At 40.2% G+C, this 72,089-nt stretch overlaps 1 protein-coding gene across 2 annotated transcripts; it reads left to right on the top strand.

Annotated features, from left to right (window-relative positions):
• The first annotated feature begins 23,946 nt into the window (after positions 1-23,946).
• Positions 23,947-46,776, top strand: LOC110697704 (thioredoxin O2, mitochondrial-like). 2 transcript variants are annotated; one of them, XM_021875084.1, is made up of 8 exons: positions 23,947-24,328; positions 29,798-29,872; positions 31,842-31,910; positions 32,001-32,051; positions 33,662-33,741; positions 35,378-35,422; positions 38,908-39,002; positions 46,129-46,776. In XM_021875084.1, the coding sequence occupies exons 1-8, from the start codon at positions 24,106-24,108 to the stop codon at positions 46,136-46,138; spliced, it is 648 nt and encodes a 215-aa protein (XP_021730776.1). In that variant the 5' UTR covers positions 23,947-24,105; the 3' UTR covers positions 46,139-46,776. The 2 variants fall into 2 exon arrangements, with proteins under 2 accessions (XP_021730776.1, XP_021730777.1); XM_021875085.1 differs by lacking the exon at positions 29,798-29,872 and having other exon boundaries at positions 23,961-24,328.
• The last annotated feature ends 25,313 nt before the right edge of the window (positions 46,777-72,089 follow it).

Raw genomic sequence — 72,089 nt, 5'->3', positions numbered from 1 at the left:
ACACACATTCTTCTCTATATGCATTACATCAAGACAGTGTCTAACGTCATGTTCTTTCCAGTACGGAAGCTTCCAAAAGATTAATTCTTTTTTTAAGAGAGCAGTTGAGTCCTCAGCTTTTTCTGTTTTCCCAAATACTGTTCGTATACCCTTAACTCGAGCATAAACCTCCTCACCAGTCAATGGCTTAGGCGCAGTCCCCTCTTCCGCTTTCCCATCAAAAGCCTTTTTCTGCCTACGCTACGGGTGATCGCGCCTGAGCAACCTTCGAGTACGCACGTACACCTCTTTTTGACAATTATCAAGGTGTATGCTTGGGGTGTCATCAATACAAATAGGGCATGCTTTTTTTCCTTTGATCTTGTAACCAGACAAGTTGCCATATGCAGGAAAATCATTAACGGTCCACATAAGAGCTGCACGCAATGTGAACATCTCATTCTTATGAGCATAAAAAACTGAAATCCCTTCGTCCCACATCTTTCTCAAATCATCAACAAGTGGCGCAAGATAAACATCTATGTCGTTTCCAGGTTGCCTTGGCCCCGATATCAAAAGTGAAAGCATTACGTATTTATGTTTCATGCACAACCAAGGAGGCAAATTGTAGATCAGTAAAAGTACCGGCTATGTGCTATGTTGGGTACTAAGAGCGCCAAATGGATTCATCCCGTCCGTGCACAAACCAAGGCTTAAATTTCTGACTTCATCACCAAATTCCCCAAACTTCATATCAATGTTCTTCCATTGCGGGGAGTCGGTTGGATGCTTCAGCATTCTGTTTTTCTTTCTTCCCTCTGCATGCCACCTCAAGTTTTTAGCGTCTTTTGGTGTTGAGAATAGACGCTTAAACCTTAGAATAATAGGAAGATACCACAACACCTTAGCAGGAGGTCCCTTCGTACCAGCATTGTAACTCTTGCGCTTGTAGCGCGACTTCTTGCATCGTGGACACTCCTCCAGTTGTTCATATTCATTTCGATATAGAATACAATCATTCGGACATGCATGTATCTTCTTGTACTCCAAACCAAATGGACACATGTATCTTCTTTGCGTAATAGTAAGACTTAGGAATTTCATTCCCATCGGGCAACATCTCACTTAACGCGGTCAACAAAGAAGTAAAACTACTGTTCGTCCACCCATGCTTCGACTTAATGTTAAAAAGTGTTAGCACGGCTGATAGTTTGGAGTATTTTTTGCACCCAGGATACAAAGGCTTTTTAGAAGCCTCCGATAATGACTCAAACACGTCACCTTCAAAACCACGCATCATCTCATCCACCCCTTCATCCTCGACCTCATCCACATGATCATCCTCAAATCCATCCTCATCACCATTATCAATAATATCTACATCATTCCTGTATACCTCGTCCACACGAATGTCATTTCTTTTATCATCATGCACATCATTCCCACCAACATCCCCACTATACTCTGCTTCTTCACCGTGACACATGGTATTTAAGCCTAAACCCACGACAAACTACATGATCTCTAATGATATCAACACTATTGACCACCTTCACATTATTACAATCAACACAAGGACAATAAAGGCAATCGAAACCCATTCTGCACTGATAAGATGAAGCTCTCTCGCAAAACTCTTGAACCCCATCAAAGAATTCCAATGTATCACGTCTACCATACATCCAGCCACGATCCTTCTCCATTAAGTAAATTGTCTCTAAACATGGCAACATATTACGAATAATGTATAATTGCTACATCTATTATATATGTAAATCAAATTCAAACACACACCATGCATATAACATTCATATAGATACAAAAATGCATATATGCTTCCAAAGGGTCCTTATCACTCCAACCTAACCCATCCTTGAACGTTTACTCTCACTAGTGAATGTATGTCGACTTTCCAATTTCAAGGAAAATCCGGCAGCATTTCCCCCCAGTTCTCCAAGTACACGATGTAGGTAATAACTTACCCACATATGTACCCAGAGAACATGGTGATCGAGGAAATGGTAAGCCAAGATGTTCCTTAAAATCGAAAAAAAAAGACATACATTCACCACCTAATTTAAGTGAGAGTAAACGTTCAAGAACAGTCCCAACCGGGGACTATTCAAGACTTTCTCCTAATGAGAAATCCTTGAACGGGTATCTAGGCATATGATGATGCAAGCATTTCATATATTTATTGTTGAATTCAGTTTGTCATGAAAAAACTTTTATTAAAACAATAAAGAGAAAGATATATATATATATAGCTTATTAGAGAAGTTTATAATTCATACCAATACAATGGATGTATTCTTTCTAACTTCCCACTTGAGCTAAATATGTAGTCTTCAAGCTAAACTTGAACTTCAAATCACATATGAATCTATAAAAACGCAAAAAGAAAAAACAAAACAAAAAACAAAAGTTAGTAAGTATGAGAAATGGGTAATAAGAAAAGATTGGAGCATATGATTAAGGAATGAGAGAGAAAATGGGGCAACAAACCACAACAACCACAAAAGGTAAAACACAAAAAGGACAAATACAAGCTACATCAAATAATTTCTATATTAAGGGCAACAAATAACCAAAACATGGCACATATTCCCCATGTGTTTCCATTTTGCTTTATTTATTTTTATTTTTATTTTATTTTACTTCTCTTCCTAGTTTCCTTGATGTGTGTAGGTATGCACTTGGGTCGAGGTACGTTTTCTAATTTAAGGCCACGTTAGGAACTCCAAAGTTCGAGGTTTAATTCAAGCACTCATTTACTAAGTTGCTCCCCTGCTCCCTCACTCAAACACCTACACCAAAACACTACACATCCAACCCGTATTCCCTCAGCTCCATTACATCCATACTGCTCCTAATCACCGACCATGCCAAACACCCAACACCCAAGACCATCTCCACCCTCTGCAGCCAAACAGCACCTCAAACCACTACAGCAACTCACAGCAGCAGCCACACATACAACAACACCAGCAGCAGCCCCGGAAGCCCCTAACAACCAGCAAGCAGCAGCCCCAAAACCCCCCAACCAGCATGCATATATGTAAAATAATTGTCAAATCTTACAGCATTAGCATAATTTGTTGTGTTCAAGCAACATACTCACATACATAATAAGTAACATAGCTCAAAAATTGAAACAAGAACTTACATTTCATAACCATATACAAGCTAAGTATATATGTGGAGGGTCGTTGTGGAGGGGGGGTCGTGCGCGTTTAGTTGACAAACCCGATATTATAAGAAACTTATAATTACTAAAATGAAAAGCAAATCCTCAAAAAACCCATGAATGGGAAGGAATTCAATGGAGTAATTGAAACCTAGGTATACTTACCTCAAAGATGCTTCAATGCAGGAGAGATGAAGGTGGTGCGTGCGGCGGTAACTGCTCCAATGGAAGTGATAAACCTCGAACAACAATTCAATGGAGTGAGTAAAAAACGTGGGAGAAGCAGCGAATTGAAGAAGCAAAAGAGAAGAGGGAAAAACGTGGGAGAAGCAGCGAAATGAATAAGCTAAGAAAGACGTTAGAACGAATTTGCATATACCCAGGTTTTTTTTTAAAAGGCACCGGTTTAAACCGGAGCTAATTGCAATAATTGGCACCGGTTCGCTCTAAATCGGTGCTAACTCCATTCCCTTCTTTTGTTTTTTTTTTTAAATGGTTGGCACCGGTTTGAACCGGTGCTAATTAAAGGATTTGGCACCAGTATAGGTTGGAACCGATGCCAACTCTGAAATTTCCAATCCCGCCCATTTATTTTGGCACCGGTTTTCAAGAACCGGTACTAAAGGGGGGGTGCCTATTTCAAATTTTCTACTGATGTGTCCCTATGGTACGTTTGCCTACCGTAGGATGCCATTCGGTCTTTGTAATGCCCCCACAACGTTTCAACGTTGCATGATGTCTATTTTTAATGATATGATTGAGGACGAGATGGAACTCTTCATGGATGACTTCTCCTTTGGAGGAGTCACCTATGAAGATTGTCTTTCTAACTTATCTCATTGTTTAGAAAGATGTGAGAAGGCTAACCTCGTGTTGAATTGGGAAAAGTGTCACTTCATGGTGGAGAATGCCATAGTACTTAGCCACAAGATTTCCCAAGCCAGCATTGAGGTGGATAGGGCCAAGGTGGTGGTCATAGAGAAACTCCCTCCTCCCACGAATGTGAAGGTGGTGAGGTCATTTCTTGGCCACGCCGGGTTCTATCACCGTTTTATAAAAGACTTTTCTTTGATTACTAAGCCACTCACATCTCTCTTACAACAAGATAAGGAGTTTATATTTGATGAAGCTTGTCATGATGCTTTTTGTAGGTTGAAGAAATAGTTCAAGGTCCCGATTGGTCCCTATCGTTCGAATTAATTTTCCATGCAAGTGTTGAGGCAATCGGATTGGTCTTGGGACCAATCTTGCGGGAGAGTTACAATTCCAAGACTGGTCTCTAGACGCCTGTACCTACAAAATAATGGAGACTCCGGGTGGGTGGAGTTCCGCCTCCAACGATCAAGTTAGAAAGTGTATGGAGTCTGTAAAAAGTGCGGAAAGTAAAGTATTTTCTCAGATTTCGAGAGAATATCTACAATTAATGATTGCTCTATTTTTTTGTATATTTCTGAATGTGTCCCATGATGGGAACATCTCCTTATTTATAGGGTCTCGAAATGCGTGTCGCCATCTTAGGTTACGAAAACCTTTGGAATGGTGGGCTTCATTGGGAATTGGGCCAGAAAAGCCGCCATTATTCCCAATCATTGGGGATGCCACGTGTCAGCAGGGGATTGGTTCTCTGGGAACCTCTCCTAAAATGACACGTGTCACCTTCCTATTGGACCACCTGTCCAGGGTAAAAATACCAAAAACATATGCCCCTCACGAGTGTCACGCGGCATGCCACGTGGCACCAGTGACACCTGTGAGGCGGCCATTGGAGGACGGTTTTTAACCGTTGGTCTTCTAGGGAAATTACGGGGATGCCTCCTGAATTACCCTTCTATAAATAGATTTTATCCCTCCCTTTTTTGGATATTTCCAAAACTTAGAGAGAGAGAGACATCAGTTTTGTAAAGAGATAAGCTCTGCTAACTGCCTGTATACCTTGCAAGCAGTTGCTTTCATTTTACTACTCACAGTCGGTTCACCGTCTGGGTAGTTTGCAAATTGTCATTCTTTTTCAAAAGGGTACATTCGATTATCTCTTCTTTAGAACCGCCTGTGTACCCTTCAAGCAAGCTTTGGCATTTCAAGTGGGTACAACCGGTCCCCCGCCTGAGCATCTTGCAAGCCATTGTTCAGTTTCCGCCTGTTATTTCAGCCGGTCACCGCTTGACTACCTCGCAGCTCATCTCATAAGTACCGCTTCACCTCTTCTCAACTCTTTTATATATTTCCGTTTGTGTACATTTTGTACCATTAATGGGTTCACCAAGAGCACACACGGCACAGTGTAGTTTAGAGGGCAGCCGATCCCCTAGTACGGCTGAGTCTAGAACTGGGGGAACCGCCTCTAGGTGCCTGGATCACTCTTGCTCATCTCCCAATCTGACCGTCTCCGTGTCTGTGTAGGACGCTATGGCTAGGACTAGAAAGACGGCTGTAGATCCGGAGTATAGGGAGGAGAGCACCGAAGAAGGGTCGCCTGAGGGAGATCAGGCTGAGATGGCAAGAGGATCCTCCATGGGCACACCCAGCACACCCAGTGATGGGATTCTAGAGTCCGAGAATGGAGACGGAGGAGAGGCCGCCTCCGTGTCTGGTCAGGAGGAAGCAGGTGGAAGTGCCTCTGAGAGACAGGAGTGAATCCGCCTCTAGTTCTAGCTCAAGCAGCTCTCTAACTCCGAATGTAGATAGTGAGGAAGAAGAGAGGCCAACATGGAATAATAAAGGGGATCAACTTCAAATATATATTTCTGCCAAAGACAGGGCAAATATAGAAAGGCACCTGGAGACAGTTAAACTCAAGCGTCCTCTGGGTGCGGGATACACTATCCGGGTGCCGCCTGAGTTTGGGACCATATCTTGGAATGACAACCAACCAAGCGCCAACAAATATTTTGGCTGCTATGAGGCGGCATTTTTGGCTGGGCTCCGCTTCCCCTTTCACAATGCAATAAAGGCTATTCTTAGAGGATATGGTCTAGGTGTGTGGCAGTTAACCCCAAACTCCTAGGTTAACATCTTGGGCTACATCGCCGCAGGTGAGATGCATGGCCTTCATCTCGGCTGGGAGGCCTTTGCCAAGATGCACTATATAAGCCGAAGTCTAGGCGGGTGGAGGGCATGGTACACCTGAACCACCTACCCTAAATACCTTATGACCCTCGACAAACCGTCTAAGTGGTTAGACTGGAAAACCCGCTTCTATCTGGTTTCTACCCCCACTAAGCGAGAAAACTTTGAACTTCGCACATACAACCGAAAACCAGACCTTCTGGGACAGAAGTGCAAGTTGCCTCAAATCCCAGATGAGGATTACAAAAAAATAATAGAGTTGGGTTTTTTGAGCTTACAACCACCACCCTCTCAACCGGAGAATTAATTAGTGTACCCAAAAACTGGGTACCTAAACATGAATTTTTGAGGGACGAGACGTTTTTGTCCGCTTTTGGGTTGAGCACCCAATTTTACAGACGTATGTAGATAGTTTTTCCGGCTTTGTTTTGCCGTCTCTATCTTTTGCAACTTGTATTTTCTTGTTAGATGATCTAACAGACGGTTTTCTTTTGCAGAAACCGCATTAAACATGCTTCTAGTGGACAAAACACCTGCTAAGTCTGCCGCAGTCATCCGCAGTGAGAATGCGGAGAAGAAAAGAGCCGCGCAGGCAGCTAAAAATAAGGAATTTACCACCAGACTTAGCTTCCAATTTATTGCTTTATTTCTTGGTGTACAGACGGTGACAAACCGTTTGTATAGTTTATGCCTGGTCCCAACTTTATGTCTAATTTCTGACTTGTTTTCTAGGAGGGAGACAGGGCTCCTAGATCCCTTTCCAGGGTCATCAGACCAAGGTCTGGTGAGGAGACATCTGGCAACTAGGCCAGGAAGACCACATCTGCTCAGACGGCCTCCCGGGCGTCTGTTAGAGGAAAGAGTCTACAAATACACGTAGACCTTGCCTTCGAGTCGGATGTTGCTGCGGCGTCGTCTGGTGTCCAGCCCCCTTGGGCTGCAGGCAATTTGACCCTTCAGCCACCTCACCAAGGTATTGTTGCATTCTTCAACTCCCTTGAGCTTGGCTGGCCCATGCGGGTCAAGTCACATTCTCGTCTACAGTCAGAAGGTTCCTCTGGCAGCCGGCAATCTATTGGAGGCGGTTATGCTGCTTTCTCACCGTCTCTTTCTAGTGCAAATATGTCTCCCCAATGGCCGGATGTACAACATTTTTCCAAGTCCATGATGAAGGACGTCACCAAGGAAGACAAAGAGGCCATCCCGGGTATACATGCGTTCAATGTTGACCGCATCCTGGCCCAACTAGCTGAGGTATGAATGTTCCCCTTTCACTATGCGAAAAAAGGTCTTTAGCACCGGTTCAAACCCCCCTTTGCGCACCGGTTTTGAACCGTTCTAGATTTGAGGGATGTTAAATCTCTGAAAATTTGGCACCGGTTTAAAACCGGTAGCTATTTAAAGATTTGGCACCGGTTAACTAATGCTAAATACCCTCTTTGGCACCAGTTAACCGGTGCCAATTACCCATGGCGCGCTTTTTTTTTATTTCAATACAATAGGCACCGGTTTGAAGCCTGAACTGGTGCCTTTAACTATGTTTTTTTTTTCGGCAATAAATAATAATATTAATACTAATAATAATGAGAACCTGTACATCCTACATTAATTCAATGGCATACCTTATCAAGGTGTAGCGTGTCTGTACAACGACTCACTATGTCAAACATGATTCTCATCACGTATAGGCCACAATCAACTCCGTTATCTTGTTGTGCGCACTAGCATAGGAACAAAGTACATGAATCAAACATACATATATAGCAAATTAGTAACATTTTACGCATTGTTTAATACTAAAAATCACAATATCATGTGGCATTACCATCGGTGATTTCCATGTGGGACCTTGAGGAGCTCGACAATTTATCTTCTTCATAACACTATAGAAGAGTAAGGTCAAATTTGATTAGTATGACTAATAAATGAGTTAGGTAATGATAATCAACACTAGGTAGCTTTATTTACTTTTGCAGTATGGACTTCACAAGGAGCTTTTTTGGATGAGGCAATCGAGTTGAATCAAAAAGGAAGATTGTGTTACTGGAAACACAAATCACCAGCAGGGTCCAATGCAAACTACATAAATTCACAATAGACAAACAAATCAATTATTAGCCATGTACAACATATAATCAGGGGAAACAAATAAATTTGACATGGTTAGACATACTCCTCATAACATGGGGCCAATATGAACTTGTCTCCCGCACGCACTGATTCCTTAATACTCCGTTCAACATAGTACAACACGTCAGGGTGGTTTCCTAAGATTCTAGTAGTGGAGATCTGCTCGGGGCATAACCACCCAACTTGACACGGAGAATCAATGTCACATAAGTGCTCCTGTAGTGCTCTGCATGCATGATAATAGAATATTAATGGAAAAATAAATGACAATCACCACTAATCTGAATAACATACTTTGAGCAGCATTGAATTACCTCATGAATGTTTGAATGAGGGAAATGTTAAGCATTGATCCACTTAGAAATTCCTTCACATCTTCTTTGTTGAGCCATGCAATTGCATCATCATCATAGTGGAACAATGCCTTAGGTAGTGCAACTTGAACGGGAGTGTCACTAGGCAACATACTAACACGGTTTTGTAGATAAGTTAAATCTTTTGAGAGTGATTGAAGGACCGTGTCTGCAACAAGTAGAGTAGCTTGCATAGCTGAACCTCTCAAAGAGTTCTTCTTTGATGCTTTTTCACTCTCCGACCGTTGTTCACTCCTCTTCTTTGGCACCGGTTGATCAATGCTTTTAAGCTACTCCACCCTCCTTCTCTTTGAAGTTTGTCTTTTCTTCGAAATCTGATAAAGAAAATCACGCAATTGGTTAGAAAATAAATCCATCCAACTCTTGGGAAGATAACCGGGCATAGAGTAAAGAGTGAACCCAAAATCTTACCTCGTTGATCAACCTTACCCAATCACATGGCCATTGCACAAAACTACCTTTCGCTTCCCATAGTGTGGTAATCACATCCTCCTCTACGGGCACCGGTACTCGGATGTACTCGAACCCCGCAACCACAGAATTGATCCCGACCGAGTAATGTTGTGGCCTAAGCGGTCGCAAATGGACCGTACCACTGGTCGGTTGTGCACTAGCATACGCAAGCAACTGCAAAGGTCCACTGTTTGATAGCCCCGGGTGTAGAAGTGCACAACGGGTCTCTTCCTACACCAATTTGGAAGATCACTTATAATTAAGAACCAAACATATCACAAGTGGCCAAGCATCCACCAACAATCAAACAAGCAAAAACAAAACCGAAGGCAAACAGAAACTGAAATCACACTCAAACAGCAAACAACAAACAACAACACACACAGCAGCGAGAAGCAGCCAGTAACACAGAAAACAGCAACACAGCAGCCAACAACACAGAAAACAACAAGACACTCAAACAGCAACACAGCAGCCAGCAAACACAGACACAGCAACACAGAAACATCAACACTCAAACAGAAAACAGTAACATAGCAGCCTGCACACATCAACACAGCAACAACAACACAGAAACAATGACATAGAAACAGCAGCACGAAAACAGCAACACACAACAACAGCACAAAAACAGCAAGACAGAAACAGCAGCACAGAAACAGCAGCGCAGAAACAGCAACACAGCAACAGCAACACAGAAACAGCAACATAGAAACAACAACACAACAACGGCAACACAGCAACAACAGCATAGAAACAACAAGACAGAAACAGCAGCACAGAAATAGCAGCGTCGAAACAGAAACACAGCAACAGCAGCACAGAAACAGCAAGACAGAAACAGCAGCACAACAACAGCAACAGAAACAGCACAACAGCAAGCAGCACAGCAGATCAGAAGCAGACACCAGTAGGTAGATACAGACAGCAGTAGCAAACGCAAGCAGCATACAGAAGCAGTAGACAGAAGCAGGTAGACACAGGCACACAACAGACAGGCAGGGGCAGACACAGCAAGCAGAGGCAGACACAGCAAACAATAGCAAAACAGAAACAGCCAGCACAACATAAACGAAGAAACATCGAGCTATCTTATCAAGTCATTTAAAACAAGCTAATTTAGAGCTGACTACCTTAGTGAGAGATTAGTTTAAAATTAAAATGCAATTAACAGTCATTTTTTCTCTATATTTATCGAGCTATCTTATCAAGTCAACGCTTACAAAGAACTAAACAAATTACAAAGAATTAAACAAATTACCTGTAACTTTGGAAAGTGAACCGGGGTTGGATTATGAAGCTCCCTCGAGTTCGCATGTGTAGGAGTAAGAACCTGCAATAGTAAGTTAATAATGCCACGTTAGATCTCACATAACTGAATATGCCAAAATTAATAGATATGAAACTACCTCATCATTGTCTCCATGTATCTCATCTTCTCCTTGTCCTTGTGGATGACTACATGAGTCGACCGGTGTAGTCGAGGGGAAAGGCAAGCCTGGCAAGTTCAGTTGCTTCGCCCAAGCATTGAATTCTTCTCGCATCTCGTTGCGCACTTGTTCCTTAATTGATGCCACCGTGGCATCCAAGTCATGTGGTGAGTTTACACTTGCTCGGGATCTTCCTAATTTGGTATATTCTGGACCCATCACCTTTTCCCATCCTAGCAAGGTCCCTTCCGCACCAAATACCCGTCCTAGATGGTAGGGCTTTCCCAAAGCCAAGGTGAAAGGGTCCTTCTCTACTGTTGGGACGAGCTTGCCATCAACTAGTTCTTTAGTGTACTCAAGATATAGCAAAAACAAAAAGGCAGTATGAATATAGTTAATGTTTTTGTAAAGTGATATTCATGCAAAAGCTTAATAAAGTTCACTAGTTCATAGTTGCTTACGTGTTTATCTGCCATTTCTTTGGTTTCCGGAGCGTTGGTGACCCATTTTCCGGTTTTCTTGTCACCGAATGCAGAGAACAAATGAAATCGCTAGCACGAATCACCAACGTAGTGGTCGTGGAATTAGAGGCTTCTTTGGAGGACCCTAGAGCGCAGTGGGGTATACTCCCTCCTTCACTCACGTTTCCCTCAATTCACCAAATGTCTTACACCCCATACAATGGGTGTATTGCCTCTGAAATGCACTTTTTGAATTTTTCTCCCTCAGTTCCTACATAATTAGACATGTTAGTATCATTACTTAAAAAAGAGATAATATATTATACAATTGTCATCAGATTTACTTAAACTTAGAATTGCTTCCTTTTTACTTTTTTAAAAAACGAAAGCTTCCCAATCATCCTTCGATACGCTTGGCCATTTTTGCCATGGGAGTTGCTCTTCCTCGATGACTTCATCATCATTGCCACCTCCTTTCTTGTTCTTTAGCTTTCTCACCTTTGTATTTGTGATCCACGTACGAACTAAGGTGGTCTTGAAGCCTCTGAATCTTTCCGCCAGTAAAGATTCAAACACCCTTCTCTTGGCGACATCATTAGGAATGTTAAACACACTCTGCAAGCACAAATAAAAGTGATTATTAATTTCCCCTTTTAAATAACAATAAAGTGAAGGTATTTATAATTGTGTGCAAACAAAACACTTGCCCTTATATCATTCCAAAATGTGTCAATCAAGCCCGGAGATACTTCCCGCCAACCAAGAGTAATGGGGATTTTGCGCGCACAAATGCCAGCATATTGACGGCGCCATTTGCTTGTAGGTTGACCTGCCTTGTCATACTCCAGGGCCATGGGACCGACGGGTTTCTTGAAACTTGTCGTTGGACCCCTCGCCTTTTTTTTAGCCGGTGCCTTCACCCCCCCTCCACTTTGTCCTTGGCTTTAAGCGTGGGAAGTAGGATTCTCACCAACCGTCTCAGAAACTGCATTGTCGATAGGAGGCGCTTGTTCAGCTGAAATCTCAAAGTCATCAAGCCTACGCTCCAACTCATCCTAAGCCTGATCTTCTGCCTCACCCAAATCAGGCTCCTTGTTCACATCATACAGCTCGTCATCATCCTTAGAGAAATCATCATCATCATCCTCTACATCCTCGACACAAATATAGTCCTGATCGTCCGCCATGAGATGTAAACACCTGCCATTACAAACATAACACGTTAGTAGTTGTAATATAAATAAATTTGTAAGGTAAAGTTAAAATCAAATAAAAATTGTTAAATTATAATACAAATCAACATACAAAATAGGCAAGTGTAGGTCGTTTTTATTCCGTATTTCAAATGTTTTAAACGTTACTTCATTCGTTTAAAAGAAAATGTGAAAATTAGGCAAGTAAGTTAACATTTTCATTCATTTTCACCTAACCTTTCATTTAATAATACTTTCAACGCCTACAATTTCAAAAATGCTGAAAAATATTACCTCAATCTAATATTCCTTCGTTGTGGTCTGATCGCATATAATTGGCTTGGTCGTCTATTTCATTTGTTACAACAAGTTTAGGAACAGTGAAAGGTGCCGAGTCATCAAACGCATCATATTCTTCCTCATCCTTGACATCTCCAATGCCTAGGATTCTTCTTTTGCCAGCTAGCACAATAGACCATTTTGAATCGGCTGGGTCGGTTACGTAAAACACTTGCTTAGCTTGAGATGCAAGGATGAATGGTTCCGCACTATCATTCAGATGGCCAAGATCTACAAGAGTAAAGTCATCATATTTGACGTTACGCCTGATATTATCAACCCACTTACACTGGAAAAGAGCAACCGTGAAGTTACAATAATCAAGCTCCCATATTTCTTGAATTCAACCATAGTATGACAAGTCTACATCAACGGGTGATTTATCCCTAGCACTTGCAAACTCCCTTGACGATGCCACAAGCGTTACACCACTGTTTAAGGTCGAGGAAGATTTCAAATCTTGATGCTCAGTCCAAAAAGTGTACCCATTTATGTCATATCCCTCAAATGAGCGAACATCATCCCTAGGACCATAAGCAAGCCACCTTACTGTATCAGTGACACTCTCATCCATTCTACCCATCACTCAATCACGAAACCAACTCATAAACCTCTTATTATGCAACTGCATCAATGCCCTTTCACCTTTCGATGGGAATTCATCACGCAAACTAGCCAGGTGCTCATCTAAGTATGGGTGAACATCTGCAACATGGTGCAACACATATAGGTGTGCTTGTAAGAACTTATCTCGGTCAGGTGACATTCGTTTTGACCCGATCGTGCCCTGACCATCAAGTCTCCCTTCATGTCGAGAAGTAGGAAGACCAATAGGTTCAACAACGGCTATATAGTCGGCCACAAAATTACTAATCTCTTCACCCATGGTCCCTTGAATCATACTTCCTTCCGGGTGAGCCCGATTCCTTACCTTATCTTGCAATGTACTCATGTGTCTTTCAAAAGGATAGCACCACCTCATGAACACTGGACCGCACAACTTAATCTCACGCACCAAATGAAGAATAAGATGCACCATTATGTCAAAAAATGAGGGTGGGAAGTACATTTCAAATTTGCACAAAGTCACAACCACATCCACCTGCAAAGCACCAAGTGTACAAGGATCAAGCACTTTACTGCATATTGTATTGAAAAACAAATAGAGGCTTGTAATAGCTTCCCTCACGTGCTTTGGTAAAATACCACGTATTGCAATTAGTAGGAATACTTGCATCTGAACATGACAATCATGGGATTTCATACTTGTCAGCTTCAATTCTCCATTTAAGGATACAAATCTTTTCATGTTAGATGCGTACCCTGATGGAACCTTAATGTCGTACGACATGCACAAAACATTCGTTTTTCTACCCTTGATAATGTGTAGCAAGCCGGAGGTAAATAAGCCTTGTCATCCTTGGCTTTTCCCTCATATTTCTTCTTCGACGCATCCGTGGCCTTTCCCTTTCCCTTGCTCTTCCCCTTTCCCTTTTTCAAACTCATTTCATTTTCCCTTTCCTGTTCCTTTCCCTTTCCCTTTCTAACATTTTCCTGAGCCCACAATTCTGGACGAACCCCCATCTTTTCCAATTCTAACTGTGCACCCTTTCCGTCCTTTGTTTTGCCTTGAATATTCATCAGCGTTCCCACAAGAGCATCACACACATTCGTCTCTACATACATTACATCAAGACAGTGCCTAACGTCATGTTCTTTCCAGTACGGAAGCTTCCAAAAGATTGATTCTTTTTTAAAGATAGCAATTGAGTCCGCAGCTTTTTCTCTTTTCCCAAATACTGTTCGTATACCCTTAACTCGAGCATAAACCTCCTCACCAGTCAACGACCAAGGCGCAGTCCCCTCTTCCACTGTCCCATCGAAAGCCTTTTTCTGCCTACGGTACGGGTGATCGCGCCTGAGCAACCTTTTGGTCCGCACGTACACCTCTTTGTGAGAATAATAATAATAATAATAATAATAATAATAATAATAATAATAATAATAATAATAATAATAATAATAATAATAATAATAATAATAATAATAATAATAATAATAATAATAATAATAATAATAATAATAATAATAATAATAAAAATAAAGTTGCATGATTTATCTAGGGTTTAATCTTAGATACTCATAACAAAATTAAGCTGCTTCAAACAAAGATTCAGAAGGAAAACCTAAGCAATTAAACAAAATCTATGTAAAAATACATATACACATGTTCAAACTTCCTGCAAAGATGCAAAGTAAATGTTCATAGACAAGGTTTCCTGCTGCTCCCGTTGAAAATAATTTAATGACAAGCAAAATTACTGGGCTGACTATTACAAAACACCTCTGCTATACGGACTGAACTTGGAACTATAAGACTGAACTTGAACTTGGAACACAGATAACAACAATACTAAAGATAGAGCAATTAGACCAAGCACCCAACTCAACCAATAGAAAAAAAAACAAAGACAAGCCCTAGATAACCAGAACCCTAAAATTACAAAATTGAAAACCAAATCAACGACAAACCCTAGGTTGCGAAGGAATTTGGTAGATTAAGAAGACCACAATGGCCCAAATCTTACCTCGAAGCTGCTTCAATGGAGGTGAGAAAACTCATAATGCGCTTCAATGGAGAATAGAGAGCACGAGTTCAATGGAGGAGAGATATGGAGAGAGAAGGAGGTGCATGCAGCTGCTTCAATGGAGTGAGAGAGCTCAAAAACGGCTTCAATGGAGAAGGTGGGAATTCGGAGGTGGTAGCCTGGAAGAGAAGGTGAGAACGAGGGAAAAAATTGAGTTGAAAAAACAGGGGGAAAGAAAAGAAGAAGAAGAAATACGAGAAGCCCGGGTTTTTTTTTAAAATGCACACCGGTTTGAACCGAACTGGTGCCAAATCCCTTTATCTCCTTTTTTTTCTCTTTTTAATTGGCACCGGTTTGAACCGGTGCTAAAAGTATAAATCCCCACTGGTTTAATAGGAACCGGTGCTAAAAGTATGTATTCCTAATCCCGTCCATTTCTTTCCCACTGGTTTTCAAAAACCGGTGCCAAAAATGCGGTGCCGATTTGCTTTTTTCTACTGGTGTTTTAGTTTTTGACTTCTTAGTATTTGCCGGCTGCACTTTAAGACTTTTACTGTACAAACAATCCTGCGTGTGGAGGGTCTGAAGAAGTCGTATGCCTGGAAACAGGAAGAGGTAAGGCAGGAAAAAAGAGTCGCTATCGACACGTCTGATGTTACTCAGTATCAAATGATTATTCATGACCTCGAGACTAAGTCTGAGCTTTTGCAACAGGCGGAATCCCTCAAGCGGCTTCAAAAATCCCTCGATGACGCCAACACCAAAATTCATAACCTGGAGGCGGCAGTTGACAATGCTGAGCTCGAGCTGAAAAAGAAATATCATGCTCTCAAGTCCTTGGATGAAACCAAGAAGGAGAACATCTCTTTAAAGGCTGACAATGACCGCCTGCTGAAGGAAAGGGCCACTGCTGAGAAAAACTTTAGGGCCACCTTAAAGGCTAATCGGAGCCAACTCATCGAGGAGAATGAGCACGACTGTGAAAATCGCATGAGGATGGCCTGGTCCCTCCTGAGTCCAGAGGCGGAGTACAACACCTGGAAACGTGCATACAAATATGCTGATCTCGCTATTCTGGCTAAGGAAGAGAACCAGCCTGTGCCCGAGCCCTTCCAGGACTGGCTGAAGAAGGAAGCCGCAGCCGTCGAGGAGGAGGAGGAGGCGAACTTTAAGAGAGAGGAGGAGGATCACGAGGAAGTCCAAGAGACCTCTGCTCCGGCCCCACCTACCAAGGATGCAGCCTCTACCCCGGCTCAGTAATTAATCTATTTGTACTTTTGTCCTACGTGCCGTATATTTCATGTATTTCCACCGAATGGGGATCCGGTTAACAATTAAGCTATCAGTAAGTTTGGTTTTGTCAAGAATCCAGATGAGTCTTGTGTTTACAAGAAGGTCAGTGGGAGTAACATCGCATTCCTGGTCTTATATGTCGATGACATATTGCTCATTAGGAATAGCATTCCAATGCTTGAGTTTATAATGACTTGGCTTAAAATTTTTTTTTCCATGAAGGACATGGAAGAGGCACGGTACATTTTGGGCATCAAGATCTATAGAAATAGGTCCAAGAAGATGATTAGATTGAGCCAAAGTACTTACATTGATAAGGTACTGGCACGATTCAATATGGTGAAAGCCAAGAGAAGCTACCTACCCATGTCTCATGGCATAACTCTTAGCAAGAAACAATTTCCGAAGACACCTGATGAGCGAGAGAGAATGAATCAGATTCCATATGCTTCGCTTATTGGATCGATCATGTAGGTCATGATATGCACAAGGCTGGATGTATCGTATGCCTTGAGTGCTACGAGCCGATACCAATCAGACCCAAGAGAGGCTCATTGGACTGAGGCCAAGAATATCCTGAAGTACTGAAAAGGAACAAGGATAAATTTCTGGTCTATGGTGGAAGTAAGGATTTGGTTGTTGAAGGTTATATTGACGTAAGCTTCCAGACTAACAGAGACGACTTCAAGTCGCAATCAGGATAGGTGTTTTGTGTGAATGGGAAAGCGTTTAATTGGAAGACTGTTAAGCAAAGCATGACTGCAGATTCTACAACTGAAGCCGAATACTTGGCAGCTTCAGAAGCAGCTAAGGAGGCAGTTTTGATTCGTAAGTTCGTTGACAAACTTGGTGTTGTGCCTTCAATCAAGGGACCAATAGACCTATATTATGACAACAATGGGGCTATTGCTCAGGCTAGGGAGCCAAGGGAACATCAGAAGGTCAAATATGTCATGAGGCGATTTCACATGATAAGGGAATGGAAAACCAAAGAGGAAATCAAGATTTGCAAAATTGGAACGGATGACAATGTAGCCGATCCACTTACTAAACCTTTACCTCAAGCGAAACACAACAAGCACGTTAAGGCAATGGGAATTAGGCATGTCGAAGATTGGCTCTAATTTCATTATTGTGTGTTTAATTAAGTTTTGGAGATCTTAATGTAAAACACTAAGTTAACCATTCATTTATGGAGCAATTTTAATTTTTTCAAAAATTATTCCATTTCTATTTAATTGTGGTTTAGAATTAAATAATGAGTCGTCCATTCGATTTGACGATATTCAAAATAGGGTATCAAGACCATGTCTTGGATAAAGAAACACCTAATAAGTGAACATTGAATATCATATCGAAATTATCCCTAATCGAGGTCATTTGAAAGTTGGAGACTAATGACCGTGTGAGATTAGTGTGTAGTGTAATTTATAGCACTGTTTCTTGTGCTACAAGGACAAGAATGTCATAAATCATTTGCACAAGTATTAGTTTGGAACTATACCGGATCGACCTATGAGAAATACTTTAAGAGATTTAATAATCGTTATAAGTATATTACTCATTATGGATATCACAACCTCTTTCCTCAACCATGAGTGTTGTAAGTTCTCTTGTTTGAGTACTAGTCCGTTTTGATGTTGTAAAGGCAACACTCGGACGACTAGGACCTCTTAGTAAGGGAAGCTTAACAATGCAAGACTGGGAATGTCCACCAATTCACAATAAGAAATATGTCTTTGTTGTTTACAAGGCCTCTCAAAGAGGGAGATTGTGAAAATGCATGGTCGTGCTCAAATGGATTTTAGAAATCATCTATACTTGACATTCGAACTCAGGATATCAAGAAACACTTCTGGATGTAATAAGGATGACGGCAAATCTTACCTTATAGTTCGTGAAGAGGCATTAATTGACATGGGAAAAAGGCAATACACATACAGCAAGCATATCGGGAAGGACAAGAGCGAGATTGAAAGGAATGCTGTCCTTCGAACAAGTGTATTATTCCGATAGAGGGTTCGGAATTAATTAGGAAAAATAATTAATCAGTGAAGTCAAGTGATCGGAATGCCTAACTAGAGGCCGCTTCCGATCAGTAAGATTAATATATAATTGATCTTACATCTTGCTCTTGACTGAACCCTACGGGTCACACCTAATCGTGTAACTGAAAAAAGGCGACAAATTAATCCGAAGGATTAAATAAGTCGATAAGGATTTTACAAACTTAGACATCGGATTTCGAGCTTAGAGCGACGAAGCCGAGCGTTGAACGTCGAGTCAATTCAAGCAATCAAAAAGACAAAAAATAAAGTGAAACAACAAGTCAACGCGCAAAAGTCTTAGCCTTGCAATGGCCTAGCCATGCGAGGGCTAAGCGAGCTAGGCTAACAAGACTGCTAGCCCTGTGCGTACCTTGGCTGTAAACCCAACAGCCACTACATGTGTGCTGGCTAGGCGAGCTGGCCGAGCACACAAGCTAGCAGCGCTAGCTTTGTAAGCATGCATGTTGGCATACTAGCAAGGCTAGCATCAGCCCCCAAGGGCTGCTAGCTCCTTAAGCAAGGCTTGCTGGGCCTTGCGCGGGATAGCAGCGGCAACGCACAGCAGCTCGCATAGCTTGCGAGGCCTGCTTGTGTGGGGAAGCAAGGCCTTTGGCTGCTGGCAGGCCCAACCGAGGGACCAAGCCGCCAACAAGGCAACCTTGGTGCCTAAGGCAGGCCGCACCAGCTAGCGCATCATGGTTGGTTCCGGTTTTGTGAGGTGGGCTTTCTTAGGGAGCAAGGGGAGTTGTGTTCCTCACCTACCCTCACTCTCCATTTGCCACTTGTGTTTGCTAATTGATTTATGTAAATAATTTAAATTAGAATTAAATTAATTGCTTATTTTCTCGTTTTACAAACTCTCCCACATGGAAAGATGATTGAGGTTTGGGAATGTTTTATTTATAAATACCAACCTTGGGACAAAAGCGGAGAAAACCTTTAAGTTTGTAAAACTCTAATTTTTGCTCGGTCTCATCTAAGCTACGAGATAGGAGCCAGGTTCGGGCGCATAGGTGTGCAAAGTAGGAGGATTCGAGCGTGCGTGTCTTGAGCTTTCTGGGGGTCGTGCTCGGGTTTGTGTGAATCATGCTACAGAGGTAAGAATGTCTTTTCCCTACTTTCTCTCTCTCCCTCTTTATGTGTTTATCGCCTTCTTAATTGCATATTTGTTTATATTAATTATGCATGCGGTCCGGGCGGGTTTTGGCTCCGCACGGTGCACACGCGTCGTAAAAGCCAACAGAGATCGCTTTTTGTGGGATGACTACAAGGTTGGCCAAGAAGTTAGGCCATGAGCACCTCCTTCCCGCATGTACTCAAGTGGGTAGTGATGATGAACTTTTTCTAAATCTTGCCCAACTCAAGAAGTTAGGATTTGTTCAATGGACCGATGACATCAACAACTACTTCATTTGGCAAGTAGATTATGAGCATCACTATATCCTCCCAAACCCCGCTCGGAGTTCTATTAGGAGGGATGCTAAGAATGTATTGGCAATAACACCCAATAACGGCGTCGTGTGTTGACAAATGCAATGAGAGGAGGTCAAGGAGATTTGGATGGAGTAGAAGAGGAAGAAGAGGAAGAAGAAGAAGAAGAAGAAGAGGAAGAAGAAGAAGAAGAAGAGGAAGAAGAAGAAGAAGATCAACAAAGGTTGGCATATCATTTTGAACCTCCTCCCCTGATTCGTCTAAAATGGAATCACTAGGAGTGCTTGGGGCACTTATAACTTGTTATTTTGTATGATTTTAGAGTGATTTTGAGCCCTATATTATTGGGAAATCAATGCTTAATTCACTAATTACTCTATTTTTATGCATTTTTTTATGTATCATATGCTTCATGGGTTTGCTAGTGTTTTGGTGCATATTTAGGTATAAATATGGCACTTTGAAGCTTTTGGACAAAGAAGAAAAGAAGTTGGAGACAAGAAGAGGAAATAAGGGAGCTATGGAAGAATGAAAGAAGCAAGGAAAAGTGTACAAGAGTGAAATAAGAGCATTTGGAAGGGTTTTGGAAGGATTATTTCACTAAGGTCAACTTCAAATGACTATAACTTTTTTTCTACTCAAGTTTTTGAAGTGATTCAAATTGGAGATTAAATTTCATCTCAAGAGCTTTCCAAGGACTACTTACATACCTTATTCCAATGAGTAATGAAGAAATTATGACCTTCCAAAACGAAGCTGTTTTGCCAGAAAAAGTTGCACGTCCGTGCCAAGTGATGCACGTCCGTGCAAGGTCAGGCAGAAGCTACTGTTCTCATTTTTACAGGTCTGCACGTCCCTGCAACCTTTGGCACGTCCGTGCCGACCTGGAGACGGGCTGATTCTTGTTTTCTCCGCCCTTTTACTTGGGGGTTATATAATATCCCTTTAGCTTCATTTGTAGGGGGGATCTTCTTAGTTTAGTTTTAGCTCAGGTTACGGTTTTTAGAGAGAGAAACTCTCATTTTCTAGAGAGAGAAAGTGAGAAAAGCTTGTTGAAAGCTTGGAATATGAAGAATTGAAGGAAGGAAACTTGAAGATTTGGATACTCCTTGCAATATCAATGAGAATTTCTTACTCTCTCTCCCCTATTTCTAGAGAGAAAAAGTTGCACGTCCGTGCCAAGTGATGCACGTCCGTGCAAGGTCAGGCAGAAGCTACTGTTCTCATTTTTACAGGTCTGCACGTCCCTGCAACCTTTGGCACATCCGTGCCGACCTGGAGACGGGCCGATTCTTGTTTTCTCCGCCCTTTTACTTGGGGGTTATATAATATCCCTTTAGCTTCATTTGTAGGGGGGGATCTTCTTAGTTTAGTTTTAGCTTAGGTTAGGGTTTTTAGAGAGAGAAACTCTCATTTTCTAGAGAGAGAAAGTGAGAAAAGCTTGTTAAAAGCTTGGAATATGAAGAATTGAAGGAAGGAAACTTGAAGATTTGGATACTCCTTGCAATATCAATGAGAATTTCTTACTCTCTCTCTCCTATTTTGTTATTCTATTTACTTATTTTTGTACCTTTTCATCCTTAATTACTTGTTTATGTTAGATTAGTGTTTGATTTTATGTTCTTAGTTGTTAATTCCTTTAGTTTTGCAATTTATTATGATTTGTGAGTAGTTCTTTTACTTGGGATGGTTGAAACCATTGATGAATTCACAAATACTTGTTTGTATGTGTTGATTTAGCTAATGTGGGATGTTAATTAGTTGAGCTTAAGTGGTTTCATTGTTAGTTCTTGTAAGTGGCCATTGCTAGAACTATTTATCCAAGCTTTTTCAACGAAGGATCGAGAGATGAACTTGAGTTAGCTCCCTTATGCTTGATTGACCCAAAATGTCATGAGAATAGGAATTTCCGGTCAAGGAAATGTTTATGTCATCATGATTATGCTTTAACACTTGTTTTATGCTTTGTAACCACGAGAGTAGGTTGTTTTCATGATTCAAGTAATCCTTCTAGCTTGAGAGAGTAGTTGGGTGCCTTAGATGATTTCCCCTAATTTATCCTATTAATTTACCTTGATTGTTGCATGCTAATTGTGATTTGTGATGAAGTTGAGTGGTATAACCCGAGCCCTAGATTCCTCTAAATATTGTTAATCTCCTCTTAGTTTTAGTTGAATTGAATTAGTAGAAGTTACTCAAAACCAACCCAATTTCGACTTCATTTAGCTTATTTAAACGGTAGTACTCGGTGGTTGATTCAACGCCTCTCTTGGGTTCGACCCTTTATTACCCTTGCTATTAGTTAGTGAGACCAAGATAGGATTTTTATCTTTGGTAGGCTCGACGACGGCCTATCAGGCACCAGGCGACACGTCAGACAATTCGCTGACAAGCGCATAGAAGGAAAAGCTGTCTGAATTTTTCACCCTTACAGTTCTCTTAGTTCTGGCCATGGTATCCTGCACAGATACATAGACAGTCGGACTTGGGGCAGTTCGCAAAGGGTGATCCAGCAAGGGGCAGTCAGCACTCCTAGTTCTAGCCGTCCCCGGTGACCGGCTGATCACTAACCTAGGCCGTGCCGTGTACTTTTGGGAAACCATTTTCAAAAGAAAAACAAAGAGAAAGTATGAAAAAGTAAAAAGAAATAGGCGGTTACCTTTAGTTGGTGACGATGAAGGCGCTTGAAAATCTACAGCGGCTGTAAGAGCAGGCGGTCTGTAAAAATAGGCGGTCTGTAAAAACAGGCGGTCTGGTGCAGTCGGAAGTTCTCTCTCAGAAAAAAAACAAAGCTCTCTGGAATTTTTGGAAATTTCCAAACAAATGATTTGGACATCCCCTATTTACAGGGTGGTGAATTCCAAGAGACAGTAAAAAAAAAAGGTAAAAACCATTAGCCAATCATAGCGTGACACCTGTCAATGGCGCCACGTGGCATGCCACATCACCCCTGTGAGGGGAAAATGATTAGGGTATTTTCTCCTGCCACGTGGACCAATGGAACTCTGCCATGTGTCATCCATGTGGACCAACCAAAGTCTGTCACGTGTCACCTCGTCAGAGGTCCAAGGTGGACCAATCAGGCCACGACACGTGGCAGGTAGATAGCCAAACAGGAAGCAGGCCTCTAATGACCCAACTTCCTAGGCAAAGCTCAGTCAGTCCTAGGTTTATTGAAACCTATTACTAGGTACGTTTTGCAACACCCTATAAAAGAGAGATGTTCCCCCTGGGGAACACACAATTAATTCCATTCATAAATACATTGAGAGAAAGTCAGACACCTGACACCTCAAACTGAGCAATTACACATTGCAGATATTCTCTTAAGAAAAACCTTTTGCTTTCCGTTCTTTACTCCTCAAACACGCTCTAACTTGATCGTCGGAGGCGGAACTCCATCCAACCGGAGTCTTTGTTGTTTTGCAGGTACAAGCGTTCAGAAACCAGTCCCGGAATTGTAACTCTCCCGCAGGACATCAAAAAACCCTGAAACAATAGCAACTTCATAAATTTTTATTGGTTTTTTGTGGCTGATTCATCCTCTTCTTCCTCCTTCAACCTTCCTTATCTTCTTCAACCTTTCCCATCATCAATGGCGGATGAGTAGCAACAGCTTAATGAATACCATGTCCAACACCACCAACAACTTATCTAAAACCACGAACACCACAACAAACCCCAACCCTACCATCTCCGGCGGCTTCACCGTCGAAATTTAACGAAAACCCTAAGAAAAATATATAAATTAAGGGCATTATTAACCCTAAATTGGTATGTGTTTGTTATGTTAGTGAACTTTGCGTCCATTGTTAAAGAATTCTTCGATCTCCAATTTTCCATTTGAGAATCAAATCCACTGTAGGAGGAGAGAGAGTAGTGAGTATTGGGGTTTTATTTTGTTAAAATAACACATATACCCTTGTTTGATAAAAACCACGAAAATACCCCTTTGAGATCCCTGACATTGAGAAACTTGTATTTAGCCTTTTTATATTAACTCTTCCAAAAACTAATAAACCTCAAAAGAAGAAAAATTTAAGCAAAACGAAACACTTATATTAACTCTTCCAAAAACTAATAAACCCCAAAAGAAGAAAAATTAAAGCAAAACGAAACACCTATAGAGGAAGATGGCGGCGAGATTATCTGCTCTTCGGTCATCGGTGCTGCGGCCACTGCTTCGCCGGCAGCAACTTCAATCATTGTCATCTCTAATTACTCCCCAGAATTCATCACTCTCTTCAATTTCTCAATTCACTCCTCCCATCCCACTCTCCAACCTCACCATTCCTGCCGCTGCCTGTGTCTTCTCATCCTTCTCTTTGGGTTCTAGAACCTACTCTTCCGACTCAGGTACTACTCTTTCTCATTATTATGCATATATTTATTGCAAGTAATGTGTTGGTTATTAAGGATATGAACGCAACAAATGATTTATTGTTTATGTTGTAAATTTGTGTTTGTTGCCAAAATATAATACGGGTATTGAGAAATTTAAATATAAGTTAAAGATTTACACCATTGTGGAGAAAAATGTGGATGTCCATGGATTGGGTCGGTTTGGGGCTGAATTGGGGCTTTTGCGGGATAAGTCGTGGGTCAATTGCTGCAATTCTTGCGGCTGCTTGTGAGCCAAATTGGTTGTGCTGGTGTTTAATTCAGCGTGGTAGGTGCCGCAGGTGAAGGAGGTTGCGATTGGTGGGGGTTGCGGCTGCTGAATGGAAAGGTGCGCTGCTATGGGTGTTGTGTGGTGGGCGAGTGGCTGTTGTCAGTAAGGCACTGCCGTTGTTGCGTGGCTGCTTACGGCTGCAGTTGAAGTGGGTTCTGGACGCTATTCTTGGTGTGGGTTTGTGAGATAGTTATGGCTGGTGGTGCGCGAGTGTGGCTGGTTTTGGTGTGTTGAGTTGCTGTGTCGGTGGGTGTTGCTCGGTGGTGCTGATTGTGGCTTCTGTGTTGGCAGTGAGGTGGTGGAGTTATTTGTTGGAGTAACAGGGGAGCAGGGGATAGTGATGTTGGTTAGTGGTGTGGAGCAGGGGAGTTGTGGTTGTGGGTAAAGGCACTTGCAAACTACTTGGAGTGACACATTTGACTCAAACCCGGAACACCGAACACGACCTACAGCAAAAAACAATAAATCTAAGGAATCATCGGGAAAATAAATAAAATAAAGAGGAACAAAGTATAAATAAAATGAAAAGCTATAACACATCAAAAACTTAAATAAGATAACATATAAAGAAGAGAGAGACGAGAGACAAAATTATTGACAAAAACTAAGACTTAAATCATTAGAATTAAGAAACATAAATAAATTATGAAATTAAACTAAAAATCACTAAAAATTACCTAATTACTTAATTTAAAAGATAAAAGACTAGAATAAGAAAATAAGAGAAATATAATTGTTTAAACGAGGGAAATTATGGGAAAAATAACTAGTAAACGACCCTCAAAATACTCCTACAAGGGAAATCATAGGTTTATTTTATAGTTGAGTCATGCTAAATTATTGTGTCCATACGAGTCAAAATTTAATTATCTAAATCGGGTTTTGACACCCTCAGCTTGCTATTGACTCATCTTAAGTATATTTTAAGCCTCTTTTTGTTGTGTGTATGTGTGTGCCCGCACTTTATACGGAGGATGAAGCCGCGTTGTGTTGTGTGTATGTGTTTGCCCACACTTTTTTCGGAAGATGTATTCATTTTTGAATTAGCAAGGGAGGGAGTGAGAGAGCTAATTAAAATAGATAATTTTAAGGGCATTAATTGCATTACATCAAGACGAAATTCTACTTGGATGCATTTCAACAAAATATGGAAGATGGAGCAATTTATGCTAATTGCCTCTATAAGAAATAAGACAAGGGACTCATAGAAAACTAATGGACTACCAAATTGTTATAACTTCACTGCAACAAATTGAGTTAATTGGCCTTTGTGCCAAGACAAAAATCGTGGCACAAGTTTAAAATTCCCGTAGCTATGCAATTTTGCTACGGAAATATTGAAATTTACTCTCGTGGCAAAAGAGATTGTGGCTAGGAATTTGCTATGGGAAAATGGATGGCGTGGCAAATTGATTTTTATGCCTTGGGAATTTATGTGGCACACAAATTCTCTTGCCACGAATACTAGTGTGGCTAACAAATTATTTGCCACAAAACAACCATTGCTAATAAACTTTGTTGCTACAAACATTACCGTGGCTAATAAACTTTTTTTCCTCATACTGTCGTGGAAAATAAAAACCATTGTCATTATACTGCCGTGGCTAAAAAAATCCCTTGCCACAAATACTACCTGGCTACCTAATTCGCTAGTTATAAGCTTTGTTGTGGAAAAAAAAAAAAGCACACATGTAGCTAAATATTTAAAACGACATTTTTTTTGCTTAAATATATAGCATTTGTTATTGTTGAAATAAATATATAACACACAATAAATTTGGAATAATAAACATTTGATATCCATACATACAAACATACTTGAAATTAGTATGTCTCAGTGTCTCATCACTATTTACACGAAAGAAAAATGTTAAAAAAAATAAGAAAACACACACTTAAATCCTTTTGCTGCAGGAAAATAAATAATTAACTTTGTAGTTTTATAAAGGAAAAATTGCTCATCTCACCTTTGGGGCGTCCGCTAAAAATAATCTCACTTTTGGTTTATTTTTAAATAATCTGACCTTTATACCCAATCCGCTTTAGATGGTCCCATCTGGTCATTTAACTTGTTGTACCAAGTTACATGACACGTGTCGGCAGCTAATTGGTTTAAAAAAAAATTAAAAAAAAGAAAAAATTATACATAATTAATTAAAACCACTTGTTTCATTTTTTTTTTAAAAAAAACCCCACCAGCTAACCACCCTCCATGGTTGCTCACTCCCACTGGCCCTCCACACGACCACCCTACCCCTTGAAACGCCAACTCCCTTCCCCCTCCCCTTGAACCACCAACTACACTCGAAAAACCCTTCCCCGTCCGGTTGTCTAGATCGGGACCTCCCTCCCCTTCTCCGCCACGTTTCCGGCTCCCTCCCCTACCCATGTCCCTTTTCCGGCCACCTCCCCTTCCCCTCGCCCCGAATTCGGCCCCTATCCCCTTCCCACGCCTCGATTTCAGCCTCCTCTCCTTCCCATGCCTTGATTTCAAATTTTCGGTAATGGGTTTGGTGGTTTAGAGGCGACAGAAGGGGCAGGGGTAGGGGCGACGATTGACCGATATGTGACGACGCTCTGGGCGTGGCGGAGCTGGTGTCCGGGACGATGGTAGGGCGGAGGGGTGGCCGGGGCTGGGATGGTGGCTGTTTTAATTTTTAATTACTATTATTTTTTAAATTTTAATTATATTTAAACAAGTTAGTTTTAAACTAGTTAATTAAAATTAATTAGTAATAATCTCTTCTTAAAAAAATTTAAATTAAAAGTTATATTTTGACCAATCACATTGTGACACGTGTACTTTAAACCAAATTTTTTTCTTACCTATTTATCAGGTAACCGGTCACTTAGGACCATTTTGGGCGGATTGGGTATAAACGTCGGATTATTTAAAAATAACCCAAAGGTAGGATTAATTTTAGCGGACGCTCAAAGGTGGGATTATTCCGGGCAATTTTTCCTTTTATAAAAGCATATAAAAATGTCTTGTGCTCTGGTATCTCCTATATCCCTACAAGAAATCAAGAAAAAAAAATCAATAAATTACAAAATAGATGGGAATAATAAGAACCCAGAGGTATATGAACATAAACTTGAATATAGTATTGATAACCTAGACTAAGTCACCTAAAGTGACTCCTCTTACGACATTTCTACATTAAAAGCCAAGTAATAAGCAAAATAAGACATGATGCAGTTTAATAGTTCATCATTTCATTCATTAAGTCATTTTCTAAGAGGTGGGCCAAATAGAAAATAAAATAGCAAAGTTAAATGAAAGATGAATAAGAGTCCTTAAATACACTAACCAGATTTAATTTTTTTGCCAGAAAAAAAATTCAAGACTAATAATTTGACTGTCCAGTTTCATTTGATGCTAAAGCTATATTCAACTATTATATAACTCTTGCTCAATTGTCAAATAAGAATGTTAATTGCTACCTATAATTAGGAAACCTTTTTCTCATAAATCCAATGAAAATTCACAGTTCAACCAAAGAACTGCTAAGTAATTTAATGTGCCAACTAGCTAGAAATTTCAATTTTTCCTTTGATGCATGTAAACTTGAGCTTAAATTTGTTGAATTTCAATGAACTAAAATTCTGCAGTCAGGCAGCGAATGCAGGTATGATTTATTTATTACTGCAATGTATTATGATCAGAGCTGAGAAAATCAAATATTTCTTATTCAACCTCTAACCCCGAGTTCAACCACAGACATAGTCCATTACTGTGGAATAATCAAGAGAATTGGGAATTATGAAAGAGTGTGAGTGAATGTATGGAGTTGTTAATGTAATCAGTTTCCATGACCAACTAATAGATCTATTTTGGCTCTCGACATACTGACTTACTGCCCTGCAACCATCAGACCTTCTTCCCTTCCATACCCCCAAGGGTCCCACATAATAAATTAAGGCAGCCTGTTATGATGTAGTACCTGACAAAGTTCCTCAGCAACGAAGGTTTTCCATGTACTAGGTTTGATCGAAGATTGATAGAATGTAATAAATCAAACATCACGAAACACCTACCAATTGTAGCTGGACAGAGACAAATATATTCTTACATAGCATAAAACATCAATAGGTAAAAATTCTTGCTTCCTTATATTATTTATACACGCAATTCCTTATATTCTTACTAATCCCCAAATTAAACTAGCAACTTCTTATAATAATGTAGTTAATTAAATCATCATCCGAATTTACTCCTTCTGGATTAATTAAGTTGATTCAGCGCAATTTTTTTTTGCTTCTTTAAGCTCTTTTATTAGACATGAATGTAATCATTAAACATCAGAAAATTGAAGAATATATTTGAAACAATATATTTGCGCATGCAAACAATATATCAGAAAATTTTGAGCAGATTATACCCAAAAATGATTCGTTAAAATAAAAAGAAACAAATCAGTTAAAAAAAAAAAAGCAGCACATGCAAACAATATATCAGACAATTGAACAGATTATACCCAAAAAAACTTGAATCAATAACTATTACAAAAATTCAATCAATTACTATTATAAAAATCGAATTAATTAAACTAAATCAGTTAAGAAACCATACGAAATTTTGAAAATTAAAGAACACAATTCACTTGAGCCATACGAAATTGACGCAGAAAATTGCAAGAATAGATAAAAATTGGAGTATAGTTCTTTTCAAGCATATCAATTAGAATACAACTTAACTACAACAAAATTCAACTGCTACCATATACAAATTGGAATAAGTTAAATTACCATACATTTCATATCTTGGTTTTAAAAAGTGCGCCTCAAGTGCGCCTAGGTGACAGGCGAAGTGAGGCGCAGGCCAAAATGCCACGGTCTTCCCAAGTGCAGCGCATTCTAGAAGGCACGCGCCTCAAACTGCCTCCACCTAGGTGTAAGGCGCAGCGCCTCAACCGCCTTATGTTAAAAAGTGTGAGAAAAGGGATCTGGGTTGATTTTTGTTAAAAAAACATTTTTTTTTTTTCAAATTGACACTTACCCGGTCTTTAAAATGATAAATCGAGCAAAAGCCTCATATTAATTGAATGAAATTGCTTTAATTTAACCCCCAATTGAAAAACCCTAATTATTGGGAAACCCTAATTTACGGGTTACTGAACAATTGGAGAAATTGATGGGTGCTGCTACAACAGAGATTGCCGGAGAGCAGTCCTTGACGGTTTCCGGCACCAGATCTACCGGAGGCCGGCGCCGGTCAAGCAACCCGGGTAAGTCTCCTCCTCCTCCTCATAATAATAATAATATTTTAATTTTAATCAATTATTAAACTTATATAATTATATTTGAGGTTATTTCCCTATGTTCAATACCAAAAAAGTTGTACAATAATTAAAATAATTTTTTTAAAAAAAGTGCGCCTCATGTACGAGAGGTGAGCGCCTCCGCCTTGTTCCTAGGCTCCAAGAACCCTTTGTGCCTCGGTGCGCCTCGCGCCTTTTAAAACTAAGTTTCATATTAAAATGCAGTAACAAACACGAACCAATGGTATCTTGAAATTTCTACGAATTGTAATTGATCTTGCGATTGTAGAGCGTAGATTGCGTTTTGAATTTTGGAATTTGGGGTGCAAATGGTTGTGATCTCAAGCAAACAAGGTTTTGTGATTTTGAGAGGATTTTTATTTTATTTTTTTTTTAAATTTTTTGCTGAATGTTGGCGGCTAATGAAAGTTGTCTAAGCGCCTAATTAATTTTGGGATGTTTTCCCCCTAAAAAAAAAATTGGGATGTTTTTTGTTTTTATTTTTAATTTTTTTTTTTTTTTTTTTTTTTTTTTTTTTTAGGGGCAAAGATGATCTTAATGTATGAAATATTATATTGTACACTAATATAAGCCTCATCACCTGACAAACAAGTTGTTCGGTTTGAGTTTGGATCGTGGCGTTTTGGGTAGGGTCCATATGAAGTCAATTTCGTGGTTAAAACTAATTGTACATTTAACCACGAAAATAATATTTATGTCTTAAGATTTGTAACACTAGTCTAATTTTATTTTCCTTAAGTACAATGCTATCGGTTTGTATTACTGTGGTACTACCTCCAAATTTTTTAGTTTACGCGTATTCTTTTTTGGGAAGTTTTTATTTATTTTTTTAGTTGATACATATTCCTTTTTGGGAAGCTTTTTTTTAGTTGATACGTATACCTTTTTGGGAAGTTTTTTTTTTAGTTGACCCCACTACAAACCTGATTAAATCAATTAAACACATGGTCTACTTACTTGTTTTTTACATTCTCTCTCCTCTCCTTAAAGTGTGTGCCCGAATTGAACGTGTCATTTAGCTGACCCCACTACAAACTTGATTAAATAAGTTAAAACACATGATCTACCTACTTGTTTTTTACATTCTCTCTCCTCTGCTTAAAGTGTGTGCATGAATTGAACGTGTCTTCTAAAAAGAAACGGTGGAAGTATATGTTTTCCTTGGAAATATATTTTAATGTACGTTGATTAGTGTTTGAATGGCCACATCGAAAAGAAATTCCCGTGGCACAAGTGTTGGATTGCCTCGGGAATAAAATTATTTGTGACACAAGTGTTGGATTGCCACGAGAATAAAATTACTCGTGGCGAATTTGCTTGGGAAAATAATATAGCCACGGCACAAGCTTCAATTTGCCACAATGTTTGTTTTCCCGTGCCATAATATTTTGTTGTCATTTTAAGGTATTTAGTTGACTACATTTTCCCATGGTAAGACCAAATTATGCCACCAATTTTGAATTCCCGTGGCGTAATTCGTGGCACAAGTGTCAATTTGTTGTAGTGTTGTGAAATATACATTACAAGGAAATGAAGGAAATTAAAAAAAAACGTTGAAAGTTGGGGGCAAGGGGGAATTTTGTGTGAATAAAGGGAAACATAGAATATAGTTAGTATCTATAATTATCAATTATTAAGTGGATGTTAGCATTTGAGTTAACGAAACCAAGATGTTAAGTTAATAATAGTTTCTTCCTCCGTGTCAAATATCTTACTCTATTACATCCCTGGTTTCGTGCTTATATAGTTTTCTTAATATTTGACCTAGTTTACTCCCTCATGCTTTGAGGGTCATGGTAGTTTCTGGTTTGTGAATGATTATTATGATTTACTTTAATGACAAAGTTGGTATCCTGCTCATGGACATTAAATATTTTTTTGACCCCTATTGGTTTCTTAAATTTTTTGAATATAGAATTATATTCAAATGTGGTCGTCGTCCAGTGTGATGATCAGTTGAATGACTTCCTTAAGAAGGCAGAAGGTATTTCATTATATAAGCTCTTTCTCTTCCACACCCTCCCCCTTTATATATTTTATGAATATTCATGCTGAAATTGTGCATTTTTTCTAGATGAATCTTTGCAGGCAATCTTCTACTTCACAGCAGTATGGTGTGGTCCATGTAAGTTAGAGTATTTTCTAAACATTTTCATTTAATTTGTATGGATTTTAAATTGTTATAGATTTGGGATATTTATTTAATAGGGATGAGTTAGATTTTAGTGTGTGTATTTTTTAAATCAAACTAGTTGTGGGCCCGTGCACCAACGTTCGCAATCCTCCAAGTTCATGGGGCATAGTTACTAGGAAGAACAGCTTGAACAAGCTTGAACAAGAGACAGCTCACTTCTTTAAATATCTACTCTTCCTATAATCATATAGAGCATAATGTTTATGGATTTTTTTTTTCAACATTTTGCCTACCATATTTCACTATTCATGAAGGGTCATTACCATGAAAATATGTGCATATTCGTTGATTTCAAATCTTTCTCTATAGTCATAAAACAATCATGAAATATTTTTGGTCAAGGCTGCTGTTTTTGATTTTATTTTTTATTTTTATTAAAATTTATTTTTAAACATTTCTAAAAATCATACTTTAAAACTGCACAATTCTAATTACATCAAGAGGTTAAATGTCCTCACAAATTTACTAAAAATCACAATTCATCTTAGTCCAATTCCTTTTTTATCTCCCCAAGAGAATAGTTTGTGAAGCCCCAACTGCCTTTACCATAAAGAAGCTAATGGGTTGAATTTATACCACAGCAAATCATTGGGTTATCATTTCCATCAAAGATTTACTGATTTTGCTATAGCTAGATACCCAGATACTCCAAACAATAGCCAGCATTGAATTTCACTATATCAACTTCTTCTCCTTTTCCCTACCAAACCCCATATATCAAATCTATAATAACTTTCTTGTGTTCAAAAGATTTACCCAAGCCTCACTAGACACCACATAAAGTCTTCTCTAAGTGACAAGCCATATCACAATAAAGAAAACATCTGATCATGTAAACATAGAGACTTACCATTAGCTCAGCAAAGCGCCAAAGCACATAAGTCTCCGCATACTTTGATCACGGAAACAAAACTACTGCTGAACTTTATACTTTGATGATCAAACTGGTCTGCTTAGCTTTTGTGTACCTGGTTGAGGTTGCTTATCCTCATGCATTTTTTTTAGGATGATAATTATTTTGCATTTGTTATTTTGTATAAAACTCTGGAGTAATGCTGCCAAACTTTTGTGCTCTTAAATCTCGATATGTTTTCACATGTTGTGGTTGTTTCATGGTCGGGTCTCTTGGAAATTGGAATGTATCCACTTGTGAATTTTCCAGTACATGAACAAAAGAATCATGGCATTTACCAATATTTTGTATAGGTTGGAGTATTAATTTTTATGATTTGCCTTTATAGATTGAAGATAGCAAGGTTTACAATTTGTTTTCTAAAAGCAATGCCACCTATTCACTTTAAGACACTAAACCCGATTTTGCCTTTGTTTAAACTTTAAAGGCAAAGCTGCTAAGAAATTCAATTGAACTCCAATTGACGGAAGAAACACCATACATATCCCATACTCCTTGCCCCCACAACCCTTTTAAATGGTTTCTTTGTGAAAGTATTTAGTAGGAGAATGTCATATTCTTTATGATTTGCGCTTATTAGCTTTCAGAATGCTGATTGGTTAGAATTGGTCTTGAATATGTTTTGCAGGTCAATTTCTGTGGCCAGATATGAAAAAGCTGAGTGAAGGTTTGCCTAATGTAAAGTTTTACAAGATTGATATTGATGAGGTAATGATACATATGTATGATTCCTTTTTGTGAGCTTTACTGTGATGAATGATAATAATTAGGCTCTTTGCATACAGTCTGTGGAAAGGAACATGGCTCCTTTTGTCACCTTATGATGTGTCACACACATGTATTATACAAGTCGATATATATGAAGTCCGAAAGTTGTGTCTTGTGACTTATTTCTAAGAACATAAAGTGTTGGAAAATGATTTAGGTATATCTTGATATGTGCAGTGATGTGTTTGAGCAAATTTTCGATTCGTTTAGTAATTAGATTCTATTTAATATGTTTTAATGTTTTTTTTGCATGCTTACATGGAAATAATTCTATGTTTTGTGTACAGTTCACTCATCTTAACTCACCTAACAATGATTTTGGATTTTCAGTGGGTTTAACTTTGCATGGTTAAATGATAGAGCATACTGTTAGTAACTATTCATCAAATAGCAAGTGAGGCTACACAATCCTTATTTAGGAAATAAGACTGAGTGGGTTGAAAAAGTTGTGTCAATTTCTGTCTTTCTAGCAAAAGTTGTTTAATTTTCGTACTATGCACCTAGTACAAATATTTTTGAAGAGGATCAAGCAGTAGCTAATGCATCTTGTATCATCAATAATACAATTGTAGTATACTAAAAACTCCAGGTTTTGCAATGTTGAATGCTTGGTTGGCCTTACCGAGAGCTGAAAAACAGAGCCTTGTGTTCAATATGTGACATACATATAGGGAGCTAAGCGGGGTTAAGGCAAAGTAATGCAGAAGAAGAGGAAGCCAAGAGTGATAAGTCATGGTAGCTAAAAGAGAAATTAGTGAGGTGAGCAGGAGATAAGAGAGATGTTTAGACTAGAGGGCAATTTAAAGAGAATATTAAAAAATTGAGGAAAGACAAGAGAGTAGAAGTAGAAAAGCGTGAAGGGGGGTGGGGAGCGGATTTTTAACTAATCTAGAAATACTTCAAGTGAAGACAATCCTCTTCTTCTTGGGAAGACAATACTCATAATTTCTACTAGTAGCTTGCATGTATTATGAACATTGTTTATTTCATTGCAAGACCGTATAGTGAGAGAAATAATTGGCTGTGTTTTAAGAACTTAGTATATGTTTAACCCTTGGACTTGCCTCCAACCACATCAATTTTCCACTTACATTTATCTACACCTATAGCAAAGTTATCTTTGAGATTCTACTCTGAATCGAAAAGGTCTTTTAGAATCGAATCGTAAAATCTTGAGTAACACTCAAATTTCATTGAGTTTATTTATATTACGGGGGTGTTTGGTTAGTTGCTTTTTGGAGCATAATGATTATTTTATAATTTTTTTTATTTTTTATTATTTTTTTTTTGTAAAAGAGTTATTTAATCATTTCAAAAAGCTCTTTGGGGTGTTTGGTAAGGTGCTTTTTGAAAGAGCAATTTTTTTTTTCCTTTTATTTTAATTAAGTTCTTTCACACACTAAAAGCTCTTGAAATTTGAAAGGCAAACTTTATATCATTATTTCAATGTAGTGATAATTGCATAATTATAATTAAGTCCTTTTGTTTTCTTATAGCAGCAGTGAGTCTTAGATATGAATTTTCTTGGTGATCATTTAGCGCTAGGATGTGATTTATGTTTGATGTTTGTTTTTAGGTGGGAACTGGACCTACAATAAGCAAGTTAAATATATCCTCTGTGGTAAGATTTCTGTCCCTTCTGGTTCCTTTACTTTGAATTTACTTGCTGGTATTATTGAAATTAGTTTATTGTGTTTTTTTACATAACCACTAATTTTATCATTGGAATTTGATACCAATTGACACATATGGATATGGGCTCACTTTAATTAATCTAGGAAGAACTTGAATGGAATATTTTTGGTCTGAGGTATGGGATTATAGGCATCACTCAACCCATTGGTTTGATTCCTAACCCTACATCTTATAGCAGAAGGTGATCCAAACACACCTTTGTGGATCTCATGGATTATAATTTCTAATTCAAACTCTTTGGTTTGATTTTAAGTAGCATCAAGTGGGTCCTTAACAAGAAAAAAAGGTACTGTGTGCAGATTAAATTGGTCTATATGTTTTGGTGAAGTGATTACTTATGTTTTAACATCTGTTAAAGATATCGGTTCAAATTACTTCATTAGTATTCCAGCCTTGCTCTCACCATTTTAGAGGAGCATTATGTACTAGTGAGCTGTACATGTTTTGTGCTTATCATATACTTTTGGAAATTAACTAATGTAGTATTAGCTGCACAAATCCAAAACAATGTGAAATACAACGAGAAAGATCTAAAGAAATTTGATTGAATAAGAACACATTTTATTGGCTTATAACAGATATTGCGGTTTGATTGATTGATTGATTGATTAAGGCTTTGATTGATTGTTAGATAGATAACAAATATTGCGACCAGGGTTACCTAATTCTTCCTCTGTTTCTTTTTTACTTGACCTATAGTCTCATGACACACAATTAAAGGAAGAAATAAGATAAAATAAAGGATTGTTTAATACAAAAAAAAAAAAAAAATATAACCACCAATAAGAGGGATGGATAAATTGGGGTTTTATGGTATTAGTTTATTTTTATTTAGTGTATGTTTATTTTCTTTAATCTCTTCCTTGTTGCGTGCCAAAGGGCTATAGGCCTAGTTAATAAAAATGGAGGAAATACATAGTACACTTTCGTGCTCGGAACGAGTATAAGACAACAATAAACTACCTAAACATGTTAAATTAGCCTAAAATTGTTCTACCCTACCAATATTTGCATTCGAATCTGTGCACTACCAATACATAATTCGGTAAATTCGCGTGGGGGTTGGGGAACTGGAGTATTAGGTAACTCTGGTGGCAGCACCTGAAATCTTATTTTGAGGTGGAGACTTTTTAAAAGTACTAAGAAGATGCACTCTAGAGTGGAATAATTTGTTAAAGAGGTAGAAGATCAACAAACTTTGGTTTCAATCCTTCTAAAACTTAAGATGAGCGTTAACAAGTGTCATAGGCAGTCAACGACACTGAGGGTTTTTGGGATTTATGTTAAATTTCAAAACTCTAAAGACATGTTTCTTTAATCCTTTAGGGCGTTTAAAATCTCAATGATATGATACTACGTATCATACTTTAGTTATTGGAGTTATTGCATACATTAGAATCAATAACTAACTATATAATAAAAGACACACCAACAATGATACGTGTCAAATTTTGGTGTCTTTAGTTTTTTGTGTTTTTTTTTTTGTTTAAACAAAAAACTCCTTTTATAAAACTTTTAATTTAGGAAATCATTACATAATAATAATTGTCTTAACAGTATAAAATAAGTAATGATCTTTTACATTCTATAGATGGATATGCAACTATCTAAGGTACGTGTTTTGGGACTCTTGGCAACATTTAATTACTTAATCTTTGAGAATTTTTTTTTTAAGAATATAATCTTCATATACTTAACAAGAATCACGTAAAAAAAACCTTACAGTATTTGTATCTTCTTCTACTATTTACTTTTTTTACAGGAAACTTCTACTATATATTTACTATACAACAAATGAAGGAAAATTTTGCATCAATAAACAAAAGATAGAAAATTTAATCGCAAAGATAAAAGATATTCAATCTTAATATGACTACTCTTCTTAAAAAATGGTTGCCAACATAATTTACTGTAGGAAAAAAAAATCCAAAATAGGAATTTACAAAACAAAATTGCATAATATTTAAAGAACAAGTAAAAAACAATTAACTTTAAATATTGAATTTTTTTAAAGAAAAAGTCAAAAATTAATTAAAGAATAACATATGAGTTGTTATTTTGAAAAACAATTTAGACCACATGAGGTATATATTGCACTTGGTTGTGATTAGATACATGGTTAGTGAGTAAACATCGTATAACCTTAAACGATCTTAAGAAAATGGATTATTTATTAAGGGTAATGCTATATGTAGATCTTAGGTCTTAGAATAAGCATTTAATATATTTTCTAATTTGGTATTAATTTAGGAATGTATGAAAAAATCACGCGCCAATCAGTGTAATTAATGTTATATTTTCATTTTTTTCCCCATTTTTAGCTCCTTATATATAGCTGTAAGGGCTATGTATAGCATTTTCCATTTATTAATATCATAGTTCTATAAAATTCCTTAACTTATAGTAATACATCCTCCGTTCTTTTTTTATTGCATCATAGGGGTTTTGGAGGCAAAATTTGATAGTGGGAAAAAGTAAAATAAAGAAACGTAAAAATACAAAATTGTCCATGTAATGTAAAGATAAAATAAAAAGTAAGTGTGAAAAAATAAGAGTATGTTGGGTATTTGCAGTTTGAACATAGATATTTTTTGTCCTAAAATGGAAGTGATGCAATATTTGTGAAACTTCCCTAAAAGGCAAGTGATTCGATATTAAAAGAACGGAGGAAGTATAAACAATACATCAATTTATCTTTAAAATTTTTTATTTACCCATATGAGAAATGATCAATGACATAATTTTAAAATACTCATTCGACTAAACAACTCTTTCACATGATATTCTATGTTTAAATTTTTGTAAAGACATGAAATAAGAAGAAAATAAGGTCAAAATTTGTTCACAGTTTTAGATGGTTTTTAATTTCTTTTAGTAAAATATAATGCTAAATTACAATAAATATTAAAATATAACGTGCATGGCACGGGACCTAACCTAGTATTTAGATAAAATCAAAACGTAAAATATATTTTTTTGAAAAACATAAATAAAAACTGGGTTACCAGTCCGGTCTGGATTCTTCCGGGTTAAGACATGACGTGACCGAAACCCGATATTAAAAATTTTACGACCCAGAGACCGACTGGTTTCAAAAGGGTCTGTCTATTTCACCAGTCTGAACAACCCTAGCAGTGCTTTTTTTTTTTCCTCTGTCACGTGAATGCCTCCATTTAGGGTCAAAATCATCAATCAAAGTTGAGGGAATGGGGTATGTTGGTTAATTCTGTACTTGCCATACTCTGACTGCTCTATTAGAGTATTAATTGTTCTTCAATTTATTCTGAAAGGTTCATGAATTTTGTTGACATTTTAAACTGGGAACTTTCCTTTATTATTTCATAGCAAAAATTGTCTATTTGCTTGCGATTTCATAAATTTCGCCTTGGTTTCTTGCTTTTCCATCTTTAGCCAACACTCCACTTTTTTAAGAATGGAAGGAAGGCTGCAGAGGTGATTGGTGCTGATATTAGGAAGATTAAGGATTTATCTTCAACATTGTACAAGTAAGGATCATCTTTTCTCTTGCACCCATGTTATGTCTGTTATGATTCATGTTATGTCTGTTATGATTCATCTTGGTTGGCATGCTTGAATGCTCTTTTTGATTCTGAAAGAAGATCAACTTCTTACCTACTGTGCAATCACACTAGGCGCTGTGGTCATTGATGTTGTTTGTTACATGATATGTAGAATATAACTATTGTGAAGTTATTACAGACTTTTCAGCTGAATCTTATGCCTTCTGCTTGGCAAGGGCGCTTCTTGAGAAAAATTGTGACCTTGGTCTATGCTGATCCATGTTATTTACTGCCCACCAAAAAATTCATTGAAATTTTATGTGAAATAAACGAAGGTAGTTATACTTTCTAAATACCTAAAACTATTAGGGTTTTTTTTTTTTTTTTTTTTTTTTTTTTTTTTTTTTTTTTTGTAATATTCTTTTCTACAATTATTGAAGTGCATGGTGCTAGGTTAGCAATGGAAGGTCCAGGCTTCCCTTCAGAAGATAACTTCATAGTACTCAAAATCCAACTTAATTTCGTCAAGTTAATTATATAGTAAACATGATTAAAGTTGCACTTTCAGTTCAATAGTGTTCTTCTCATGTTCTCATATTAAGCGACTTCTCATTGGATTCTTTTTCTATCCACACACACACATGGAGGGATCGGATGCAGGGAGTACAGACATTATCCATAACAAAGTTTAACCCTTTGTACTTGCTATTTAAATAAATGAACTAAGCTTCAGAAATATGAGCCTTTTAGCACAACAAAGAACCTTTAGTAGCACAACAAAGAACCTTTAGTTCAAAAAAAAAAAAAAAAAACTTAGAAATTGACTTTCAGAGCAAAAGAAAATGAACCCTTATTTTAAACTTGATTAAACTATGATTCAAAAACTATGAACTTGGATTTCAAAAAAGCTAAACTGCCTCAAAAATATGAATTAAATAGTATGAATCTTTAGTAGAAAAGGAACATTTAATTTTATAAGGTGAATTTCATGAAACTTGAATTCAAAAAATGTGGTATTCTTGAAAATGTATCGAACTCTTATCTACAATGGCTATGCTCTTTCGCCTTGCTTTGCCGTTGCCCATCTGAAGGTAGAGCCGGGACTCTCAAGTCTCAATTTTTCGTACATGAAACTTGAGTTCAAGATTGCATACTCAAATTTTGGTTTTATGGCATGGTGAGATATTTAGTGTGGCATATATATGGAAAGATTGGAAACACACTGGTAGGAATCAGATGGAACGTAGCCAATTGGGGAAGGTTTCAGGAAGAATAACAATGGAGGGAATCAGTTTGTATTGTATTAAGGAATGTAACAGTTATCCTTCTTTCGAGAGGAAGGAACTCTCCTTGATAAGCAAAGCTTAATGATATTTTCTGGATGCCTAACACCACCTCATTACAGTATTATTTATACTGATCCTCTTGGGTTATCAGTTTGTTACATTCATCCCCCCCTAATAACAGAAAATATTCTGCTAAGCAAAAAGACTAACAGAACCCTTAGTGCTAATAACAGAATTCAATTTATTAAAAGCATAACTAATTAAAAAGTAACAGCTCAGCTTCTTCAAGAAACTTCTGGCTAACCCCCTTGCTTCTTCTTACGCCTGGAGTATGTGGCCACTATAGGAGGCCTTGGCCCATTCCTTCCAATACCCTCCGCAACAAGTTTCACCTTGTCCTCAAGGTGGAAGTTAGGAAACCGAAGGTTTAAGTCTGAGTATGGCTCCCAAGTAGCTTCAAATTCAGGAAGATCCTTCCATTTAACCAACACCTCCAACTCTAGGTGCTGATTCCCGGTTTTGTTTCTGACCCCAAGGACTGAGTCTGGTTCCACAGCAAGGGTAAGGTCAGCAGTGAGTTGGGGAGGGAGGGGTGTAGCAGGGATCTGTGCTCCATGAGCTTTCTTCAGCTGGGATATGTGAAAGACAGGATGTATCTTTGCCCCCATAGGCAATTCAAGCTTATAGGCTACTTCCCCAACCCTTTGAACCACTTCATAAGGCCCGTAGTATCTTGGAGCTAACTTCATATTGCCCCTTCTACCCACAGACTGTTGCCTATAGGGCTGTAGTTTAAGGTAAACCCAATCTCCTACCTCAAAATGGCCTTCCCTCCTCTTTTGGTTCTTATAGCTTCGCATGAACTCTTGGGCTTGGAGTAGGTGGAACTTCAGGTCATCAAGGACAGCATCTCGGTCAATGAGCTGTTCCTCAACAGTGGAGTTGGCTGTAGTTCCTGGGCTATACCGGATCAGCTTTGGAGGATCCCTTCCATATAAGACCTTGAAAGGTGTGTGAAGGGTTGAAGTGTGGTATGATGTGTTGTACCAATATTCAGCCCATGGAATCCAAGAGAACCAAGATTTAGGCTTCCTACTCACAAAGCAGCGTAAGTACGATTCTAGCCCCTTGTTAAGAACTTCAGTCTGGCCGTCGGTTTGGGGATGGTAGGCTGTACTCCTTGTGAAGTGCAGTGCCCTGTAATCTGAATATCTCCCTCCAAAAACTGCTTAAGAAAACTTTGTCCCGATCCGAAACAATAGTGGAGGGTGTCCCATGTAGCCTTACTATCTCCTTTACAAAAGCTTGGGCCACACTCTGGGCTGTAAATGGGTGTTTCAGAGGAATGAAATGGCCATACTTGGACAGCCTATCCACCACAACCAATACAGTGTCCCACCTCAAGGACTTTGGTAACCCTTCCACGAAATCCATGGAGATATCTTCCCAAACTTTGTCGGGAATGGGAAGGGGTTGTAGCAACCCTAAGGGGCTAACTGTGGCAGCCTTACTCTGCTGGCAGATTGCACAGTCACGGACATACTCAGTGATATCCTTCCTCATTCCCACCCAGTACCATTCGGCAGCGAGCCTCTGATAAGTTTTGAAGTCCCCTGCATGCCCTCCAACTGGAGAGTCATGGTATTCATGGAGGAGGGCTGTTGTAAGGGGGGATTTCTTGGGAATTACAATCCTCCCTTTATACCGAAGTATATCATTTACCAAAGTAAACCATTTCAGTGGCTGGCCTCCATGTTTGATTTCGGTTGACAGCTTCATAATAAAAGGGTCTTGCTGAATTTGCTTCTCAATTTGATCCCATTGGAACCCAGCTACTGTCACTAAGGAAGAACACTCCACTTCCGGAGGAAATTCACGAGATAGGGCATCAGCCACCCTATTACTTGCGCCCGGTTTATACTGGATTTCAAATGTATAACCCAGTAGCTTGCCCACCCACTTTTGATAGGCTTGACCCACCTCCCTTTGTTCCAAAAAGTACTTCAAACTTTTCTGATCGGTGCGTACAATAAATGTACGCCCCAAGAGATAGTGTCTCCACCTTTCCACAGCCATCACAATTGCCATCAACTCCTTCTCGTATATCGGTTTACCCATGGCCCTACTGCCTAGTGTGCGACTGAAGAAGGCTATGGGATGTTCCTGCTGGGCTAACACCGCGCCAACCCCATGACCACAAGCATCCGTTTCCACTATAAATGTTTCACTGAAATTCGGCATAGCCAGAACAGGGGACTGAACCATAGCCATTTTCAGGTTCTGAAAAGCAATTGTGGCCTGCTCATGCCACCCGAATTTATCTTTCTTCAACTGATCAGTCAAGGCCCGGGCAATCTGAGCATAATTGCGGATGAACTTTCGGTAATAGCCTGTCAGTCCCAGGAAACCACGTAACTCTCTCAAGTTTTGAGGCTGTGGCCAATCAACCATGGCCTGGATTTTATTCTGATCAACCTCCACACCCTTCCCAGAAATTACATGACCCAAGTAGGCAACTCGGGTCTGCCCAAAGTCACATTGCTTGCGGTTAGCATACAACTGGTTTTTCCATAGCACACTCAAAACAACTGACAAATGATGCTCATGCTCTTTTAAGGATTTACTATATATCAAAACATCATCAAAGAAAACCAGTACGAACTTACGGAGATAGGGTCGGAAGACAGTGCTCATGAGGGACTGAAATGTTGCCGGAGCGTTGGTGAGGCCAAACGGCATCACTAAAAACTCATAGTGACCGTCATGGGTGCGAAAAGCGGTTTTGGATACGTCTGTTTCCTTAACCCGAATCTGATGATAGCCGGACTTGAGGTCCGGCTTGGAAAAAATTTGAGCTCCCTGGAGTTCATCCAGTAATTCATCAATTGGAATAGGGTACTTGTCAGGAATGGTGCTTTTGTTAAGAGCCCGATAGTCAACGCAAAACCTCCACGACCCGTCTTTCTTCTTGACCAACAATACTGGACTGTAATAGGGGCTAATGGAGGGTTGAATGATCCCATCCTTGAGCATATCTCGGACCAGCTTTTTAATTTCTGTTTTTTGGCTTTGTGGATATCGGTACGGCCGTACGCTAATGGGGTCAGTCCCCTCTTTCAAGAGGATGGAGTGCTCAATGTCCCTCTTGGGTGGTAACCCTTCCGGCATTTCGAACACCTGCTGGTGCTCCTGTAAGAGGAGCTGGAGGCAGGAAGGCACATCAGCGTCGGTTTTTGTGGTATCCATGGCTACAGACATCTCCAACAAAAAACCTTGTTTCTCCTTTCGAAGAGACCGAAACATGGCTCTCAAGGATACATTAGATCGTCCCAAAGAGAGATCTCCCCGGATAGTCACAGCCTCCTCTCCAACTCTAAACTTCATCACCTGCTGTTTCCAGTTGGTGGTCACCGTACCCAACTTCTCCAGCCACTGCATTCCTAAGATAACATCTGAATTTCCCCAGAGGTAAGACCAGGAAATCCTCCACTATGGTAATACCCTGCACATAGAGTATTACTCCCCTACATTCCCCTGAGCCTTGCACTGCCTGCCCATCGCCCAAGGTTACACCAAACGCACAGTTCCCCACCACCGGCAGATTCAAAATCTCGGCCACCTTAGTGGATAGAAAATTGTGGGTTGCTCCCGAGTCAATGAGAACCACCACGTCTTGGGTGTTTATAGAACCCGGAACCCGCATTGTCCGTGCCTGAGTCTAACCCATCACCGAACACAGGGATACCGTCGGTGGTGCTGGTGATGGTGGCTCGGTGGCCGGAGCCTCGACTTGCACTTCCCCTGCCGACAATTCTCTTTCCTCCTCGCCGATCCCTTCTTCTTCATCCACCGCCAACAACACACTTAACTCCCGCCGCTTGCAACGGTGGTTCAAATTCCACTTTTCATCGCACCTGAAGCAAAGCCCCGACTCCCTCTTCTGCTGGAGTTCCTTTTCACTCTACCTCCTTATTTCCCCTGGTATTCGGGTAGTGGTATTTCTGGGAGGGTAGGCTGAATTTGTGGTTAATGGCTTAGGGGTAGTATGGTTTAAATGTTGTTTGGGCTGGTATGTAGTATTGGGCCGGTTTGGGTTATTTTTGTAGGTAAGGGTATTTTGGGATTTTGTTTCTGGGCTTTTTATAAGGCCATACCTGAGCTTCTCTTCAGCAGATATTGCAAGCTCAATAGCGTCATCCAAGTCCCTGGGCCTGAGCATTCTTATTTCAGACCTTATCTCTCTACTCAGCCCAGTCATATAGTTGCTGAGAGCAACTATTTCAGTGACGTTCTCCAAGGGCGCCATTAATTCCACGAAGCGTTTGTTATACTAAGCCACCGTCGACGCACCCTGTTGCAGTGCTATCCACTGCTCATACAGGCCACCTTCGTGCGGACGGAACTTCCGAAGGATCGGAGACTTGAGCTCCACCCACCTACGAATTCGTCGCCGGCGGTTTTCGTACTGAAACCAGAGGATGGCATCTCCTTCGAGGGCAACCACCGCGGCCTCTACGCTGTCCGCTTCGCTCAGCCGGTAGAAGTGGAAGTAGCGTTCAGCCCTGAGGATCCAACCGTCCGGGTTAGTTCCGTCGAAGGTAGGTAGGTCCAATTTCTTTGACCTCCAACCCGTGGTGTGTTCTCTGGAACCCTCGGAGTTGTTTTCTCCCGATTGGTTTAGATCTGGTCCAAGGCCTTCAAACATGCCGTAGGTCTCGGCCATTTGGCTGTGACCACGGTTGAACTGAGTTGAGTCGTTTTTCTTCGACCCGATTAGCAACTCAGTAATCTGCTGGATCTGGTGGTCCAGCAGTTGGTTGAGATTCGCATCCTTCTGGGCTATGTCTTGACGTATCGCGCCAAGCTCTGTTTCCATATCATCCATGCGCTGGGCATTGGTTCTGGTACTAGGTGCCATCTGTGAATAGACGTTTTTTTTTTTGAAGGCTTGAGCGTCACCGCTCTGATACCGATTTGGTAGGAATCAGATGGAACGTAGCCAATTGGGGAAGGTTTCAGGAAGAATAACAATGGAGGGAATCAGTTTGTATTGTATTAAGGAATGTAACAGTTATCCTTGATAAGCAAAGCTTAATGATATTTTCTGGATGCCTAACACCACCTCATTACAGTATTATTTATACTGATCCTCTTGGGTTATCAGTTTGTTACATTTATCCCCCCCTAATAACAGAATATTCTGCTAAGCAAAAAGACTAACAGAACCCTTAGTGCTAATAACAGAATTCAATTTATTAAAAGCATAACTAATTAAAAAGTAACAGCTCAGCTTCTTCAAGAAACTTCTGGCTAGCCCCCTTGGTTCTTCTTACGCCTGGAGTATGTGGCCACTATAGGAGGCCTTGGCCCATTCCTTCCACACACTTGATGTCCATCTAACTTACATTCAGATTTTGTTTTCCATATTATTCATTTGTAAGGGTTGTGTAGATATAAATTAAAATGAACGTTAGCATCTGTTGGGTGACATTATTAAAATGTTGTAATATTATGGCTCTTGTGAGCATGGCACTGCTTAACTACCTATTTATTAGGATATGGTAAAATCTATAGGTGGTGTGGGTGGTGCATCTTCCACTTGATGCTAATTTTCCGTGGATGATTGTACATGAGTGAGGTTATTTTGGCAAACATCCATGGGTATTAGAGTGCATGAATTGGGAATTCTAAGGTTATTATTTGACATAGTTCAGTAATGATTTGATTGGAAGGAATTCTAAGGTTATAATTTGACATAGCTCAGTATGGTTTGATTAGAATCCATGGTAAAACTTTCTCATGTTCATATTTTTTGTTTACTTCAGGAATGAGTAGAAAAGATCTCTTATTGTGTGAAATGTATCCATGACGCTTGAGACTGGATGTGGATTGTGGTGTTATATTTTCAGATAAATGCACGAGTTTTACGTACTTTCTGAAGATCATTTTGCAAATGAAGATGTTTATTGATAATGTCTTGATTAAGCGGACAGCCAACAGCATGTGTCATTGCATCCTCTATTTCGTTTACTTAGAAATTCAAGGCAGGTGTTCATTTAGTACTTTTAACGGGTGCAATCAGTCTATTTGTCAAATTTCAGTTTACAGTTTGATCCTACCAAGCCATGATGGTTCTACATGCTAATGTTCGTCCATCTTCAAAGTGATGTTTTGTGTATGCTACAGATAGCAAGAGGTCGAAGTCAGGTTGAGCAAGCTTTGATTTGCCTATATTATTTTGGAGGGATTACTTGACGAGTCTCTTCATCTGAAAGCTTCCGTAATAGTTTGCATAACAAATTAACAAGTAGGTTGTGCAAAAAATCCGGAAAATAAAAGAAAAAAATGAACTGAAAGTGCAGTTAAGTGAATCAAAGTAGTAGGATTAATATTCATAAAACCCGAACAGGAAATATTTGTAAAAAACCGACTTAGCACTTATAAGTAACTAAAATTTTCACTTTTACACTTAATTGCCTCTCATTCATCTACTATCATCAAAATTTCGTTAATAATCCTACTAACTTGTTAATAATATTTACTATAAGCTGTACTTCGTATGTTATAGGCTTTGTATATAATATAGGATTCAACTTGTTTTATTTAACATATATAAAAGTTTTCCAAAAATCCTTGCTTGAGAGTTCAAGGCTTTGTAATTACAAAATATGTAATGTATATGTTTGCACTTTTCTTTTTTTGGCCAAATTACCAAATTGGTATAAAAAAAGAGCAGTATTTACCACATTGGTATATAAAAAACCTTTAACCACTTTAAGGTATTAAAAAAAGAAACAGGTGACAATTGGGCCTATTTTTTTAAGCTGAGTTTCATTATGAGCAGCGCGTGAGTTACTATTGATCAATTTTTTTTTTTTATTTATTATTATTTATTTATTTAATTTTTTTTTTTTTCAGTCTATACTAATTTATTTCCTAGCCTTTTCATCTTGTATTCAGTTTAATTTACCCTAAGGATAATGCAAGTTAACTCTAAAAAACCAAAAGTTCATCGCCATAGCAGACTAGCAGTACAAGCAATCAATTTCATAAAGGACCTATAATTATTGCACATTACTTCAAGGAAAACAAAGGTATGTTGATTTGTCAATTTTATTTTCTAAGGAATATGTATAGGGATTTCATAATTTATTTATATACAATGGATATTTAGGGTTTATGTTGGCTTTTATAATTTTGGTTGCACTTTTATTTGATATATTTGATACAATTTGTGCAATTGGCGTATTTATAATGTAGATTTTGAAAAAAAAAAAAATTAATTAGGGTTTTCATATTAATCGCAGATATATGGATGATTCATTTAGCCAATCAAATTATGTTAATATGGTCTAGGAAAAAAATTAACCCCTAAGAAAAAGAAAAGGTTAGAGGAATCCTCTAACCTGATGCCAATAGTTAGCGACCAAAACCCACAATCTGATCAAGAGTTTTTTTACCAGCCAAGTGACTCCACTCAACACGAAGACCTCGACCTCATAGACCAATTAATCATATTCTGATATCATACGGCCAAATAATTCTACTCAGGCCCCGCTGTTTGAGCCAATTACCATGGCATCTACATCTGATGTTGGTTTTTTAAATTACGGGACGGATGAAGATCAACAAAAATCAAGTGAGTATGATACTGATGATACGACAGAGGATGAAAGCTATAAGATAGATCCAACCGAAGTGTTTGGCGATGAAGAAGCTATTGAATATGAAGGAAAAAAAGGCAAGGGCAGAAAAAGAGTCACTACAAGTGGTAATAGGGGAGGAGTCATGGGTAAGAAAAAGATGTTAGAGGAAGAGAATCAACATGTATATGATGGTGAATCTGAAAACTCATTACACTTAAATGACACTATGAGAGAAGAGTTGGGGTTATGGTGTTGAGGAACTCATTCAGTTTAGAATGGAAAATTTAAACAGAAGGAGATCACAAAGACTACCTCGCAATCAAAGTGAGGGAGAACAACATAATGTCTTTACCACTGAGGGGGGGGTAATGATCAACTAAATCAAGTGCAAAATATAAGGAAAGTAGAAGAAGTCACGAGAGGAACTTGTTCAAAGAAATGGCTAGCATATTGGACCACATTTGAGGGAGGATATGAATCTGACCAGAGAGATTCGGATGATGAAGGGCCACTAAATTCAGATGAAGCAGAGGACAATGAAAATGTTGAGGTTGTTATAAGGAAGAAAAAATATAGAGTGCAATATCCTTCATTTAATGAGAGGGTTGACATGGGACATGCAGCTATTTGTGGGCTTGAAATTTACATCGCATAAGGTTTTTAAACAAGCTGTACTTGCATATTCAATTCAGCAACACAAGGATCTAATTTATTTGAAGAATGATAAGAAACAAATCCATTTAGGGTGTGCTCATTGTAATTGGGAACTAACATCTGATCCTGACATTGAGGATCACAATGCTTGGCAAATCAAGTCATTACAACCTGTTCATCATGTGTAAGAACTTTTGAAAACCGGTTGATTACAGAAAATTGGCTTGTCAGTGAGTACTTGGACAAAATTTTAAGAAATCCAAGAATGAAGCCAATCGAGATAAAACAAGACATGAAGGATAGATATGAGATCATCGTAAGTGATAGAAAGTGTCAGAGGGCCAAAGAAAAGGCTTTAAATGCTGTGAAAAGTCTTATGCAGAAACAATATGGAATACTAAAGCCTTATTTGTGCGAGTTAGTGAAATCAAACCCTGGAACCACATGCGTGTTAAAGACACTTGCAAATGAAGATGGACAACCAAAGCAATTCCAAAAGTTTTTTATGTATGCTATGAAGCTCTAAAGAGAAGCTTTAAAGAAACATGTAGACCAATCATAAGGTTGGATGGATGCTTTTTAAAGCATGCTTGTGGGGGGCAACTCTTATGTGCTGTGGGTAGAGATGGAAATAATCATATGTTTCCAATAGCTTGGGCTGTGGTGGAGAGAGAAAAAAAGAGCTCATAGGATTGGTTCTTGAATTTTCTTAATGAAGATTTACATGGAGAAGGGTGGACAGTGGTTTCAGATCAACAAAACCTATTTAATTTTTTTACAATTTCAAAATTTGAGTGTTTAAACTTAAAAGTAATGTGTATTTATATTTTGAACCAGGGACTAGTTCTAGCAATACATGCTTTGAACATAGACAATGTGCAAGACACATATTCACTAATTTAAGCAAGAAACATAAAGGCAAGGTGTTCAAGAAGCAATTTTGGGAGTGTGTTAAGGCAACGAGTGATGGTGAATATGCAACAGTAGTGGCCAAACTAAAAGAGTTATCACAGAAAGCATACGAGGATTTCATTTTCAGGGATCCTAATACCTTTTGCAAGTCAAAGTTTAAATTATGGTCTACTTGTGATGTTGTTGATAACAACATGGCTGAAACTTTCAATAGTTTCATCCATCTTGCAAGATATAAGCCCATAGTTTCCATGCTAGAAGATATAAGGCTAGCTTTGATGGAAAGAATGAGAGAAAAGAAGTTAGAAGGGAAATTTGTGGCTGGTGTGTCCCTAAAGATTAGTTTGAAACTAGAAGAGGCTTATAATGAACAAGCTAAATGTGAATGCAAGTGGAATGGGGAAGACTCTCAAACTGGGTTTGAGGTTCATTTGAATGGGACAGGTGATGCAAGTCTAGGCATCGAGAACTTTGAAGATTTGCTTATCATGCATCAAGATAGCTTGTCTCTAAACATTGATTCAAGTCAAGCATTGCATGGACACTTTCTTGGATACCAAAGCAAAGCTACGGTTTGCTTGGTTGCGTTTCTTGGAGTCTAAATTAGTTTTTTTAATTTTCTTACTTAGATTTTGCTTACAAGTTTTTACTTTTCACTTGAAAGGGTTTAGCATTAGGATCTTTAAGCTTTTAATTAGTTTCTTTAAATTAGGAGTTAGTTAAATTCGTTTCTTTAATTAGTTTAATTAGGCGTGTAATTAAGAGCTTGGTGAGCAAGCTTGATTAAGATAGGATTTGGTTTGTTTTAGGAAACTAAGCAAATCTTATCCTCGGGCTAGTTAGAGTTCTAGTTGGATTAGATAACCAATCAAATTATATCTTAATTGATTAGTTATGTAAACCGTGTGTATTAAGCTTGCGGTTCAAGGATTTGTTCCCTTGTTCTCCAAGTTGGTTTAGAAGTCTAGTTTTCTTAGGATTAAACTAGGGAATTGTCCTAGTCTTCCTAGGAGAGTCTAGACAATAAATAATGTTTGTAAGCACACGAATTAAGGATATTATTACTGCATTGTTGAGTTTAAACACTTAAGTTCTAATTGATGGATTTCAATTGTTGTTTTGCTTGTTTTAGTTAAAACATTCGTTTAGGCTGATTAATTAGGTGGATTCTTAGTTAATTAATCTAGTTTCTTGTTTAATTCTTGGTGGATTTTCCTGTATAGAATTAAGCTTGATTCATATCCTTGTGTGTTCTAGTTTTAGGACTAAAATTCACATCATCTTGGTATCAGATTCCAGGTTACGGTAGAAAATAAACTGGTAATATTTGGCTGGGAATTTTTGAGTGATTCTTTTTGAATTAGTCTCTAAAAACGTCTAGATATCACCATATAAAATTTCGTAGATTTTGGTTGAGTAACGAACTCTGTACAGCCTCAAACTCTTGGTGTTGTTACACTGGGTTGCGGTTGGGAGTCCGGTTTTTGTTTGCTTAAAGATTTGATCTTTTAATCAAGATTTTTGCATATACTAACTTGGTTTGTGTAGGAATAATGATTGACGAAGAGGTTTCACAGGTTCCAAGGGGTTTAATCTTAGAACAAGCTCAAAACCTTAGAAGGGATAGGCAAATCACCGAGTTGGTAGCAAGGTTGGAGTAGGTGTTGAAGAGACTTGATGCTCGTGATGGATCTTCTTCAAAGAGGGGTGATTCTACCCCTAACTCTAGTTAATGTGAGGAAGAAAAATCAAGAAGAAACCCTAGGAGGTCACGTAAGAACCATTCATCAAGTGATGATTCACCTAGACCTAGTAGAAGGGATAGACCAAAGGATGATGATAGGAACCTTAGGTTAGATCTTCCCGAATTCAATGGGAGTATGAATGAACCAAAGAAGTATTTTGAATAGATTAGAAGGGCCGAAACACTCTTTGATTACAAGGAGTATGATGAGAGAAAGAAGTGTAAAATTGCGGAGTTGAAGCTCACTGGTTATGCTAGTCTTTGGTATGATAATTTGAAGAAGAAGAGGCATAGGGAAGGGCGTGACAAAATCACAACTTGGGAGCGACTCAAGAAACACATGAAAAAGAGGTTCGTTCCTAGTGATTATATTCAAGATATTTACTTAAAAATGCAAACTTTTAAACAAAATTCTGTGAGTGTTCAGAACTATATTGTTGAATTTGAGAAGTTATGCATGCTATGTGGTTTAGAAGAGATTGTTGAACATAAGATTGCTAAATTTATTTCGGGATTGAATGATAATATTGCGGAAAGGATTGAACTGCAACAATATTGGTCCTTTGAAGATGTTTGCAAGGTAGCTATAAAGGTTGAAAAACAACTAAAGGGGAAGAAGAGCTCATTCACTAAACTTTGACGGCTTCCAATCCGGCCACTTTGACGGCTTGTCAAGCGTTATTAAGTACCGGGGTTATGTTGTCAAAGTGTACCAGGCCCTCCAACCGCCTGGGCTCCGACTCAGATAATGCAAACGGGCGAAAGCCTCCCAGCCGGGGTTCAGGTTCTGCATTTCACAGGCGGCAATATACCCCAGAATATTTACCCAAGAATTGGGGGTAAGTTACCAGACGCGTAGGCCATAACCCTTGAGTATGGCCTTTATTGTGTTATGAAGTGGGAAGCGGAGCCTCGCTAAGAAAGCCGCCTCATAGCAGCCAAAGAAACCGTCTGCATTGCGTTGGTTGTCTTCCTAGGTAATGGTCCCCATCTCAGGCGGGACGACTAACTTGTACCCTTCTCCTAAGGGCCGCTTGAGTATGAAATTGGCTAAGTTTCTCTGCATGTTAGCCCTATCTTTTGCAGAGACGGTGATCATGAGAGGGTCGCCTGTATTATTCCATGTAGGCCTCTCCTCCTCCTCGCTATCCACAAACGACGTGAGATAGTTGTTGCTGCTGCTGCTGTCGCTCCCATCAGAGCCGGACTCAGAGTCGGAACTGGAAGCGGGGTTCTCGTTTCTTGCTGAGGTTAATTTCTTGATCCTCAGCTCCAGAAGAAGAGGCAGCTTCCTCACCGCCTCCACTGTAAGACCCTAGAATTCCATCACTAGGGGTACTTGGGGTGCCTCTTGGAGATCCCCTTGTCATCTCATCTGGGATCCTCTCCTCAGGCGGCAACTCTTCTGAGCCTCCGCCTCTATAATTGGGATCCATAGCCGTCTTCCTGGTTCTGGCCATTGTGTCCTGCACAGACACGGAGACGGTCGTATTGGGAGATGAACAAGAAAGATTCCAATGCCCAGAGGCGGCACCCCCAGTCCTAGACTCAGCCGTAATGAGGGACCGGTTGGTCTCAAAGCTATATTCCGGGTGTGGGTATAAAGGGTCCATCTACTTATGGAACTAATAAAGAAAAAAGCAAGAAAGAAGCACAAACGTAAATACATGGAAGAGCTAGAAAGAGCAGAGGCGGTACCTAAGTTAATTGAGAAGGAGAGAAAACCGCTTGACCAAGCTGGAAAATCTTCAAATGGCTTGCAAAGACATAGGCGTCCTTGTAGCCGGATGTGTTCTCTGAGTAGCAGCTGCAAATTTGTGAAGCTGTTCACAACACCTACAGACGACAGAAAATTCTCTGAAAAAAGAGAAAAACCGGATGTGCACTCGGAAAATTTCCGGAGAAATTTATTCTCAAGACCGGCTGCTCTCAAAATCTTTGAAAATTGCTTAAGGTTGTAAATGTGAACATTGGGGAGGAGGTTTGCTATTTATAGGCAATCCTCAGAAGGCGAACCCTCGCGCCTTTTCACCTCCTGCTTCTTGCTCTTCAAAAATTCGAATTCAAATTTGAGAAAAAAAAAGTCTCAGGCGCCACGTGGCATCACCACGTCAGCACCTGAGAGGGGCAAATGTTTAGGGTAAAAATTACCCTAGACACGTGGCCCAATGGCCTTGCGACACGTGGCAGCCAGCCATAGGTCAACAGGGCACCCAGGGCGCCAATCCCCTGTTGACACGTGTCCTTTGAACCCTAGATGGGGTACTGGTCTCCCCACTATAAAAAGTGGGTCAGACCTCATTTATTGGGGATCCATTAATACAAACACAAATCCCGAGCAATATTAATTGCAGAATCCTCCTGTATTAGCGAGGAGTATTTACTATTTCCGCATTTATTACCTCCTGTACTTTACTGACTTGATCGTCGGAGGCGGAGCTCCCACCAACCAGAGTCTTCGTGGTTTTGCAGGTACAGGCGTCGGTTGCACATACTAGGAATTGTAACTCTCCCGCATAACACATCAAAAACCCCCGAAACATATGTCATCTCCTTCATTAGGAGGAATATTATGACCCGGTTTGGGGTACCTATGTCTATGGTCTTTGACAATGGCCCTCAGTTTGAGACGCCTACCCTCAAGAATTGGTTGAGAGATCAAAGGATCTCAAATGCTTCGCATCAGTCGGCCATCCCCAAGAAAACGGTTAGGTAGAAGCCTTCAACAAGCTCATCTCAGATAGCATTAAGAAGAAAATTGAAAGGGCTGGCAGTCTATGGGCAAGTGAATTACCTCATGTCCTATGGGCTAACAGAACAACTGAAAACGGGGCAACTAGTGAAACCCCGTTTCTTATGACGTACGGCGCAGAAGTCGTCTTGCCAATTGAGCACTATGAACCAACCCTTTGAGTCATGCTTTATGACGAAGAGGCTAACTGAAAGGCCATGCGGCTAGCATTGGACTCACTCCCAGAGTGCAGGGGCAATTCCGCCTTGCATCATGAGATTTACCGCCTGAGAATGACAAGAGCCTACAACAAAAGAGTACACAAACAACCCTTGAAAGTAGGGGACTTTGTGTTACAAAAAATGGAGGCAACCGGTAGGGAAAATGAGCAAGGAAAGTTGACTCCCAATTGGAAGGCCCCTACCGGATCTATGAAGAAGTGAGAGGCGGCACCTACTGCCTAGAAACTCTAGACGACAGGCAGCTAGCTAGAACTTGGAATGTAGACAACTTAAAAAATAACTACATCTAAGACTTTAAAAATTTTGTAAATAAAGTTTATCAATGAAATAGTGTTCTTTATATTCAATTATATTTATTACTTTATGTATAAAATACCGTCTGTGCAACGTACATACAGACTTGTTAAAATTTTACGTCTGCCCCAACATGAGTAGATGTAAATTAAGTCTAAAAACTTAGCAGCTATATGTTGTTCCTTATGGAACACCTTGATGAGGCTAATGGCCAGTTGATATTTAAAAACCATCTGCTCCAACATGAGTAGGCAACCGGCGACGCCCATCTGGGTGAATCCGTCGCAGAGAGCATCTTCCATTCGGGTGGTACATTGCTCTATAAACTTAAAAACAAACGGCCCTATCGATTGTCTAGATTAAGATAACTCGCAGCTGTTTGAATGATCAAGTGAAATCTGGATAACATAGGTTGCCATCTGCAGCAAATGGTAACCGGTAGCTATCCTGCTTGGATATAACCTGCTATTGCCCAGAGGTAGTACAAACGGTTAAATTTGAGGATCTAAGCTAAACCAAAAACATAGCAGCTATAACAAGTTATCGTAAAAAGCTATTTCAAACGGCTAATGGTCGTCTGCTGTTAAAAGATAAATCGTCTGCTCCAACAAGAGCAAGACATACGGTGAAGCTCCTCAAGGTGAATTCGTCGTAAAAAAATAAATGGCAGACTGATTTAACCCCATGAGGATTAACTCGCAGCCGGTTGACCCCGCATGTCTTATTGACACCAGCCACTATCCGGTTGCCAGCCCAAGCGACTCAAAAGCGTTCAATGACCGTCTGACATACAACCCGGTTGTTCAATGGACAACTGTCCACTTAGTTTTGGGCAATCAACTTGTGATTGAAACCAAGCATACATCCGTCTAAGGGAAAATACACCTGGTGCATCCGGTAACCGCATGTGTTAGGCTACGTACGTGGCAAAATATATGCATACCGAAAAATTACAAAGATTGAAAAATTAAAGGAAATTTGGCAAGACCGACTCAGTCGACAAATTATATAATAAAAGCTGACCAAAGGGCCGGGAGAGTAATTGTCAAACCGGATCCACATCTAGGAAAGAGAAATATTGTCAAACAAGTACAAAAGAAATACTCGGCACACAGGCCGGAAATACAGACAGCTACCAAAAATTTATATTTATTGAGGCGGGGCCGAGGGCACATCCTTAGTAAGCGGAGCAGGAGTGGAGTTCACCTGGGCTCCATCCTATTGTTGCTCTTCCTCCTCATCCTCTTCCGCACCATCAGCAGCCTCCTCGCCGTCTGAAAGCTCCTTTTTGAGCCACTCCTGAAACGGCTCCGGCTCCGGCTTCGCTTCTGCCCTTGCCGAGAGAACAAGATTTGCGTATTTTTAGGCCAGGTTTCAGGCTTCATACTTAGCATCCAGATACATAAGCTCCCAGGCCATCTTCATCCAGTCCTCGCAGTCTTGCTAATTCTCCTCAATGAGCCGGTTCTGCTCAGCCTCCAAGGTTGCCCTGAAGTTAACTTGGGAAGCGGTCATCTCCTTCTTCAGACGATCGACGTTTGCTTTTAGAGTGGCATTCTCCTGGCTAGTTTCCTCCAAGGATTTGAGGCCTGTCTAAGCAGTTTTGAGCTTTGCCTCCAGTTTGAACGCTTTTAGGCTGGCCTTAGAAAGAGCAGCTGTAAGCTGCTTGATGGAGTCCGCCTGCGACAGGAGCTCAGCTTTAGTCTTAAGGTCATGTATTAACATTGAATATTGAGCCACATCAGTGGACTCAGACGCCTCTCTTTTGGCCCGCCTTACCTCTTCTTGCCTTCGAGCATACGACTTTTTTAGCCCCTCTACTCGCAGTATCATCTATATACATGTAAACGGTGTTATAAATGCAACCGGCAACAAACTTGGAAAAATGTGAGTAAAGCTGTTATACCTCAGATAGCAGAGAGAGGATGCAGTCGACGTTAAACGTCTGTATCCTAGGAATGGCCTCCTTGTCCTCCTTTAGGACAGCCCTCAGCATGGCTTTGGAGAACTGCTGTACATCCGGCCACCGGGGGGGGGGATAGATCTGCTCCACAAGTTAGATATGGTGAGAAAGCTACATAGGCGCCAACAACAGACCGCCGACTGCCAGAAGAATTCGTTGATTGAAGCTAAGAATGTGATTTGACCCGCATGGGCAACCTAGCTCAAAAGGAGAGTTAAAGGAGTCAGCAGTACCTTGGGGATAAGGCTGTGGGCTCGAATCGCCTACAGCCGCTACAGAACCGCTTGCAGCTTTGGGTGGCTGGCCACCCTTCGGTACATTAGAGGCACCCGGCTGGAAAGTGAGGTCAATTCCTAGACTGACATTTTTTTATGGTCTTTCCCCTAATGGTCATGCGACCCTTCCTAGGCAGAAGCCCAAGAGTCGACGAGAGCTTCCTAGACTTGGAGCTGGTGACCTCGTCATCCAGCTTCTCTTTGAGGATCTTGCAGAGGGATCTGGGAGCCTTGTCTCCATCCTGAAAAACAAGCCAGATGTTAAACATACAGTCGGTTCATAAGCGTTAGAATATACAAATAAGAAAATGGGGGAGAAGCTGGGTCAGGCGGTTTATACCTAGCCTTTAGCCGCCAGTGCGGCTTTCTTCTTCTCCGCGTTTTCTCTGCGGATGTCTGGTGCAGAGCATGCATGCGTTTTGTTGTCCGGAAGCATCCTTAAGGCGGTTTCTGCAAAAGGGAACCATCTGTCAGATTATCAAGCAGAATATTGCCAGATGCATGCTCAACGTACGTCTATCAAACTGCGTACTCAAACCGCAAGCGGACAAGAATGCCTCATCTCTCAGGAATTCATGCTTGGGCACCCAGTTCTTGGGTACACTAATTAACTCCCCGGATGATAGAGTGGTGGTTGTAAGTTCAAAAACCTCGACCCTATTATTTTTTCATAGTCTACATCCGGGACCCGTGGAAATTCGCACTTTTGCCCCAATAGATCCGGCTTCTTGTTGTAAGTGCGATACAAAAAGTTATCTTGCCGCTTGGGGGTAAAAACCAGATAAAACCAGTTCTTCCAATCAAACCACTTAGACAGTTTATCTAGGGTCATCAAATATTTGGGGTAGGTGGTCAAGGTGTACCACACCGCTAGCCGCCTAGGCTACGGCTCAGATAATGCATGTGGGCAAAAGCCTCCCAGCCGAAATTAAGGCTTTACATCTCATAGGTGGCAATATAGCCCAAGATGTTAACCCAAAAATTGGGGGTTTAACTGCCACACTCCCAGACCATATCCTTGCAAGATAGCCTTGATTGCATCATGAAGGGGGAAGCGGAGATCGGCTAGGAAGGCCGCCTCATAGCAGCCAAAGAAAGTGTTGGCGTTTGGCTGGTCATCCTTCCAGACAATGGTACCTAATTTAGACGGCACCCGGATGACATAACCCTCACCAAGAGGGCATTTGGACTTGAAGACCTCTAGGTGCTTCTCCATGTTTGCCCTGTCTCTGGCGGAAACATGAACCCGGAAAGGGTCCCCTTCATTATTCCATTTTGATCTCTCCTCTACCTCACTATCCTCAACCGGTGACAGTGAGCTGCTATTCTCTTCAGAGCTAGACCAAGAGGCGGACTTACTCCCGTCTCTCTCAGGGGCAGCCTCATCCGCCTCCTCAGCGCCAGATACAAGGACGGCTTCTTCACCGTCTCCATTCTTAGATTCAAGGATCTCATCACCAGGAGTGCTGGGTGCACCCATAGGGGATCCTCTTGCGTCCTTAGCCTGTTCTACCTCAGGCAGCGCACCTTTTGTGCTCTCTTCCCTATACTCTGGATCTAATGTCGTCCACCTAGTCCGAGCCATAGTGTCCTGCACAGACACGAAGACGGTCAGATTGGGAGATGAACAAGAGTGATCCAAGCACCCAGAGGCAGCACCCCCAGTCCTAGACTCAGCCGTACTAGGGGACCGGCTGCTTACTAAACTATGTTGTGTTGTGTGTGCTGTTGATGAATCCATTTATGGAGAAAAATGTACGTAAGCGGAAAAATATGAAAGAGCTGAGAAGGGGAGAGACGATACCTCTAAGATGAGCTAAAATACAGTCAAGCGTTGACCGACTATAGCTAGTAGGCAGAAATCAAGAAATTGCTTACAAGACGCACAAGCGGTTAACCGGATGTACACCCTTGAAAAAGAAGAGTTGCTTGGAGAGTACCTAGACGGTCCTCAGAAGTTCTCCTCTGTTAAAGGCATAGACGTTATACCGGTGTAACCCGTTGGAAAACGAGAGAATTTTGAAAGATATTTAGGCGGTTCAGATGATCCCCCGTTTTTGAAATATGCAAACGGTAGCCCATCTATTTCTAACAGAAAATGAAGGCAATTGCTTGAAGGATACACAGGCGGTTGTCAGACGTTTTCTCTCTAAAACGGTTGACTCTTTCTAAATTTTCAAAATGTCCAAAAATGGGAAGGGTAAAAACCAATTTATAGGACGGTAATTTCAGGGGTGTTCCTGTAATTCTCCTAGAAGGTGAACAGTTAAAACTGTTCACCAGTATCTCAGTGACAAGTGTCATAGGTGCCACGTGGCACGCCACGTCACAATTGTAAGGGGAAAATGTTTTAGGTAGAAATACCCCAAGGCCACGTGGGCCAATAAAATGGTGAAACGTGTCACCTTAAGAGAGGTTTAAAATGAACCAATCCTCTGCTGACACGTGGCATCCCCAATCATTGGGAAAAAGACAGCCTTCCTGACCCAATTCCGAGGATAGCCCATCATTCCTAGGTTTCCGTAACCTAGAAACGACGGTGCGCATCCCAAGACCCTATAAATAGGGAGATGTTCCCATCTGGGGACGCACATTCAGAAATATTCACATAAAATAGAGAAATCATTAATTGCATATATAAAATTCTCCAATGAGAGAATACTCCTCTTCTTGGAATCCGAGAAGATACTTTACTTTCCGCACTTTTTACATCATCCGAACACGTTTTAACTTGATCGTCGGAGGCAAAACTCCACCCTACCGGAGTCTCCGTTGTTTTGCAGGTACAAGCGTCCGGATTCCAGTCTTGTAGTTGTAACTCTCACGCAGGGCACATAAAAAAAACCTGAAACACTATGGATGCTCAAAAATTTCGGCCACTTGGTTGGATTTTTGGGTGATTTATTTTAGTAAATTGTATTTTTAATTATCTCCTTAAAATCTCTTATTTTCCTTAATTTTATTTTTCACCTCCTAAATATTTGATCATCTTATTTCCCTACCTTATTTTATCTTTGATTATTCCCCAACTAAACCTCCTTTGCCATATTATTTTTCATGACAAAATACTTTCCTTAATTTTATTATTCTTACTCACCTTGATATTAAACTTTCCATAATTATTAAGCTCTCTTCTCTAAGTAATTTCCTTAATTCTTTTTACCATAATTTTTCCTACATTCTCTTACCATAATTTTTGCATGAGCTAGCCTATAAATACCCCCTCATACCTCTCATATTCTTCACACCAAAAACTCAATTCTCTTCTTCTCTCTTACTCTTCTTCTCTCTTACTCTTCTTCTCCTATTTTCTTAAAAAAAAATCAGCCTGTATATGTTTGGAGCCAATTTTTGGGCGCTTTGGGTCAGTTTTGGGATTTTCTATTTCACAGACAATTGTACCTCTGAAAAAAATCCTTGAGTTAAGGCTCAAGAATCACTTAATTCAGAGTTATATTGAAGGAGTTATGGCCTCTACAAGTTCTGCCTATTCTTTCCAACACAAATCTAATTCTCTTTAATTTCTCTTCTCTTTTTCTTTTCTTTTCTTTCTTGCGCCACCACCACCAATCACCATGACCACCACCTCCAGCCACCTGCCGGATGGCTCTCTCTCTTTCCCTTGGTTTTCTACCTCTTCTTCTTCTTCTCTTATTTTATTTAATTAATTATTATTATGATGGGGGATTTATAAAAATTATTATGAGTAGTTTTAATTAAATAAAATCAAATTTTTATTCATGTTTATGAAGAATAATTTAAAAGGTTCATGTACATATAGTTGGGGGGTTTTTAATTTAATTGTTGTGATTATTTGTTAACCTTACATTAATTAAGGTTATATTTATTTGTAGGGTGTGTTTGATCCAAGTACTTGAAGTTTCTTTGTGTTTGCTGAGCAAGGACCAAAGGTACGTTAGGTGGGTAGATACTTGAAATTGATCGAATTGTATAAGCATGTTTTGCATGATTTTTATGATGATTAATTTACATTGAATTGAATTATGATCTATGAAATAAAAGCATGTTTTAACAATTGGTTTGTTAAATAAATTGGAGGATTAATGTTATGTTTGAATGGTTTGAATTATTTATCAAGTTGAATAAAGAAATTGATTTGAAAAGTTTGATGAATCAAATAAAAGGTTTTTCCAAAGGAAGAGTTATTGATTTTGAAAAGATGTTCATATGAGATTTAATTCTCAAGTATTTATTAAAAGGTTGATTTTAAATGCATGTTGAATTTAATTAAAATGGATTTTGAGTAATTATTGGAAATATTGAGTTAAAGAGGTTTATTGAATTATTTCAAAAGCTTTACAAGCATGATTATTATATTAATCTCACTATGCGGATTCAATAAAGGCTATGTACTTTGTATGACCTAGTCTTTTTCCAAGAATAACCTTGAAATAGTTAGAGACTAGCTTGGGTGGTGTGCACACTAAGAGAGGAGGTTGAGTTTTCGAAAATAATTGATTTGACTAATCATTATTATTGAGTTAATGAGTTATTGGAATTATTTTGAGAATATTAAGAATTGGTTTTCAAAGGAGGAATTGGTTTTATAAATCGTTTCATCAAATTATTGAATTATTGAGAATTGGTTTAATCATGAGTTTTGGAATTCATTGGATTGATTATTGGAATTGGTTTTTAAAAGCATGTTTGCAAATAAATTGAATTTACTTATCTTACACTTATCGTACTTAGCATATTTTGCTAACCCGTATTTCTTATTTGTTTTGGTTCGCCCTGTTTACCTTAATGGTAAGCATTGTTGACTAATTTCAGGTGGAGTCAAGAATTATGCATATGGGAGTCTCGGGAATGTTCTTCACCTAGATTAGGAATGTTGGTCTTTATTCAATTTTGAGTCCTCGTGACTATGGTTACAATTTATATTATTATTAATAAAGAAAGTATTGAAGTTTCTGCTGCTAAGTATTGGTTTTGGTTAGTAAGTTTGAGTAGCCTTACGTAATCATGCGGCGGTAATACACCTAAGTCTATTTCTAAGGTATAATTATACGTATTATACTAGTATTTTCGTAGAGGGAGATTTGGGGGTGTTACACCCATTGTCAACTAATGTGAGAGGGATGTTATATCCCTTGCACCCCACAGTTAGATATGATGCATTATTGTGAGGGGTGTCTTTTGATGGCAAATCATCACTAGTAAAGATGATTGATTTGTCAGATTTTTGGCTAGTAAGCAAGCTAACGAGATCCTGGGGAGTTGTGTCCGTACTTATAGACAAAGCAATTAGAGCATTCATTAAAGAATTCCTATGTTCCTTAGAGGTACTTAGGAGTTCCCAAATTTTAAAATTTGCCTTAGATTAACAAAGTTGTTCTTCTCAATTCCACGTATTAAAGATAGACAATTCACAAAATTCCCTATGTCATACAAAGAATATTTCACATTAGGAATATTTTACATTACTAATGACCATGTGAGGAATGATGTGTTCTATCCCTTGGATTACATCACTCGCATAGGAGAACCTCTAACTACAACAATCATAGGAGCAAATAATGAGGTATACGTTTCAAAATATGCTGCCATCCCACCTCCTTCTTCTCTTTAAGTAGAAACAAGAGGAGTACTTGATTGGGACCGATTTTTAGGGAAGACACAAGAAATATCTAATCATTCCTTATAAGAAAGATGGCACTATGAACAACTTATGGAACATCTACCAATGAGCACCTATTCTACGCCATTAGAAGATGATTGGAACGCTAGTAATGAGGCCAATCCAAATGAAATCGATCACTTGACTCATTCTGGACGAAACTATCAACCATCGCCAAATGGGTCGTTGACCAACCAAGATCAAGTACAAAATCCTACACCACCTCCACCTGAGGTAGAGGATCCATTGGTAAAACAACTTCGTCAATCCAAGGCGAATGTTAGCATTTGGGAACTCCTAAGTACTTCTAAAGAACATAGGAATTATCTCATGAATTCCTTAACGACTTTGTACGTAAGCATGGACAAAACTGTTGGGGATCTTATTAGCTTGCTTACTAGCGAAAAATCCGACAAGTCAATCATTTTCATTAATGATGATTTGCCTTCTAAAGACACTACACATAACAAAGCATTATAACAACAAAAAATCGATAATTCCTTTACTCTCATCTTACAACCAAATCCTTAATGGACAATTCATTAAGGAGGAAGAGAATTTCCCATGCTATGACTTTCCAAAACCACTAGTTCTTGAAGGTGTTAAGAAGCCAAAAATTCAAGATTTTTAACGATTGCTACTTCTTCAAGAATGACTCAAGTGTCACTCAACCAAAGTGCCCATCTCCAGGGTGCTATGATAGGAAAGCCTTTAACTTGCTATTTGGACTAGAGCAAAAACATGATCTCGTTGCTGTTATAACCAACCAACGTGCCATTCAAGATGAAGCCCAAGATCTAACCTTATTAATCACACCATTTGATACCACCTTCGAGCATGGATGGAGGAAGACTTTATAGTGGACAAACCACAAAGGTGACAAGCTGAAAATCACCATAGGAGAAGGGCTAATATTTGAAGAGTCAGACAATGATTTGGGATCCGACGATGAGTCTAATTTAGATTTTAAGGAAGCCGAGAGTTTAGGCCTTGTGGCCATTATCGAGTATTTTTTATTTTCTAGTTTTAAGGACGAGAATTCCAAAAAGGATACCTCTCTTGATGTACTTGCTTCTATTTTAATAAGATGAGCTCTATTTCCTAGTATATGCCTTTTCTTGTATCTTTTGAATGCTATAATAACCAATCCAATGAAAATGATGATATTAATAAACTGATTGAATTAATGAATAAACAAGAACAAAAGAAATCTGTGATCAAAGAAACGGAAATGGTCAATATATGAAAAAGTGAAAACAAAAAAGAAGTAAAAATTGGCTTAAAATTTACTCCGGAAGAGCGATCGATTCTCATATCGACGCTCAAATAATTCAAAGACGTGTTTGCTTGGTCATATAAGGACATGAATGGAATAGATAAGAAAAATTGCGAAACACACTATTCCCTTGAACCCTACATCTAAACTAGTAAAACAAAAACTACAACGAATGAAACCTAACGTAGCCTTAAAAATAAAAGAAGAAGTAGAAAAACAATTGGACGCAGGTTTTATTCGTGTATGTAATTACCTAGAATGGGTAGTGAGCATCGTCCTAGTTCCTAAAAGGATGGACGAGTACGCATGTGTGTCGACTTTAGGGATCTCAACAAAGCTAACCCCAAAGACGATTTCCCATGGTGTGCTAGGCGCGCCATGCGTGCTAGGCGCATTAGACTGCCCATCGCAGCACCACCTGCGTGTGTGCGTGTCTTCGCATGGCACAACAGCACCGCAGCGTACGTGCATGGGTGCCTAGGCACTATCGCAGCACCATCACACCATCACAGTGCTGGGCACTTGCGTGTGTGCCTAGAACCGTCGCCAAGTATCAAGCTATCCAGCATGCGTGGCTCGCTAGCAGCACGCATGCTGGGTCTTGCGTGTGTGTCTCGCACCATCGCAGCAACATCCTCGCACAGCAGCACCAAGCCAGGCATCGCCCTGTGCGTGTGCGTGTGCGAGTGCTAGTGCATGCTAGCTATGCGAGTGCTGGCATGCATGCTTGCTTTGCATCGCAGCAATATACGGGCTGGCTTGCGTGCTATTCCCATGGCATCACCAAGCAGCCCGCTATGCATGTGTGTGACTTAGGCCCAGCATCCCAGCAACACTACGCACCCAGCCAGCAAGGCTGTGCGTGTGTGTGCGATAGCCAAGCAGAAGCGCCCAGCGCCCAGCACAGGGCGTGGCTCGCTTGCAGCACGCAAGTGCTGGGCCGGGTGATGCGTGCCAGCTTGGCAAGCTAGGCTGGCTGTGCTAGCTGGCCAGCGAAGCAAGCTGCCAGCACAGCCATTGCTTGGTGGCGGTTTGAGGGAGTGGGGACCAAGGGCTTGGAGCATGCCTTGGGGAGCAAGGCAATGGCCCCCCCAAGGTTCATGGTCCTCACCTAACCCTCTCTCTCCCCTTGACACTTGTTGCATTGTGATTGCATTTAATTAATTATTTAATTTGGAATTAAATAAATTAATGCTTTTGCACATGATCCCACATTGATCATGAAATGGGATTCAAGTTCCCATTCTCTATAAATACCCACTTGGTTGGGATTTTGAGAAGAAGACTTGAGTGGAAAAGTAAAGGCAACTCCATTGTTGAGTATACCTTGAAATTCGTAAAACTCCAAGTTTATATTTGCCCGGGCCTCGACTAACCTTCGAGGCTTAGGACGCTCGGGTCGGGTTCGAGGGTACGATCCCGTCGGAGGCCTCGTGTTTTCGAGGTTCAAGTAAGAGCTCATAGTTGAGCGAAGCACGCGTCAAAGGTATAATCGTTTATCTTTTATTATGCTTTTAATTATGTTTTGCTTGTTAATTGCATTTATTATGGGGGCAGGCCTTGGCGGTTTTCATTCCGCGTAGTGTGGGTCACTACGAAACCCTACAGCGGTATCAGAGCCACGCTCCTTTTAATTTTTGCAATTATTGATTAATTAAGGTGTTTTAAAGTAAGATTTAAATTCTGGTTTTGCTTTTCTAATTAGATTAGAAGCTCGTTTTAATTAATTTTAAAACTCGTATTTTTTATCGATTTGGTTGTCGAACCAAGATTTTGGCTCAAAAATAGTGATTTTTGGGTGGAATCGACATTCTGAAACAGATTCAATCTTCGAGGGCTTTCTAGAAGCCAATTTCAAACCATAAACCCATGTTTTTGGGGTTTTTTCGTTTTTCAACGAAAATTTTAAATCTTTTTAAGCCTTGATTAATGCAAGCATTACAAGGTTAGATTAAATGCATCATTACATCCCTAATCTACTGCTATTTTAATTATCCTTAAGTATAATTATGGAGTTTTAATTAGTGCTTGAGTTGATATGCTATTTTTCACACAAACTTGATTTTTCACAATTATGCAAATAAATGGCATTAATGTGTGAATGTTTGATGTGAATGTGTAATTTTAAGTTTCCAAGTATGTTAAAGTTCTAATCTTTAAAGGTTTAAATGATTGGAACTCTAACCCTAAATTGCATATTGAACAAAGTTTGGATTTTTCATTTTGGTTGATTAAAATCCATGAAGTTCAAATACTTGTGCGTAAAATTTTGATTAATCTTCATATTGGAAGATATAATCTTGGTATTTTACACAAGTATGAAAGTTGGAAAATTTTTATCATTAGATGGTTAATTTATTTTTCCAACTCCCATTTGTCAAATCCATTATTAATTTGCATATTGGCTAAATTAATTATGGACATAACTATTTCAATTTTAAGCATAAAGGAAGACCTAAATTATTTCAAAAATAAATTTTTGGATGATTTAGTCTTGTGCACCGTTAAAATTGAATTTAATTAAGTTGGACTTGTTTCGGGGTTTTCTGATGTCCTGCGGGAGAGTTACAATTCCGAGACTGGAACTGGACGCCTGTACCTGCAAAACAACGGAGACTCCTGATGGTGGGAGCTCCGCCTCCAACGGTCAAGTTAGTACTTGATTAAGGAGTAATTAATGCGGAAATTAAAGTGATTAGGTCTCTCTAGGTGAGAGTGTTTAATGTAGGTAATCTGCTTTGTTAGCGAGATCAGCCTGTTATTTCTGTGTGTAATTAATGTGTTTTTTTTGTAATCCCCCTTAATGAGGATTAAGGGAGGTATTTATAACCTTGGGAAACGTGCCCATCCTAGGTTTAGGTTAACCTAGGGCTGATTGGGCTTCCCTCGGAAGTTGGGCCTGGGTGGCCGGTTTCTCCATTAGGCATGGAGTATGCCACATGTTATGACATAATAGGTCCAAGGTGGACGAATAAGCGCGTGCCACGTGGCAAGCCCTGCCAGTTCCAACTGGGGGACACTTGGCAGGACCTGATCGGCCCACGTGGCGCATTCCGATTGGTGGGAGCAAAATCCCCTAATCATTTGCCCCTCACAAGTGGCACGTGACTGGTCACGTGTTACCTGTGACAGGTGCCGCACTGTAACAGGCGACGACCTGCTACAGGTGTCAGTCGGCGAAAGGCCGAGAGATTTTCCCGCCCAAATTTTGAATTCTGAAAGTGACCCTTCGCCTTCTCACTTCGCCTATATAAGGGAGAGTTGTCTTGAGTCATTTTCACACTTGAGAACTTTGTGAGAGAACATTCGGACCCCTGAACTTGCTCTGACATTTTGGACCTTTTCTGCCTACCGCCTGTTCTGACAAGCCGACTGCACAGGATTTTCAGCACTTCATCAATCGTCACTCGTTCAGGTAACTGTCGGTTCTCTTACTCTTAATTTTCCTTTTATTTTTTGAAATGGCACCACGGAAGCACACGACACGACCTAGGTTAGTGATCAGCCGGTCACCGGGGACGGCTGAATCTAGGACTAGGAGTGCCGCCTGCCCTTTTCCGGACCCATCTTTGCCCTTTATACAAAGTCCGACTGTATCTGTGTCTATGTAGAGCAGGATGGCCAGAACAAAAAAGACTGCTAGGATCTCAAATTCAGACGGCTCCTCCCATAGGGTGCCGATTAGTGAAACATCTGACCAGGCGCCGGATGTGGAAGTGAAACAAGGCGGCCTGAAAGCCGGCAATTCTGAGGGAGGAGTCATAGTGACCCCTTCCCATTTAACAGTTAACAATTCTGCTCCTTTTCAAAGAGAGGAGGCGGGCCCTTCTGGGAGAGGGGAGGAGTCGTCCTCTTCGGACTCGTCAGAGGGCGATTCCGAGTCTAGCTCTTCTGGTCATCCTTCTCTGGACACAGAAGAGAAAAACAGCCGCCTGCAAGAGGCGAGGCTTTCTCACGCAGTTGAGAAGGGGGACAATTGGGCGGAGCCATCCGCCTCTTACCGAGAGCAAAATACCCCCTACTACTGCACGGTACCTCGGGGCCGGATCACAGCCATGCAAGAGAAAGTGGAGAGCTTTATTGCAAACCACATCATGGGCCCCGACTTTCTAGTGTTTGTGCCGGATCCAGAAGACACAGTCGTCTGGCCGGCTGGTACCAGTTATGATAGCGCCTGCTTTGGCTGCTACGAGGCGGCCATCAAGGCAGGGCTGCGCTTCCCATTACATCCGGCTGTTCAGCGGATCTTGGATGGGTATGAGTTGGGGTTATGGCAGTTAGCCCCAAACTCCTGGGTCAACGTACTCGGCTATGTGGCCGGGTGCGAACTGCACGGGGTGGAGCTGAGCTTTGAGGCTTTCGCCCATATGAGCTATCTCAGCCGGACCCCTAAGGCAGGCGGTACCGGCTGGTATCAATTGACAAGCCACAGGGGCTACCTCATGACGAGAGGTAAAGCAAACAAGTGGAAGGACTGGCGGAGCACCTTCCTCATCATTGAGAGTTCAGACACTGAGCTGAACAAGCGCTTCAATAGGTGGAACATGAATCCGCCCCTTCTTGCAGGCGGCCGTAGCATGCCGCCTGTTCCCCCCAAGGCTAAGAAAGAGATCCTTGATAAAGGACTCTTTAAAGTAGAGTCGAGGGTCGACTCTACTTCAGGGGTACAAGAGCAAGTACCCCTGCACTGCGTCCCAAGCTTCAAATGGCTCTACGACGAGTACTTTTTGGCCGCCTGTGGCCTCAGCAGTCGGTGCTCAAGAGGTAGTCGGCCTGTCGAATACTCTGTTGTTCCATACATTTATTGTTATGACTTTTATTAACTTTGCTGTTTGTTTTTGCAGCTGACGCCATGAGCAAAATCACCGCCTCCAAAACTGCGGCGGCCATGTTGAGGGCCTCCATCATGCAACAAGCTTCAACCGACTCCCCCAAGAAGGGGGCACCCTTGGTGAGCTCCGAACCTTTCACCCTCTTTTTGGAGTTGTGTTTATGCATATACTGACTTTTTTCTTCTTTTTTAGACGGGTGCTCCAAGAGCTTCATCTTCCCAACAGCCGGACCCCAAGGCCCAGAGGACGACTGTTGCGAGCTCTCCTGGTTCTTCCAGGAAACATGTGGCGGCTGAGAAACAGCCGACCACTTCTTCTAAAACTCCAACTGGGCCGCCTAGAAGTATGAAGTTGTCCTTGTAAATTTTAGACTTGCTCCCTTTTTTACTAGGTCTAATCCGTTTGTTTATGCTTGATGCAGCCGGCCCTCAGGAGCCTGACTTGGTAGAGGTGGCCAAGTCTATGATCAGAGCCGTTCCTCCAGCTGAAAGGGAGGCGGTCAGGGGTGTCGACACCCTTGACCTAGACGGGATTGCAGGGGTCCTTGCTGAGGTATACTTAGGCCTGTTTTCTTTTTTGTTTGGAAACTGACGCCTGTTTTCTTTTTTGTTTGGAAACTGACGCCTGTTTCTTTTTACTTAGGCCCTGCTCCGAGTGAACGGCCTTCGCAAGCCGCTTGACCGGAAGAACAAAGAGGTAAAGGCAGCAAAAGCTATGGCCGCCTCCAACTGTGATAAGGCAATGTTTCAAATTGCCCAAAATGAAGTTCTGACCATTGATATTCTTTATTATCAGGCGCAGGCTACCGCCGCTTTTCGGGCTCAGTTAGAGGCGGCCCAAAAGAGGAATGGCGAGCTGGAGGCGACCATCACCAATCTCAAGGCCGAGCTGAAACCTCTTCGCCTAAAGATGTACTCATACGAAGCCTTGGAGAAATCCTTGGCCAACGTAAAGGAACGCCTGGTGACCCAGGAGAAGAGTCTTACTCAAGAGCTCTCGGAAAAGGCCGAGCAAGAGAAGAAAGAGCTGGTCCGGGAGATGATGGAAGACTCCGCTCAAATCCAGCGCATGACTTGGGGCCGCCTTTTCCCTAATGCCGACTTTGCCTCATGGGAAAAAACGTACCGTCAGTGTTCTGATACATATAATCAAGAGATCCTGGCGGCTGCTGAGGAAGAGGCGTTGGAGGAAGCGTTGGAGGAGGAGGAGCCGGTAGTGGCGCTTGTGCCGTTTGGGGGTAATGCATCAAAAAAGGATGCAGCTGAAGCCGAGTCCAGCAAGAAGAGTGCTGACCAGGCGGCAGCTGCTAATATTGAAGATCTGCCCCCTTCTTAAGCTTTATGTATTCTTTCCACGGCCTGCGTGCCGTTTGTTTTGTATTTACCCGGCCAGGGGGCCAGGGCTTTGAATATTTTGCCGGTCTTTAATGACCGGCTTCTTTTTAATGAATTTTTGTTTTGCTTTAAATTTGTCTAAGTATTGAATATTCTAATATCCAATTGTTCACTAGATCGACTGTTTTACATGGCTGATAGTTGCAGACAGGTACGGATAGTTAGTCACGCCGCCTATGCCCCTGGACGACTGGTTGTCTGTTTCTAGGATAGACGATCAGTCGGCCATTTATCCAATCGGTATTCGAACTATTTTAAAGACTGGATCCTTTTTAGGCAGGCGGTCTTGTCATTTGTAAATTTAACCAAGTAGGAAAGTGGTCTGACCAAGTGAACATGATTGTTACTTAGTTGCCAAGGAACTTAGTAGAGGTATCAAGCGGTGGGTACCGGTTGTTCCCCTTTATTCGCCAATGATTGTTGGCTTTTAACTCATAAGTTGTTAACCTAGCAGGAGTAGTGGTTGAGTGCCACTGTTTGCCAAAAAACAGGCGGTCTACTCAAACCTTTTAAGTTCCATACCAAGTTTGAGGGAGTGACTATGAGTTAACGTTGGTGTTACTTAGTCGCCGTCACTCTTGCTTGAGTAGTAGAGGTACCAGGCGGCGGAGGTCGGCTAGACCCCTTGATTCGCCAATGCTTGTTGGCTATTAACTCAAGAGGTTAGCTAGTAGGAATAGAGGTTTGAGTGTCGCTGTTTGCCAAAAAACAGGCGGTCTACTCAAACCTTTTAAGTTCCATACCAAGTTTAAGGGAGTGACTATGAGTTAACGTTGGTGTTACTCAGTCGCCGTCACTCTTGCTTGAGTAGTAGAGGTACCAGGCGGCGGAGGCCGGCTAGACCCCTTGATTCGCCAATGTTTGTTGGCTATTAACTCAAGAGGTACCCCCTGCATTTATCCCAAGTAATACAGGCGGTCATTTGACTCAGATGTCAACTGCTACCACTGGTTTGGTTAGTGATAGAGTTATCCTTGTCTCAAAAACGGCTACGTGGTTACCCTTGGGGACAGTCGTATAGGTGCCGTGTAATTAGTTTATAGAGCAATGTTCCACCCAAAAGGGAGCTGCTCTCTGCGACGAATTTCATCCGGAGGGATGCCGCCGGACGCCTGCTATGATGTTGGGACAGGTCGTATTAGTTTTGAAGATTTGATCAGTTGGCTTGGCGCCTGGTCTGATCATTCGGCCTGTGGCCTTAGTTCTTGGTGAACGTAGGTGCTAAGAGGAGGGTAGCCGCCTGTTAGGCACAGGGTCGGCCAGGCCCTAATCTTTTTAGCTAAGTATTAGGGGAGTTGCTATGTGTTTGGAACCAGTCGGCCATCTTCTTATGGAGAGTAGCCGACTATATGTCCAGACAACATGCCCTTATTGTGAGTAAAATACTCAACGGAGAGTAGCCGACTGTAAAGGTACAGACGGCATGCCCCTCTGAAGATAGAGTGAAATACTCGATGGAGAGTAGCCGACTGTAAAGGTACAGACGGCATGCCCCTCTTAAATAAAAATTAAACATGGAGAGTAGCCGACTGTTTGTTAGTAGGCGTGCCCCTCTTAGTACAAAATTGAATAGTAAGTATGCAAACTTTTATTAAGTAGCTCTTGACTATTTACATCATTCAAAAGAAATATTTCTTAAGATTGTCTACATTCCAAGTTCGAGGCAACGGTCGACCGTATGGTGTTTCCAGACGGTAGGTACCGTCCCTGACCTCTTCACAAATTCGGTAGGGTCCTTCCTAGTTGGGAGTTAGTTTGCCAGACTCATTAGCCCTACCAACTGCTTCCATTTTTCTAAGTACAAAGTCCCCCACTTTGAGTGGACGCCTGTGTACTTTTTTGTTGTATGATCTAGTCATTCTCAGGCGGTAAATTTCATGGCGCAAGACAGCATTGCCCCTCCTTTCAGGAAGTGAGTCTAATGCCAGGGGCATGGCTTCCCAGTTTGCCTCTTCGTCATATAGCATTACTCGAAGAGTCGGCTCGTAGTGTTCTATTGGAAGAACAGCTTCCGCACCATAAGTTAGGAGGAATGGAGTTTCTCCAGTCGCCCCTTTTTCAGTCGTCCTAATGGCCCAGAGAACATGTGGTAATTCATCCGCCCATAGGCCGCCTGCTCGTTCAATCCTTTTCTTGAGACCGTCTGAGATGATTTTATTAAAGGCTTCTACCTGGCCGTTTG

This window comes from Chenopodium quinoa, unplaced genomic scaffold, assembly GCF_001683475.1.
Source record: "Chenopodium quinoa cultivar QQ74 unplaced genomic scaffold, ASM168347v1, whole genome shotgun sequence".
NCBI classification, from domain to species: Eukaryota; Viridiplantae; Streptophyta; class Magnoliopsida; order Caryophyllales; family Amaranthaceae; genus Chenopodium; species Chenopodium quinoa.
Note: the sequence above shows the minus strand (reverse complement) of the source record. Positions and strands in the feature narration are given on the sequence as shown.

Coding starts and splice junctions, on each gene's coding strand:
- LOC110697704 (XM_021875084.1), top strand. CDS start 24,106: ATGGCGGCGAGATTATCTGCTCTTCGGTCATCGGTGCTGCGGCCACTG. Junction 32,052..33,661: donor AGCAGTATGGTGTGGTCCAT/GTAAGTTAGAGT, acceptor TATGTTTTGCAG/GTCAATTTCTGTGGCCAGAT. Junction 33,742..35,377: donor ACAAGATTGATATTGATGAG/GTAATGATACAT, acceptor GTTTGTTTTTAG/GTGGGAACTGGACCTACAAT.